Genomic DNA, 63,712 nt, shown 5'->3' with positions numbered 1-63,712 from the left:
TGCTGGGATAAGCCTCTACCGCCCCAACAGATCTCCTTGGACCTGTGCCAGCTCTTTCACTGGTGCAAGTCCAAGGAGAGTAAGGGATGGAGAATGAGCTTAGGATCCAGAGCATGCCAGTGACGCTAAGATCTATCCTCTCCCATTCCACCTCCCACCCCCTCCCCACCCACATGGGAAGAGCTCCCTTGTTCCTCCCCTCCTCAACCCATTCTGCCCATTTTAACTTCACTGCAGGCAGTAGCCAGTGTCAAGAGCAAGCCTCTGGCACCAATGCTGTCTGCAACAGTGACCCAAAATGGCCGTCAGTGGCGCACTGCGCATACCACCGTATGGCTGTTTACGACAGTGGAATTGTGTTCCACTGTTGTAAAGAGCAACCAAATCCTAATTAGGATTGGGCTGTCAGTCTTAAAAAAAGAAACGCAAGGGTGGTGCCAACAACAGCCATTGGGATGGGTACTGTGGTGGAGTGAATAGGGTAAAAATTACTCCGATGAAGAAATAATCATGGTCCTGGTAGCACTGTTCTAGGTGGCAAGACAAAAATAGTGGTGATATGGAGGCTATAAACACCCAATACTTTGAGTCACATCCACTAGGACTGCAGTAGGCACTGGGTATACTTTTGTAAAAGGGCTTGGCCACAACCTGAACTGTCATTTGGCAGGATAAGGATCAACAGCTAAAGAGAGTTTAGCACTCTGATAAAAGCCTAGTCATTCATCATGAGAAAACAAGGCCTTCTGCTGATTTCCAAACCTCCCTGACAGGTCCTATCTGCCTCCAAGCATCCTTCTGAAACTGTCAGGGCAAGAAGCATAGACTAGGAATTCAAAAGCAACATTTAGATAGTCCAAATGCCAAATGCTGCACAGATATCCACCTCCACCCTTGCATAGCAGAACATAAACAATATGTACAGTTGTGCCCATATGCAAAGTGAGAAATGTAGTGTCTGAGCCAAAGCTCAGCAACACCAGTGGGGGGCACGGAACATGCAGACTCTAAATTTAAATTCACTAACACACAAGACTTGTATTCTCTGGCTGAAGGGAAAAAATGGCAAAGGCGGATCATACGTTTTTAAAGTGAAGTTTAAGAAATGTATTCTGTCTGCTCTGATGTACATAATGTAGGCATTAAGTGTGGCTCAATTACCAGCAAACATGGTTTGCATGTATTTAGGAGGGAAAGCCCTGCATGACCCAATAACGATGATGAAGAGTGGCAAGCTAAAGAGAGGAATTATGGCAGCTGAATATTATTATTATTATTATTATTATTACAGCTTATTATTATTATGAGCAATTATGGTACAATTGCTCTGTGTGTATACTTGAGATGGCACAAAAGTGGCCAAAATCAACACCAGGCTATGGTGCTTAGGCTATCTTAAAGAGTGAAAAGGAACCCAGTTCGTAGCCTTTAGAACTGTATGCCTGCCACCATTTAATAATAATAATAAATAATAATACTGGTATTTATATACCGCCTTTCTGGTCATTGGATTACTTCTCTGACTTTATTCAAGACAGTTCACATAGGCAGGCAATCTCTAAACCTCCGAGGGGATTTTTACAATTACAGAAAGGTTCTATCTTTCAAGAACTGCACAACATTTCAGTCTGGTATCACTTCTGGCCCCCAGTTGCCTCCCACACTGGCTGGCAAGCAGCTCCTTCATTTCTCACTTGAAGGGCAGCCAAGACGCTTCTTCGCTCACACCAAAGAGCAGGTGGAATAAACTCTGCTTGGCTTGTCAGCTGCTTCAAGGTCTCGCCATTCACAGAGCTGCCGGTGGCCTTGAACTGGCAACCTTCAGATACTATCTTCGGGCTAGTGGAGGTTCTACCCTCTAGACCAGACCTGCCCTTTGCAGTCACTAAATCGGATGGAAAGAAAAAAAACAGAGCAAGCAGTGTGGAAACCCCTCTTCCTATCTTTCTGAAGACAACGCTGTGTTTTGCACAAACTGTATATTCTATGAAGGTAAGCAAACCTAGCTGATGGTAGCCTTTTTCCCATCAGAACATGGTATATGCTTCCAGCTCAGCTACGGGCTGCCCAGGACACAATCTTGATGGCCAGATTCTGATCAAGTCTGGTTCATTTCCAGTTATGGAGGTAGAACCATGTGTCTTTACTCCAGATGATCTTGATTGTTTATTAAGTTAAGGCACAGTGGTTCCAAGGAGCTGCAGACGTATAAAACTTGGCTCGCTAGAGAGAGGTTATATAATGAAGAGAAATATTAGCTTCTTTCATTGGGACACAGACTGATGGCGCTAGCATTCTAGATTCTTGTGGTGTCTGTAGACGCACAGAGGATGGCATCCTACAAAACAGATGAAAGTAGGAAGAACCTTTTGCTGAATCTGGTAAGAAATTATTGATGCTTTCGTTGGTCTCATCCCAACACCCCTGAAGGAGTCAAGAGTTATGCATATTTTATGTTTAATCACATCTTCAGTGACACCAAGCCACAAGCAAAGGTTTAAATTTCAATTAGAGGAAGATGCATTTAATGTTTTGTAGGAATCATTTCTTGCCGAGTAATTATGTCTTAGCAGTCGCTGGGGACATTTTTCTTAGATAATACCTTGTGGACTGCCCCAAGTACACAAAAGAATGTACATTAAACCATCCTCGCAGGGAAGGTGTTACATGCTTTTCACACACCCAAGTTTTTATATGGGAAAAAACAAATTTGGAGACCTAGACTATGACATGGCTAAGAAGAAGATGGCAAGTAACAATTCAGATGTCCCAACACAGCAGGCACAAGGCCTTGTTGCTAAATATCGACCACACCACTCCAACCATTGATATTGTTGGCCAGATATGAATGAATCCTTCTGGGGTCACGTGGAGCAAAACAGTCACAGCATGAATAGTAATCCTGCTGCAGCTCTGCATGGAGTTGGGAAAGGTAATGCCCCAAGCACTGAGTACAGTTGTTCAATAAAGTCTTACACACCACCGCCATCATTGTCTCTTTGTGTCAAGAGTTAGTTGATCTCTCTCTCTCTCTCTCTCTCTCTCTCTCTCTCTCTCTCTCTCTCTGAGACACACACACTCACACATGGGACAGGGCCTACTTTATTAATTAATTTATTTGTAATATTTTTATCCCACCTTTCCCCCCTACTGCCATGGGTGTTTGAGCCAGCTAACATCAAATATGCACAAAAAAAACAATGAAACAGAACCCTAAAACAACACATCGAGGAGTGTGTTGAATGAAACAGAACCCTAAAACAACCAGTCGAGGAGCAGCAGACAATATTAAAACAATATGTAAAAAACAGTGAAAGAACATGACATCAGTAAAAATTGTGGCAATAAAAGCAGCAATAAAAACAATCAACTAACAACCATAAAACAGTACACAGCATTAACAGCTGTGTTGACCCTGAATTGTGGCTCTACGCTGTGGCATTCAAGTACGTCTGTGCATGTGTATGTTTGTGTGAAAAGTATCCTTCTATCATTTTACAGCCACTTCATCTTTAATATTGTGCTGAACATGCACAGGGTTCTGTTCTGCCTCTTACCACAAGGTTAGCAGATTGTGAGAATTAAACAATAGGTAATGGGCAGCCCAATCCTGAGCTTCCCAGCACCTACTGGAGTAGCGGTGCCCAAGTGGCTACCACTGTATCCAGCCACTGGCAGGAAGCAGTTGGAGGTCTCCTTAGGGGAAGGGGACTTTTGAAGGTCTCCGGGGGGGGGGGATAGAGACTTTGGGGGGAAAGCCCCAAGCCCTGCAATGGGGCTTCTCAAGTCTGCATTGGCTGTTTTGCCAACGTAGACTTGGGAGACTCCATGTCGGGCCTTCCAGTCCCACATGAAGTTCAGGATCCAGTAGGGCAGAGTTCCACCAGTCCCACCCCCCTCCTGTCCCGGTTTAGGGGTATCAGGAGGAGGTCCTTTACTTTAAAATTTTCCACTATATCACTGGGAAAGGGAAAAAAATTCTTTTAAACTGCAGCGTACAAACATGCTACATTTGAAATCTTTTTCCACCTCCTGAGTTGGTGCTGAAGAACATCACGTTAATACCCATATGGCTGCATGGATGAATAGACACAGGAGCACCTTATCAGTTCCCGGAATAGCATTCTGCAGCCAAGTATAGTATTGCCCTGTCTGTGAGAATACAAAGCAAAATATTTCACATATGTGAAATTTGAATCCGATTTTGCTTGAAAGTATCCCTATTGTATTGGCAACCTTCAGTCTCGAAAGACTATGGTATCGCGCTCTGAAAGGTGGTTCTGGCACAGCGTCTAGTGTGGCTGAAAAGGCCAATCCGGGAGTGACAATCCCTTCTCTCCCACCGTCGGAAGCAGCCCCTGGCGTCATGCTCTACGCCAATCGAGCAAAGACTTATAACCGGTAAACTGCTGCTTCCCGTGTTGTGCCGACGCCGTATGGCGAAGTTGGAGTGTCCTCTCCAGTGCGCGAAGCCTGGGTAAAGAAGGTATGGAGGATAGGCTGTTACCCATGCAGCAAATCCCCCCTCTCCACGTCGCTGGAATGGTCCAATGGAAAGGCAGAAGCCAATACGGTTGGTTCCAGCGGCGTCGCAGGAGTTGCCAGAACGTGACTGTGTTCAGCCATGAACTGCCTAAGGGACTCCGGCTCCGGCTCTAAGAGAAGGAAACTCTGAAAGTATCCCTAGTTCATAATATATCTCATCAATTATATAGCCCCGTTGAAACATTGAGGCCAGTAATAACATTTTCCACATAGGAATGGAACTTGAGGACACACCATTCAATACATGTGAGCCACATAAACAAAAAAAAATGTACAAATCTAACATGTGTGAGCCATCTATCTTTTTGGGAGGGAGGGGAATCATACCTACTGGGCAAATGATATGTACAGTTTATACTCAGTGGCTCAGCAGAATGTCATTTGTGTGTGCTGGTTAAGTGTGTTTCTGACCTGCAGTCCTTTCTCTAATCTACACAAAAGGTGTTGTTGTAGCTCCAGGTGCCAGAACTCGGTTACCATGCCTCAGATCCAGGAACAGATGTGCATAAGCCACAGTTCTCCTAGTTAGGCTTTTCTCCAGCATTCCCCATATTGCAGAAGGATAAATGGAATCAGAGATAGTAGACCCATACTGTAAGGTTGGCTGACTGAGGCTGGTAATGGCTTTTGACAACCACTTAATGCAATGCAGTTCCTGAACTGCCCACTCCTATTCCCTGCCACACTATAGCATGCAACCATGCCCATGAAGGGTTGGTTATCAGAAGGCCAACTAGAAGTGTGTACTTTTTTTACTTAACTCTGGATAGGCCTTCTGGTCACCTCTGGGTCTCCTCAGACCCACACCAGCTATTTTGCTGGCATACTTCCAAAGGGAGAAAGGGCGCAGGATGGACTAGTTGCATCTGGTATGCAACTTTGCCACCAAGTTACACCCCCTGCAGTCTGCTGCCCACCCCTGACCTGCCCTTAACCATCCCGACCACCAACATATTAACACCAGCACAAATTCCAGGGCCCACTGGCATGCACACCTCTGGCCATTTGTACGAGCAACCTGGAAGTGCATGAAGGCATCCTAGCTTGCACCCTGCCCCAAAGGGCCTTGTGCTGCCAAACCATGAGTTCTGGCAGTGCAAGGACCAGACAGGATTGGACCGGTGCAGCATAATCCTATCTTGCACTGGAACAAGCAGGCCATCCCCCATATCTTGAAATATGATCAAGATTTGCGTATTTTCTCTTCTGTCATTTGCAGTTAATGAGTTTTTTTTTTGTGAGAGCAAAGTGCTGATTTCTGGCCATCAGCTGCTTTATGATGTCACTTTCTGCTTAATGACATCACTTCCGGCCCTCAGCAGGTGCCCTGAATGCTAGCTTTGGCCCTCTGTATAAAACAAGTTTGACACCCCTGTTCTAGAGTCCTTCCAGACTGGAAAAAAGTGTTCTCAGCTTCCTGCTAAGGTGTCTTTATAAATGCAGTCAAACCAGAAACTGGCAGTGGGACACCAACTCCTTCCCCACAGCCAGTCACAGGAGTGAACTGCAGACCATTTGAACCAGCAAGCAGAAACTCTGGAGCAGATGCTTCTGACAAGAGTTTGGTGATTATACCGCCTCTCTTGCTTCTCTTGAATAAAGCCTTGATGCTTAGTTGACCTGTGGAGAGGGTTGCCACTGTCATTTGTGTGCTTACTACACAGAAACGTGTTCTGTCAATCCTAATTAAATTCTGAAGGGAGATGTTTTCCTCGGTAGGGGCTTAATGTCAGGTCCTCAATACTGTGGTTTCGGCATAGGTGGTGCGGGAGTGCTGTCCATGGAGCTTGAAATGATAGGTATGCATTTTGTTTTACAGACACATGGCCAGACTTGATGCTTCCCCCCTAAAGAGAATCCTCCAGCAGAAAGAGATTTTCTCATGCTTGGGTTCCTTATAAAGCATTTGAGAGTTTCCACAAAGCCTGCCCTTTGCTCTTCCTTCTGATGCCATTCCCAATGCGGCTTCTGTCTGCTTTTGCTGTCAGTAGCCTCCCATGCCCTCCTCTGGCCTCCAGTTTGCTGTCACCCCTGTGCTCCCACTTAAGACATCTATGGTGCTGCTCAGGCAGGCTTGCGATGACATGTGCAGATTCTCCCTGCCAATGGATGCACCTGAAGCTCTGCTGGAAATTTTCTCTTTTCTTTCCTGAAACTGTCTGAACAATGACAGGTGTATCTGGAGATGCGATGCTGTCAGTTCTATTTGCCTTCCAAACAATTTTTTCATGTGCAAGATGTCAAGGTTGAACCAGAGAACCAATAAAAGACCATGGAGGGAGGGGGGAGATCATGGCCATGCAGCTCAATCCTATGCAAGTTTACTCAGGAGTGAATCTAATTTGCATCAATGGAACTTGCTCAGGGCCTTTTTCCTCTGTCTTCATTTACGTCTCCATCTCCATTGGGGCTAAAGGAGACAGAGCACCGCTGGCTTGCTGGGAAGGTGGACAGAGGCAAGCCAGCGACTAGAGCACTGGACCAGTGAGCAGAGTCAGATCTTTCCTACAGCCAGCACCTCTTAGCAGTCTGAGGGCCCAATCCTATCCAACTTTCCAGCTCCAGTGTAGCTGCAGTGCAGCCCCGTAGTACGGGTACAAATGTTCCCATACCTTAAGAAGGCCCCAGTGACTACCCCTCCACCACAGGATGCAGCACACAACCCACTGGCACAACTGCACCAGCACTGGAAAATTGGATAGGAAAGGGCCCTGAAGCAGGCTGGAGTTTGCTGTCTCACAATTTGCCTGGGTTTCAACAGAGGGCCTGATTCAGCCCATACTTCCTACCAGCCAGTGGATAAATTTTAATTATTACAAATTGTATCAATTTTTTTAAAAGAATTTTTGGGCCAGTTCAGAAACAGGGAAAAAGAATATCCGATCAGAGCATATTTACTGTTATTCCAGATAATATATTTGTAATTCACTGCCCCATTGGGAGTGATGGGGCAGTGAATTTCCCTGAAACTAGCTATTTTCAGTGTTTTTTCTTCTCAAGGCACACTGACCTCTACGGTCTTCTCAATGGTCTTCACCTCTTGTGATATCACTTCCAGCTTCTGGGTTCAATGACGCTGTTTCTAGGGCAATTGTCTGCAGAAACAAATTGTCTGCCCCATCTCTGCTGGTGTTTGTTACTACAAGACAGTTTCCCTAGAAACAGAGCCTCAGAATCCGAAAAAGTTTTTTGGTTACTTTCAATTTCTGTGCACCAAACACCATCAGTTGGGAATCACTGCAAAAGATGCACCTAGGCTGGTGGAAAGCCTAGGTGGAAAGCCAAGATGGAAAGAAAGGAGACAGAAAACTAGCAATAAAAAGCATGGGAATAGGGAGAGAGGGAAAGATGAGGAAAACAGCATGATGGGAAGAGAATGATAATAACAAAGTGTCCAGGCACCTGGTAACCAAATTCTCCTTTGTTTAAAGCTCTTTGTAGGCTGTGTCCTCATAAACTCAAAGTTTCTTTCAAAAGATGAAATATAATTTAAGATGAATGAAAAATAATAAAAAAAAACACAATAACCAAACAACTGCCAAAGAATAACTTGTAACTTGTAATTCAAGCTCTCAATTCTCAATTTCTCTTGATTACTGTAATTTGATTACTGTAATTTCTCTCAAGTTAAACTTGGAGAAAGGGTTGAGCAGTGAGGTGGCTACGTTTACAGTAAGTTTACCAAACTTTTCCGAGTGTTGAAGACCAGAAGCGATTGTGAGGAGCTCCTGAAGAATCTCTCCAAACTGGCAGAATGGGCAGCAAAATGGCAGTTATGTTTCAATGTAAGTGTAAAGTCATCCACATTGGGGCAAAAAAAATCAAAACTTCACATGTAGGCTAATGGGTTCTGAGCTGTCTGTGACAGATCTTGGGGTGGTGGTGGACAGCTTGATGAAAGTGTCGACCCAATGTGCGGAGGCAGTGAAGAAGGCCAATTCTATGTTTGGGATCATTAGAAAAGGTATTGAGAACAAAACAGCTAATATTATAATGCTGTTGTACAAATCTATGGTAAGGCCACATCTGCAGTATTGTGTCCAGTTCTGGTCACCGCATCTCAGAAAGGACATCATGGAAATGGAAAAGGTGCAAAAGAGAGCGACTAAAATGATTACTGTGCTGGGGCACCTTCCTTATGAGGTAAGGCTACGGCGTTTGGGCCTCTTCAGCCTAGAAAAGAGGCACCTGAGGGGGGACATGATTGATATATACAAAATTATGCACGGGAAGGATAGAGTGGATAGAGAGATGCTCTTTACACTCTCACACAACACCAGAACCAGGGGAAATCCACTAAAATTGAGTGTTGGGAGAGTTAGGACAGACAAAAGAAAATATTTCTTTACTCAGCATGTGGTTGATCTGTGGAACTCTTTGCCACAGGATGTGGTGATGGCATCTGGCCTAGATGCCTTTAAAAAGGGATTGGACAAATTTCTGGAGGAAAAAATCCATTACAGGTTACAAGCCATGATGTGTATGTGCAACCTCCTGATTTTAGAAATGGACTATGTCAGAATGCCAGATGCAAGGGAGGGCACCAGGATGCAGGTCTCTTGTTGTCTTGTGTGCTCCCTGGGGCATTTGGTGGGCCACTGTGAGATACAGGAAGCTGGACTGGATGGGCCTATGGTCTGATCCAGTGGGGCTGTTCTTATGTTCTTAAACCAAAAGCCAGTCAGAATAGGAACACCTACCAGCCATTCCTAGAAGCAAAGACTTTGCAGCTTCAACCCTCAGAGAGAAGGCCATGCTGCAGGCTCAGAGCGATCACCTTGAAGGGCTGCCTATCAGGAGCGAAGGACTTTGCTTCTCAGGCTGTTCAAATATGAAGCATTTGGTGAATGCAAATAACATGCAGTCTTTCAGGAAGCCGATTCCAGTAGCATCTCAACTCCCTTTATCTCATTTTCTGAGCACACTTTTGCAGCCAAATCAATTAATGGTGCCATCCAAGAGTGCAGGGTGGGAGTTCTCTTGGATATCACAGCCAGTGTTTCAGTCCCTCCCTGCACAGTCCAGTTTTCTTAGTTCGCTGCCAGGGTCTATAGTTGAAGAAAGGGAGGTGAACAGCTTGGTTTTTCCTACCTTCCAGAGGCTTCAACAACCATCCATCTGACTTTCTAACCTGCCAGCAGAACTTTACTGACAGGTACCCTTTAAATGGGCAATTCCAGGTGACGCTAAAAGGGGCCATTTGGGGAACGTTCAGGGCGGGGGTGAGAGGAGAGATGTGTTTGTTCATTAACTGCGTCTATATACACTTGAATTTATATATCAGTTGCCCTGAATCATTTTAGTAAAGATGTTTCTCAGGATATGATTCCTTCATAATCATAGAGGGGCTATTTAGACGTAATTGGGAAGCCTGAAGTTTGACTCTCTAGAGACAAATGATCAAATAATTTAATGACATAAGAAATGTCACAATGAGCATCACAAAATAAGAAATGAGCATCACAAAAAAAGTACTTATAACTGAAATTATGGCTGCCATCTTTTCCCCACCTGCTGTTCCTCTGCAGCTCAACATAACATTATGCTCAACATAACATTAATAGGTGATAATGCTTATCTCTTTGTACATAATAAGTCTCCACTTATCACTTAAATCAGCATCAATCCCCACTTGATTACTGAAATCAATTCTGAAGATCTTAACAGGGCCTCCAGGAATGTTTTATGTCAAATTGGGACCAAAGAAATATATCTGGGTATAGCTTCTGTCAGAGCTGGTAATCCCGTCTCTACATCATCACCTGTTTTTCTTTTTTCAGATCAAGCAGATGTTAAAATATATGCACAAGCCAGACCTTTTCCCAACCAGTTTGCAGCCCTAGCTGAAATGCCATTTTCCACATTCATGCGTTAATTCCTGCAAGCCATTTTGAGTTCTAATTTGTTTTCTAAAAAGATGTTAATTAACTTTTTGAGTTCTAATTTGTTTTCTAAAAAGAGTTCTAATTTGTTTTCTAATTAACTTCATGTTTGCAGAAATTTCTGTAAATTGTGGTCATCAATATTGGGGTGCAGTGGAGCAACTGGAGAAGGAAAGGAGGAAAAGGACCAAAGTATTATGTCTATACTCCACACCTTAGGGTTCAGTACTCTCATTTGGAATCCAAGGAATGAGGGGTTTCTGGAGAATTGGCACCCTTTTCTGTCAATGCGCCTAACACTATTTAGCAAGGCAGTTTAAAAAAACTCAGCAGCTGCAACTTTGATCTGTTGTTCCATGAAAAAGCTCCAGTAGTTGAATTTCTTTTGGTTGTGCAACTGTTTACGAGACATGAGCTCTCCTAAGGAGGAGGCAACTCCAGCTACGTCTTCCATAAACATTTTGCACAGTGGTGTAGCTAGAGGGGATGCAAAGCACTAGGTCTTGCAGGGGCGCCTCCATTTTGCTCTGGACACCTGGAATGGCTCCAAAGGGGAGGGGGAGGGGCCCCTTGCATGCAGTCGTGAGGCTCCCTGCAAGGTTTAGTGCTTTGCACCTGCTCCAGCTTGTTGGCAACCTTCAGTCTCAAAAGACTATGGTATCGCGCTCTGAAAGGTGGTTCTGGAACAGCATCTGTGTGTGGCTGAAAAGGCCAATTCGGGAGTGACAATCCCTTCCACGCTGGGAGCAAGTGCAGTCTGTCCCTGGTCTGTCTCCCTGACTACGGGCCTTCCTTCTTTGCCTCTTAGCCTCAGACTGTTGGCCAAGTGTCTCTTCAAACTGGGAAAGGCCATGCCGCACAGCCTGCCTCCAAGCGGGCCGCTCAGAGGCCAGGGTTTCCCTCTTGTTGAGGTCCACTCCTAAGGCCTTCAGATCCCTCTTGCAGATGTTCTTGTATCGCAGCTGTGGTCTACCTGTAGGGCGCTTCCCTTGCACGAGTTCTCCATAGAGGAGATCCTTTGGGATCCGGCCATCATCCATTCTCACGACATGACCGAGCCAACGCAGGCGTCTCTGTTTCAGTAGTGCATACATGCTAGGGATTCCAGCACGTTCCAGGACTGTGTTGTTTGGAGCTTTGTCCTGCCAGGTGATGATGAGAATGCGTCGGAGGCAGCGCATGTGGAAAGCTATGCCACTTGATTTTGCACCAATAGATTTTGAAGAGTAGGCTTTCGGCTCTTTTCCAGAAAAGCACCAGACCTTGAAGAATCTATTTTCTTTCCATTGTAAGCAGAAGGAATAACAGAGCGTGAACTTGTATGGGAAGGAGAGGAGAGCCTGCATCTGATTGACAGCATTAGGAACATAGAAGGTACATTCTGCTGAGTCTGGCCATAGGTCAGCTGGCTTAGTATCGTGGACACTGGCTGGTAGAAGCTTTCCAGTGTTTCAGAGAAGAATTCTTCTCTGCCCCACCTGGAAATGCCAGGGACTCAATTTGGGACACTTTGCATGCAAAGGATGTGCCTCCCCCGGGGCTACCCTGCAACCTCCTTACATCAGCCTGTCAAATTCTTCTATTACAGAACTCATTTATGTCCATTAGCACAGAAGCACATTGCTCATGGCAACAAGATTTTGAATGACAGCTATGCCCTTGCTTTATTCTTATGGGCAAAATATTGCTGCCTCCGGCATTGCACAAGAGCCCATTTCACCAGTTATGAACAGTTACTCAAAGGGCCAAACTAGATGTGAAATGAAGGGCACTGCTGTCAAGTTAGGAGCATAGGTTTACTCTCAAGGAGCAGCCATTGGGGGTGTGTTGGATCAGGACCACAAAGTAGATGTAGGGATGTTTATTCCTTTACTTCCATGCTATTCTTCCATTGAAAATCTTTCTCCTCAAAGCCACTACTTACATGCATAGGATTGTACTGTTAACTTCTCGCTCCGTTTGGTCCTAGTTGATAATATAGCAGTAGTAGGGTAGGTAAGACAATAATTGTGTTCTCACCAAGAAAGAGAACCTGCATCTGGTCTGTGCCACTTAGAATGGCATGATTGACTGCTACTCCACATTAAAAAAAATAAATCTCTCCATGTATACAATACAGGTGCAGCCTATTTATCCACGGATTTTTTATCTGTGGATTTGTCTCATGGGGTGGGGTACTGAAAGTCATACACTCCTTTGCCCTGTGCTGGCCTCTCAATCCCTTTCCAGGCAGCCCAAAACACTGCAAAAAGGCTCCGCCTCACCCAGGCAGGGAATAGCCCTGGAGCCCTGGAAGAGGTTCCCCTTGCAAAGGAACAGTAACATTCCTGGAGCCCCTGAGCCAGCTGAGGATGAAGAGGGGAAGGGGGGGGCAAGAACCTCTGTAGTCAGAACACATGCAACGAGGTGGATGTGGAGCTAGCTCTCACTCATTCACTCACTCACTCACACAGGGGCAGGTGCCGGAGCAACAGAGGGGATTGCTTTAAAAGAGAAGAGGAGATTGCTTTAAAGAACCCAGGGAGTGTTTGCCAAATTCCCCCTCCCCCCCAGATGGTGCAGGCTATCACAAAGCGTTCCCACCAAGCAAAGCATGCAATTTACAGCCCAATCCTCTCCACACTTTCCTGCGAGTAAGCCCCATTGACTACAATGGGGCTTACTTCTGAGTAGAAACACATAGGGCTGGACTCTTAAAAGATCAGCATCCCACCTGTGAAAGAAGCCAGGCAGCTGGCAATGGGGAGGGCTCAGGAGGGGGAGGAGAGGGGATTACTTTAAAAAACCCAGGGAGTGTTTGCTGAATTCCCCCCCCCCAATGATGCAGGCTCTTGGGAAGCTTTGGAGAGACAGGTGATGGTGAGCAGAGGGCCAGACTACAAGTCCCAGAATGCTCCGGGGCAGAGGAGTTTCCATGATGGTAGTTGGGAGGGTTGCAGTAGTGGCGGCAGCGAAGAGGAGGAGGAGGAGAACCTGCAGCGCTGTTGGGAGGCCTCCTGGGACACAGAGGCTTCCTGGGCAAGCTCACTATTCCAACTGTGAAAGAAGCAGGCCAGCTGGCAACAGGAGGGCTGAGTGCAGAGGGGAGGGAATTGAGAATAGCTGCCTTAGTTTCCTTCCAACCAGAAGTGTCAGGCTGCAGCCTATTTGCTTTTTGGACTCTAACTCTATCGACTCAGCACAATGCATTTTTTGTTAATTGCGCCAAGTCACGGAACAGAACTAACTAACTAGTCTCCACCTGTAGTCTGTCGGGGAGAAGGGCTTTAATTTAGCCTTCTACTTCACATCTAGTTTTCTATGTGGCCAGGGCCAGCCCAAGACCTCTTCATACATGAGGCAGCAGATCCAATGCTTCCCCCCCCCCTTTAATCTGGTGATATATCAAACTCCGCTCTTCCCAATAGCTGAACTGGAAAAGAAATGGGGGATGGAGTGGAAGTAGATGTGCAGAGGAAAGGAGAGCAGTGAGCTGCAGCCTGCCCCTCTGCTCCAAAGATCCTTTTTCACCCAGTCCTCCTCCTTCAATTCAGGGTGCAAAGGAGGCAAGAGGGCAAACAGAGATGGGTTCCCTACACCAATCTGGCCTCCTGAGGCAACTGCTCCTGTTAGCTTTGTGGATGGGATGAAACCTGTGGGTGGGAAATTTTATTATTCCGTCATGGGAACCCCCACCCATAGTCTGAAATGGCACACAACAGACCTGAGTTTACTATCTCACTGAGCACTCAGCCTCAGTGGTTGTGTAGAAATGATTATAAGATCACTGCCCACAGGCTGACCCCTCGGGAATATGTCCAATCTCCTCGGGCTAGATAGCTCAGAAGTTGCCGCTGGACTGATTATGTTCCCTTGGAAGGGGAAGGGGAAAGACCAGTGGTGCCATTTGCAGGGAGGAGATGGAATCAGGTGTGATGGGATTCACCCCTTTACCAGAGAGCCCTGGCCCCAGCACATACAAATGAACAGCAACATCTACAATGACTAGACAAGAGGAAGCATTGCATAGATATAAATATACTTCATCTGAAGTCATAAAATTTATCCTCTAACGGCATTTTCTATTCTACTGCATAACATTGCAGCAGGTTCTGCCATCCTCAAAATCTTAATCTTACTACATGTCTAAAGTTATAGCAGAACTCAGTTTCTACAGCCTTCAATGACTTTATTATACACATACACATATTAAAGACTAACAGCCCAATCCTGAGCCCCTATGGCACGTGGCTGCGGAGGCTTCGAAAACGGCTACCAATGCATCCAACACACCCACAACAGCCATGGGCAGCACCTACACTGGACCTGTCCCCCTCCCTCCCCACGGCACACCTCCTCCCCGCCCTCTCCCGCCTTCCCCCTCCCCGGAATGCCTCCTCCCTACCTCCCCCTGCCCCCGCTTACCTTACCGCGGCTCAGTGGTCCGTGCGGAGGCCGGACGCCCACCCAGCACTAGCCAGCTCTGGGCTAGCATGGGCGCTGGCCTGGCATTAGCTGATGCATCAAGCCCAGGATTGGGCTCTTAGGCTGAAATCCTAATGACGTTTTCCTGAGAGTAAGCCCCATTGAACAAAATAGGACTTACTTCTGAGTAGACCTGTTTAGGGTTGTGCTCTTATGCATACAAGCTATTGGCTCCCAATACAGAGCTCAAACATTGAAATTGATGCCAGCTTCATAGGGTGGTGGTGGTGTGACAGTGGCTGAATTGTAATCCCATAAGGGGAACCTCACCCATGCACTTGCTATACGATATTATGCAATTATCTTTCTGTGTGGGTATAACCATTGACCAACCAATGGGGTGGTTCTCCAGCCCAGCTTACCTCCATACGTATATGCCTCTAAACTGGATCAGAGTAATTGCCTAACACAGGGGTGCCCAAACCCCAGCCCCGGGGCCACTTGTGGCCCACAGGGCCTCTCAATGCGGCCTTCAGGAAGCCCCCAGTCTCCAATGAGCCTCTGGCCCTCTGGAGATTTGTTGGAGCCTACACTGGCCCGGCGCAACTGCTCTCAGCATGAGGGCAACTGTTTGACCTCTCAGTGAGCTGTGGGATGAGGGCTCCCTCCATTGCTCCCTCCATTTCATGTCTGTGATGCAGTAGCGGCAGCAAAGGAAAGGCCAGCCTTGCTTTGTGCAAGGCCTTTTACAGACCTTGAGCTATTGCAAGACCTTCATTCATTCATATAAGTTCAACTTTAATATATTCATTAATGTAAACGTATGTAAATTTATTCAAATTTTAAATGTAAATTAATTATTTTTTCTCCTGGCCCCTGACACAGTGTCAGAGAGACGATGTGGCCTTCCTGCCAAAAACTTTGGACACCCCTGGACTAAAAGATGGATATAGAATCTATTGGTTCAGTGTAATTTGATGCAATTTCGGAAGAGCAGAGAGTAACCAATTCCCATGATTCAATCACAACTGCTTACATCCTTTCCACCACAGAAATAAGTGTTCAGAGTGTTCAACCCCAGGGGAAGTGTGCATGGGAGCTCTGCATTAGCCCAATTTGCAGTTTGTCTAGAACAGGGGTGCCCAAACCCCGACCCAAGGGCCACTTGCTTTGTGCAAGGCCTTTTATAGACCTTGAGCTACTGCAAGACCTTCATTCATTCATATAAGTTCCATTTCTAATAAATTCATTTATGTAAATTTATTCAAATTTTAAACATAAATTAATTTTTTTCCCCACCCATCGACATAGTGTCAGAGAGATGATGTGGCCCTCCTGCCAAAATGTTTGGACATCCCTGGTCTAGAACTTTCTCAGTTGAGTCTACTCCAAGCTACTGCCTCTAGTAGCATCTACATCAGGGGTGCTCAATAGGTGGATCGCGATCTACCAGTAGATCGCAAGGCAAAATGAGTAGATCGCGGAGTGCCGACCCCCCCCCTTCAGGTGCCTCTGGGAGGAAACGCCAGGAGTAAGGCCCATTGTACTCAATGGGGTTTACTCCTAGGTAAATGTGGCTAGGATTGTAGCCTCACAGCCTAATCCTAGGCATGTCTACTCAGGAGTAAGTCCTGTTATACTCAGTGGGGCTCAAGGTACACCAACATACATTGTACACATAAATGTTATATGTTATGATGGCGCGAACATTGTAAAAAAAACTCTGGTAGATCTCCGGGCCTTGCTGGGTTTCAAAGTAGCTCTCAAGCCAAAAAAGTGTGAGCACCCCTGATCTACATGTATCCATCATTTTAGGATTTTTTTTAAAAAAATCCTTGCACGTATGTAAATGCATTCCAGGGACACAGTGATTATTTGCAAAACAATCTGGCTTTTATTGAAACAGCAAAGAATTGACCTGTCTACATTTTGGAAAAGCAGAACTAGTTCGGCATATCAAATGGCTATCGACTGCTGTTTAGCAATTCCAGAAGCAGAGTAGCTGTCACTGTCTACTGAAAGGAAGCTTTTACGAAGGGTACTCTAAATTCATAAGACATCCTCCTAGATTCATGTGGCACTGCATTCATTAATACCAATGGGGCGCATAGGAGTGTGAGCATGTTTACTCATGGTACTAATGGTTTACTAATGGTACTTTCTTCTGGGATGCTTCTGGGGTGCTGTGCGTCTTCCTAGAGCAGGCCTTTCTCTTATATCAGGGGGCCTTATCTCATAATGGATGCGGCCCATGGAAGCTTTTTATCTGGCCCTCAGACTCTCAGCTGCTGAGCAGTGCTGAGGTGTTACTGCTGTAAGGGCAGCCCATATGAAAATTGGGCTCTCTCATATCTTGAAATATGATCAAGATTTGTGTATTTTCTCTTCTGTCATTTGCAGTGATTGAGCTCCTAAATGACAAAAAGTGCTTATTTTTGGTTATGACCTGTTTAATGACATCATTTGCTGCCTAATGACATCACTTTTGGCCCCCAGCAGGCATCATGAATGGTATCCGGCCCTCGGTATGAAACTAGTTTGACACCCCTGTCTTATATGGTACTGCTGTTATGAAATAACCTCTCTCAGGAAGTCCACAAGCCTTCTCCATTGCTTAGCTTCAAAGGAGCCCCAAAGACTTTTTATTTCTGAATGACCCAGTCATCCCCACCTGGAGCTTTCTCCTTAGAATAGCATCTGATGTTGTGTTGATGTTTCTTTCGGTTTCCAGTGTTGTGTTTCTCCTGTTTTTAATGTTCCACATTTTATTTCAGATCCCCCTGAGCATCTTCAGGCACAGAGAGCACGAGACCTGAACTAAGTTTTAGACTGAATGAACTAACCAGATCAAAAGGGCAAGTTTGTTTGACAGCCTCCTATGGGAGCTGATTGTTGACAGAGTGACCTTGGAGGTCACAAATGATACTATAATTGGGAGCTCTTGTTGTCACTTAGCCTGCACATGATCTCTCACAGGGGGGAAGGAAACAGAAACAAGAAACTTGAGGACAGAATTATATTGTCTGAGGGTCCAATTCTGTCCAACTTTTCAGTGCCGGTGCAGCCGTAATGCAGCTGTGAGGTAAGGGATCAAATGTTCCCATACCTTGAGGCAGTCTCTGTGACTGCCTCCCCATAACAGGATGCAGTGCATGCACCATTAGCCAGGCTATGCCGGCACTGGAAAATTGGATAGGATTGGGCCCTGAATCTCCTACTTTTCATTCTGCAAATTCTAGTACCAGTAAGATGTTTGGGTTTGATTAAAGCCTTTTGATAAATTTGCTGACTTCTTCCTTGTCTTGAATTTATTTGCACTAGAAGAAGGTAACCCCAGCTTGCATCTGATTTGTTATGGCCTAGGTGGTAGACTTCTGGAGGAAAAGTTCATTATGGGTTACAAGTCATAGCAGATATGTACAAGCTCTTGGTTTTAGAGGCAGGTTGCCTCTGATTGCCAGATGCAGGGGAGGCACCGGGACACAGACTGTGTCTGTTGTCTTGTGTGCTCCCTGGGGCATTTGGTGGGCCACTGTGAGATACAGGAAGCTGGACTAGATGGGCCTTTGGCCTGATCTAGCAGGACTCTCCTTATGTTCTTATGAAGATCTCCAGTTTTGGAATTTGAATGACTAACTTAGGGCCATTGCACACATTATGAAGAGTGCTCTAAATTCATAAGACTAAGGGCCCAGTCCTATCCAATTTTCCAGTGCCGGTGCAACTGTGCTCATGGGGCATGCACTGCATCTTGTCATGGGGCAGCAGTCACAGAGGCCTCCTTAAGGTATGGAACATTTGTTCCCTTACCATGGGGCTTCATTGTAGTTGCACCGGGGCTGGAAAATTGGATAGGATTGGGCCTTAAGTTGAGAAACTTGTTTTGGTAATTGAGTGTGCACTGAATGGGTAAAACCACTTCAGACATTATATGAATGCATGGGTCAAAAGAGGGACCCCAGAAAAATCAGAGTTCCCCAGCCTGTAGAGGGAACCCTATGTATGCACAACCATATGCATGGAGAGACTTTCAGTTTGTATAATGGACATGCAATCCCACTTATTTGCCTGTGTGCATTCATATAAGATTTGAATATGGCTAGAGCTACAGCCGATAATCACTGACTAGGACAGGGGTGTCAAACTCGTTCGTACAGAGGGCCGAAGTTAGCATTCAGGACTCCAACTGAAGTGATGTCATTAAGCAGAAAGTGACATCATTAAGCAGCTAATGGCCAGAAATCAGACCCTGTTCTCATATAGAAACTCATTAACCTCAAATGACAGAAGGGAAAGTACACAAATCTTGATTATATTTCAAGATTTGGGAAAGCCCAATTTACATGTGGCTGCCATTTCAGCTGTAACACCTCAGCAGGTGAGAGCCTGCGGGCCGGATAAAAAGCTTCTGGGGGCCGCATCCGGCCCCCGGGCCTTATGTTTGACACCCCTGGTCTAGGGAATGGCCCATTTGTAATCTTTGTTATTTGCACATGTGTTTGCATGTACACTCACAGTTCTTACCGTCACTTGCTGCTTAATGAGCCTAAATCTACCAAAGCACTTTTGAAATAACAAAATAGTGAAAAATCACTTCAAAGGACACTAGTTTTTAAATAATTTCTATGCTGATCAGAGACTTCAGTTTCAAGTGTTAATATTAATGCCAAGACAGGGAAAGAAAATGGATGTTTCTATGTGCTCCAAGAGTGTATTGTACAGAAATACTCATAGGGACCAGGTAACAGGAGCAGCCCAAGAGATTGTCTTTCATTTCTAATGCAAGATTCATGCTGGGTCTGTCTCTCCTTACCTTCCCAGAATATTGCCGCACACACTTTGTTTAGGCAAATGTCACAAACAAAACTGAGAGAGAGAGAGAGCTGGGTGGAAATACTGCATAGCCTGAGCTACCACCCAGAAATAAGTCCAGGTGACCTGCTGTTTACTTGAAACCATTTGGTACTAGGACTAGACACATTTTCCCTTGATTAAGCTGTAGTTCCTGAAAGCTGGGGAGGGAAGTAAACAATGGTGGTAGAGAAATGTACACTGAAAAATGTGGTGTCATCTCAGAGTATTGTTGAGTCTGAAGCACCCAGCAGCTGTGAATCATGTGAGATAGACTGCCACTCTCCAGCATGAGAGACCTGAGCCGAAGGCTGGAGGCAAATGATGGCTACTCTTCCTTCCATCGTGATACAGCATATGCACTGTGGTCAAGGCCAGTGTCTTTGCACAGAAGAGATGCCAAAGGAAAGCTCGGTCCAGAAAAATGAAACCCAGAATGAATAAATCATGGACAGGCTCTTAAAGCCTTGACAGTGTATCCAAGCTCTTCTGGTGGTGAAAGACAGCACAATGCTGAGCACAGGGAGGGGCTGCCGTTGTTCAGAAGTGTTGATGTGCCACATGAGCCCCTCACCTTGGATCCATGGTTTCTCTTTAAAGGAAGTGGTGCCAGAGCTGGCGGTCTGGGAAGGAGGTGGGCAATGGAAGGGAACCAAAAGCTCATGCAGGTCATCCACGAGATGCGCTCGGAGATCATCAAGCTAGAGAGAGAAAACCGAGTCCTTCGTGGGGAACTGAAATTCAGTGGGCAGAAGGGAGCCAAGCAAGAAGAGGGTGCAGGAGAAGAAAGCAGGAAGGATGAAGCCTGGAGCCGCACTGACTCCGGGGAAGAGGCTGCTGGCACCCCGGTGGCTTTACGCAGGAATGCCTCTGCTGGCTCCGCTCTGACGCTACAAGAGCAAAAAGGTACCGAGTAGCCATGATACCTGGCAGAGGAAGTGGTGACTGTGGGGTTAACATGGTCCTTTTTGCAGAGAAGCTTATGTAAGATTGGGAATGGAGTGAGAGCATCCACTTGCTAGCTAGGCTCTGAGAACTGGGCATCTGGCGATATCCAAGTCCCTGATATATCAATCAAGAGCTACGGTGTCCTGATGCACATGGCTGTGGTCAGAATTCCTGAGCTAAGGATTTGATAGCACTTTGCAGCACACTGGAAGGTTCTTTAGAAATAATAAAGAATTAGGAGACAACACCTTGGCATAGGAGGCACATAATTGTGGGGGGGAGGTGGACCCTCCTGGCCTAAAGGGTGATTACTTTTGCTTTAACAACACTTGTGATAAATTTGGTTTCAGGGTTGAGAGATCTGAGGAGCAGGGACTTGTTTATTTTTTTTTTTTTGTCATTTCTAGTGCAGACCTCTCTAATGCACACCTATAGAAAAAGAAATGCAGAACAATACTCTGTAGGGACTTTAAAAATGGGTTTTGAGTTGCTTTTTATACAAAGTATTTCAGTAATAACATAACAACAAATCCTACCAAAGAAAGAGGGTTACATGGGCAAAGGTGGTATGCCTGGTATCTCTCAATGATGTCAAAAAAGATGGTGGTGTGTGACAATCTATATTTAAGGTTCTCCAGGGTAGGCCTTAACCCCAGTTCTGGGATCAGGTGAGGGGAGAACACATGCTTTCTGCTGTCATGCAGAAGGGCCCAGGTGCAGTCTCCAGAGAAAGAATAGTGGCATAGAGTAGTGGCATTTTTCTAAGTGAAAGACTTGATTATAAAGAAGTTCACTTCTAATCTAGGGCCTTAGCCCAAGTATGTCCCAATCATTCATCTGTTTATTATGCTGACAATAGCAATGAAGGTTCTCATCACTCCAAGGAATGCTGTTGTTCATAGGAAGGAAAGCATTTTGTTCTTGAAGGTTTCTCAGATTCCCAGCTCCAGGGCTGAAAATGGCTGGGAAGGACTTGCCATATGACTGAGCTTCCTTGGCATTAGCAAAGTCTGACTCCCTCTTACACTTTGGAGGTTGGCATAATTGTATTGGCTTCAGGAGGCTCACTCTGGCAAAACTGAAGAAGTTTTACCTATGTAATCACTACAACAAGAAAACATGGACTACATTGAAGGAGATTGACTCACCCATGTATCATAGGTATGGACCTGCTCTCTACAGTTTTCATATAACTCCTACTAGTGTTTGAAAAATGGATCTACCTCATGTTGATAGCCAAGGATCAGTACCACCTCTGAGGGACTTGGTCCTTTGAACCTGGGACAGACTAAGGTAAATGTTCTCAGTGGCTATTTCACAAATATGGAGGATAGTACAGTTTAGGGCCTATCATAATCTTTACTGTGCAATCTTTACTCAGATAACTAAGGGCCCAATCCAATGTGGCCCGTGCCAGCATAAGGCATGCTTGCAACAGATTGTGCTGGTCCTGTGCCGGAGCTGGCTCTGTGTGAGCCTGCGCTGAGCCAACACCAGGCGACTGTTGACAGACTGGGGACTGCCACCCGGAGCTCCAAGTGAGTGCCAGGTGACGGAGTCATAAATTGAGGTGGGGGGAGGCATTCCAGGATGGGGGAGGTTGGGGGGAAGGCATGGCAAGGGAGGGAGAAGGGCAGGAGGGGGCAGAGATGGTGGCAGGCTCTGCCACCATATCCTAACCACCCTCCTGGCCTGGGAGATCTGACATGGGTCTCCTTGAATCTGCACCTGCTTAATATTGGGCGCGCAGATCCAAGGAGACCCATGAGGGCCGTCTGGGGATTACAGAGGGTAAGGGAGCATAAGCTCCCGTAGCCCGAGTAGCCCTGGCACTGCTTCCCAGCCCCATGGGATACAGTGGGTAGCCATGTTGGTGCCACTGCAGCCTGGGTGCTGGGAAGCATTGAATTGGGCTGCTAATTTTGAATAAGTGCATTTGGGATTTCAGTCATAAAATATGGAGGTTAAGCCAGTCTTATGAGGAAACACCCATACAGTCACCTCAGCAATAACAATTTCCTCCAAGTGACTAGACTGCCAAATTTGGTTGTTTGCTTTCTTTTTAGGCCACGAACGAATGCCATAACTTCCTGTTGACAGGCAAGCTAGTAAACAGACTAGAAGCAGAAAGACCCAACCAAGTTCAAATCTCCCCTTGTCTATTAAGCTTGCCAGATGGCCTTGATCCAGTCACCATCTTGCAGTCTAACCTGCCTAAAAAGAAGTTATAAGAATAAAATGGGGGTAATGAAAGAATAGCATGAATACCACCTAGAGCTCTTTGAGAAACAGCAGGATAAAAATGTAATAAATACATGTTTAGTGGACTGGGCTAAATATTTAATACTTCCCACCACCCAGGAGATATTTCAAGAAGGCCCACATGTCAACAACAATCCAATTCTGGTTGTGGTTTGGCATCCACTGTCCTCTTTTCGAAAATCTAACTCAAAGGTAAACATCTTGACCTCAGACAGTTTGTAGGCCCAAAACAAAGAAAGATTGAGGAGTCCTGTATGGGGATTCCTGCGGTACCCCCTGCCTGACCCTGGATGGAACATTGGGTGCTGCACTGTGTCAGGTTCAGGGGTCAACGGATGGTTCAGGGGTCAACTGAGTCAGGGGAACTGTCTGATGAGCATGGATCCTCACCCATCTTGACCTGCCATACCAGCACCTGATTTTTAGTGACCACCACTCTCAAATGCTCCAGGAGAATGTCATGCAGGAATCATGGGAATCACTGCATCAGACAGCTTTCTAGCATTCTCTCTTCTATTCCCTCCTTGACTTTTGGTCTTACTGATGTTTAAAGTTACACCAACTTTCAAATTTTAGGACATCTAATGCTTCTTGATCTCACATGGCTGGGTACAGATTGTGCAACCATCCTTGCTTTCCATATCTGGTACTGTATTGCATTGATGTCAGCCCCCTGACATGGCTGTTAGAGAAGGCCTTGCTCATGATCTGACCGTCCTCAAAGGTACAGCAGGTGAGTACAGAGGACAGGACCAACTCCTGTGGACACACTTGCCTGCAGTGATGGATTCTTTCCACAGATGCTGCTGTGGGTGCAGCTAGGAGCACAGCAGGGGCAGGGCCTGCCAGGTGACTCTCCGGTTCTGTGAGCATGGAAACACTCCATGCTTACACATTGTGTGAAAAGGCCTAGAGAGATGTCTCCATTGCAGACTTACTGAGTTGATTCTGTAGCTTACTGTAACAGAGAGGTTAGTTTCTTTTGTTGAGTGTACACAGTTTTGTTTTTGTTTTGTACAGGTAACATTATGACTGTCAGACGTTATTCCATCTCTTCCTCTGTGCCTTCCCTTTCTGGCAAAAAACACCATAAGACTGAGAAGCGGAATCCATTCAAGGGAGTCCTTGAAGTTAAGGGGATCATCAAACAACCAACCTTTCCCACAGATACACAGCCAGCCAACAAAGAAGAAAAGGGGTTTACGAAAATCTCATCCGATTGCCTCTCCAGCAATACCTCAAATAAAAGGAGATCCTTCCAAGACCACGTTTACAAATGCAGGTAGGAACCAAGTGAATGCTGATAGAACGCTGAATACAGACCTGGCCCAAGCCCTGACACCTGAAGTGGCACGCCAAATGCTGCCCTCCTTACCTGATGACATGCCAGCCTCTGCTCCCTCCACTCTCCAATATTCTTGTTCAGCTCTCTCCTCCTCTCCACATTCCTGCTTCTGCTATGCCCCTCCCCTTCCTTTTCCAATCCAGAGAGCAGAAAGAGAGGGAGAAACATTGGAGACAATCGGCATCCCTCCACCAAACTGCTGCCTAAAGCGACTGCTTCAGTTGGCGTAATGGAAGGGCCGGCCTTGAATCACACTTCAAAAATCCTATTTCAGACTTTTGAAGTCCCTTAAACTGCAATCTTATACACACATACCTGGGAGTAAGTCCCATTAAACTCAATGCTTACTTCTGAGTGAACATGCATAGGATTGCACTATAAGTCTAGTCCCCTGATAGATTCAGGCTGCAATCCTATACATGCTTTCTTGGGAGTAGGATACATTCAAGAGTGGGGCTTACCTCTGAGTAGATATGCATAGGATTTCACCGCCAGTCGTTTTATCATGATAGTGGTTGGTTGTGTCACCTAATTGGAACTGGCTGCTCCAGTCCAGCAAATGGATTGGCAGTTTTGTTTGAAACATGTTAGTTCTCATGATCACACCCATCTTTTGAGGGACACTAAAGCAAATACATCCGCTGCAGTATTGAAGGGTGTGTGGGATGTATGGTTTTCAATGCAGAGTTTTGCAATCATGGCAATCAAGTGGGTAAGGTCACATGAAGTGCTTTGTGTGTTTCAGTTGTGATATCCTTTCCCTAGGTTCAATATGGTGGCCAACCAGGGATAACCAACTGTCATGGTGTGTACTGGCCTTGGTTTGCCCATGGTCCTCACACATCTGTTCAGAAGAGCTTGGAATATCTTAGCTGTAGTTAGTTTCCAGATGCTTAATAGAAAGACCAAGAGAAATTTTGGCCAATTCTTGCCAGCCTGGCAAACAGGACGGCTTCATCAGGATCCCAAACTACCCTGCATGTGATGGGATCCCCACTGTCAACTGTGAAACAGCACACACCAGTATGTGCATAGAAAACATTTGGTGTCTGTTGCTAACAATGGAAAAGCTGTGGCTTCTATGGCAATTTTTCCTTAGAGCAGGGTGCCCAAACCCCGGCCCTCCGGCCAAATGTGGCCCTTGAGGCCTTTCAATGCAGCCCTCAGGAAGCCCCCAGTCTCCAATGAGCCTCTGGCCCTCCAGAGATTTGTTGGAGCCCGCACTGGCCCGACCCAACTTCTCTCAGTGTGAGGGCGATTGTTTGACCTCTTGTGTGAGCTGTGGGATGAGGGCTCCCTCCACCTCTTGCTGTTTCACGTCTGTGATGCAGCAGCAGCAGTAGCAGCAAAGGAAAGGCCAGCCTTGCTTTGTGCAAGGCCTTTTATAGGCCATAAGCTATTGCAAGATCTTCATTCATTCATATAAGTTCATCTTTAATATATTCATTTATGTATACTTACGTAAATGTATTCAAATTTTAAATGTAAACTAATTCTTTTTTTCCCTGGCCCCGGATACAATGTCAGAGCGATAATGTGGCCCCCCTGCCAAAAACTTTGGTCACCCCTGCCGTAGAGCATAGTCTTGAATTCAGTGTGGAATGTAATAATTTTTCTGTGGCTTTCCCTTGGAGTACTCATTTTTAGAAAGCAGATGTTGACGGACAGCCCTGGGACACTAGGCAGTGCAGTTTTTTCCATGCAGAAGTAGAGAATGGTTTACATACAATGGAGCTGCATCACAGGTGCATTCAACTTAATGTGAATACAACTATATGTGCTCAGCGAACAGTTTAAATAGTGCAGGTGATTCCATCTGCCATTCCACTTATTATTATTATTATTATTATTATTATTATTATTATTATTATTATTATTAACAGTATTTATATACCGCTTTTCAACTAAAAGTTCACAAAGCGGTTTACAGAGAAAATCAAATAACTAAATGGCTTCCTGTCCCAAAAGGGCTCACAATCTAAAAAGATGCCAAGGAATACCAGCAGACAGCCACTAGAACATACAGTGCTAGGGTGAGGTGGGCCAGTTACTCTCCCCCTGCTAAATAAAGGAGCACCCACTTGAAAAAGTGCCTCTTACCCAATTAGCAGGGGTATACTTAATGAATGTATACCCCGGAGTGTGTGTGAGATAGAAGACATGAACCTCTTGTTCCCACTGGTAGTATCGGTTCCCTGGTTCCTTTCACAGTGTGAGTCTAGTTTTTAAAGATACAGTATTAATACAACATGCTCCCTAAACACAAGCTATTTAAAAGGGATTTTCAAGTGTTATATTTCACTATACATGACTTTTGCCTTATGTGCTAAGTTTAGAACCTAACCCCCATGTAAGATGTAACTCCACTGTACTTTCATTGACAAATATAGTCTGTGTTAATAAATCCATTTTCCAAACTATTTTGCCCCCCCCCCCCCAAATTAAACTAGCCAGGAGCTTTCACTGAATTATATACAGAATGTTTAGTCTAGGATATGTTTGCCATGATCAGTCACATTGTCCAGGTACATGTGTGATTGAGAAAATAAAAATTTGCTCCTTTCATCAAAAAAGTAACTATCAACTCAAACATTTTGTACATATTTCTTTTCTAGGGGTAAAGTAAAGGCTGTCAGTTTCCTGTTGCCAGTGGATATGTCACCTTATTCGGAAAATCAAGGCTCTTTCACACACCCACAAAATCAGAACACAAAACAGTTGAGCACAATTATTGAAAAGGACATGTGAGCTGGTGAATTTTTAAAGGGTCATCTTTGACTCCTGAGATAAGCGAGCCTTAAGCGATAGCCCCTGAGTCAGATTACGTTTCTGCAAAGTGCTTTGGCAGAATGCCCTCGGAGAATCACCGGAGAGAGCATTTCAGGTCTCTGGCCAATTGTTTAGCAGAGAAATAAAACCTGTGACAGAGACTGTCAAAGGCCTGTGCAGTGAGTGTTGAAACTCATTGATAACAAATACATGCCCATTGTGTATATTGTATACTCTTTCGTTTATCTCAAGGAGGTCTGCATTAAAAAGCTTTTAATAGAGCAGTTTTCACTGTGGTCTTTATAAGCAGGTTTGGGCTAGTGGATAGTTTCTTCTCATTATTGTGCAAGTTGCCAGAAATATAGGCTCTTATAAAGAACGTGAGAAGGTGTCTGTTTATGGAGCTTTAAAGTATGTAAAAGAAATACAGAGAAGATGATCTCAGCAGTGCAGAGAGCCAAAGCATTGGGAGATGGACAGACAGGAGCATGTGCCTCTCTCCTGTCCTTGAGGTACCCCTGCCCTTGCCCCTTAGGTGTTCCTGCATTCAGCCTTGACTGAAAAGGCAAGAGATGGATGCAGGGAGACTTCCTCCCTGTGATTTGGAATGTTGGCTTTGTAGACAAGCACTTAAACATTGGGTGGCCTGGAGCATGGCCAGTAGGTGGTTGGACTGGAGGATACAACATGCCTACCAGGTTGCTGGGGACCTTGAGCAGAACCATTCACTGAGCCCCCCTCCCCACCATGCACCCAACCCATTCCCTGATGGTGCACCAGATGCTACCACTGCCACAGGTACTGAGCGTAGGCCACTGGCCAGGTAGGTCATTTGATCAGTGTGGGCCCTTAGCTAGTGCCTGCCTTGGTTGAGCTCTAATGCCACTCCTAGGAAACTAGCTAGCATGCTCCAATTCCCCTTCCACATATTGGGTCTCCTCCCTGGCATTAGAAGAGCAAGTAGGCAATGGGTAAGGCTGTTGATGTCACATACTAAAGTTGAAAATATTTGAAATATTTCACTAGACCTGAGCATGGTACAGCACCCTAGCGGAAACTTACTATTATTTATATAGAATCATAAACAACAAGACATTACTTTGGTAGTTTCTGGTTCTTTTCTTCTTTTCATACCATAAAAATGACTGCTAATTTGATATCTCAAGTAAAACATTTATTATTCAAGTAGAAACTATACCAAACACCATTAGGGTGAATTCACTCATACAGATAAGAAGACCATACCTGCGTATACTGCATCTGGTTTAACACCCCCATCCCTTCTCCCCGATCTGCCACAGAGTGTGACACCCCTGTCAACATCCCTGTTGCCCTTCACTGATCATTTCTGACATTGGGGGAAACAGCAATGTCCAATGGACATGGATACAATCCATTCATTCAATTTGCTTTCAAAGCAGAAGAACGGTATTTTGTGTGTGTGTGTGTGTGTGTGTGTGTGTGTGTGTGTGTGCTCATTTGATTTACACACATTCTTGCGCGCGCGCACACATGGACACACTGCTTTATTTTATCCCATAAAGCAGCTGCAAATGGCTTCAGGCTAAGTAAAGGACCAGTGGGGGAGAGGCTGTTTATCTTTTCCCCTTCTGCCCAAAACTACCTCTCTTGAGCTGCCTTACTCCCCAAGAGGTAAACAATATAAGAGGCTGCATCCAAAGAACAGTGTGGCTAGTTCTATGTGTCCAAGGGGGATGTGAGTTTGCATTTCTTGAACATCCCCACATGCCAGATGGCAAATCTCTTTTGAAGCTGAGGAAAGTTAGAAAAGCAGTTTGTGATATGGCATGGGGACCTGCCACTCAAAAGCCAGAAGTCCAAGATTTTACTGGGCAAGCTGGGTGGACACAGGACACTTGGGTGTACCTAAGAAGTTCTTTGGATCCAAGCCAGACACATGTATCTTTCATCTCTCAGGAAGGAGGCTGGGTGGTGGTAGTGGATTTTGAGCCATCAGATCAATTCATGGGGGATAGGGCTATCTGGTAGCTAAACAGAACCTCCCAGTTCATAGACAGTGATACAAAACTGACTCTTTTATTGGACAGAAAGATCCAGGCATGTGATTAAAGGGATTCTTCTCCTCCCTGACCCCAACAATGCAAGAATTATTTGGTGGTGTGGTTTGTGTCACATCACAATCTGGAGGTGACTGATGCTGCATTGTCATGATATCACACTGGTAGAAGCATCCTTAGTAGATCACATACATCGCTACTGTACTTGTCTCCACTCATGAATTTTTGTTTGTTTGAAATGTATACTCACCTCAGGATAAGATAACGAAGAGTGATACAATACCTTCTGCCTCACACAACTATATGTGTCACATTCCCACACACACAGGACAATTCAATATGGTGGTCAGAGAACGTTAAGAGTTTGTTTCATTATTGCAACCAACAATGTGACAAAATGTCAGTTTGTGACCACGTACATAAACAGACATTGTTGTAGTACAGTATGCAAAATCAGAACTTCAAAATGAGCAAAAATGCAACAGCACATCACATACGCATATTCTTCAACGTTAACATTCAGGAGCTTAAAGTAGATGGCAGAAATTGGATCGAACATTCCTGATGTGTGGTTCCGCGGCTTCTGGCTTGTTTCTTCCATGCATAAGACGATGAGGTGCTTTGCTTGGTTGCTGGTCGCCATGGAGACCTCCATAGGTCGCTGAATCGTGCAGTTTTCCTGAAAAGACATGTGCTTTCTGTGAGAGCTCTTGAAGATCATGGACCTTGTGTTAACAGCCATTCACATAAGCGAGCCAGAATTAAAACAAAGGTTTATATTATAACTCCAGAAAATGAGCACATTTGAAAGTCTGCGCTCAGCTTCGAGCTTCTGTTCCCAAAAGACAGTTCCCCTTCATCTTCCACACCCATATACAATGGAGAATACACTTTTATCACAAGTAGGTGATCTGCCCATATCAGCCTATCTCAGTGGCACAGCCAAGGCAGGGCCGGGGATACACGACCCCATGAGCACTCAGAGAGGTTGCATGCCACTCTGAGTGGCCATCTGTTTTTTTTAAAACTTTATTTCCCTCGACAAGTGGGGTAAAAGTGAAAAAAGCAGTTGGCCACTCAGAGCGGTTCACAACTACTCTGAGTGCCCACAAGGGGGAAGGGGTACAGGAGAAGGTAAGCTCTCAGATTGGCATTATGCACCCTGATCTCTGGCCAGCCTCTAACTCTGATTCCAGTTCCAGAGGCAGGTCTTTGTGAAAGGATCACAAATACGGAACTCCTTCCCCCACTGAGAGTTCACCAAATCCCCAAGCTCTCTGCTTTTAAAAGTGCTTGAAAAATGTTCTTATTCTGCAAGAGCTTTTAATAATTTATTTTTAGTTTTGCACTAGCGAGTTGAATAGCCTTGCTGCTTTTATATACCATTTGTTTTACTATAATCAATTCCACTGTTTTAATATTTCATTGGGGGGAGCGGCTTACTCACTTTAAAATGCATTTGGCTTTGTGAATTTATATGTTACATAATGATATAACACACAAACAAATTTTTTTTAAATGTTAAATAACTGCAATAGCAATATACGACTTCTACTAAAAACACAGGTCATTCTTTGAAAACTACTGAAGTCTATCTCCTGTTTCCGGCACATGGAGACTTCCAGAGCCTTATATAATACTTGAATGAGGAGTTTTCCTCCTTTCCAGTAAACATCTATCTATCTATATCTATCAATGTGTCCATGGCAAAAAAAAAGGTAAAAACTGCTTAGGCTTCCATTCAGCTTTTATGAAGTATATGCTTTTTCAAACACAGAGATCATGCAATTTGTGAAGGCACCCCTGACAAGCATGAATGCACAACTCATAGCCCAATCCTACGGGCTCTGGCCAGCAGCAGAACAGACATTCCACTGCCAGAGACTGCTGAAAAGCACTTGTAAACTGAATGGTGTGCCTGCCTCATCAGCTCTCCAGTTGCCCACCAGAGCAGATAAGCTAGAGAGAGGTGGAAAGGCAGTGGGGACAGAACGAGGTAGGGAGGGTTAAACCTGGCAGGAATGGGGTCATGATGGGTGGGGAGGCTGTGGGAGGGGATGGATCCAGCAGCAATGGCACACACCAGAACCTAACCTTCCATTTCTGCTGCCTCCCCACCTCCTTTCCTCAGATTAGCACTACCAAAATTGCTAGCACAGCTCTGAGGAGACCCATTGCAGGTCGGGAGATTTATGCAGGGGGTATTTAAATCCCCTTTCCCTTCTGAAGTTTCCTGATTCCCCCCCCCCTCCCAGATTCAGTGCACTCATTTTTGGTGCAACTGCACTAGTGGGGGGAAGGATAGGATTGGGCTCTGAAGCAAGCAATGGTTGGTAGATGGGCTTGAACCATCTCAGAAGATGAGGTATTTGGGAGGGAGGAGGTTAGTTCTTATTCACAACTCACTATGTCTTCCTTCTGCAGTGATTTAAGAGCCAACAGCACAAATATAAGCACAGAGTTGCACATATAAATGCAATAAAATTAAACTTTCCATCATATTATTTATCTTCCAATGCCAAGTCCTTCATTTAGTGCCATCCATAACACTATGCCAAGCATGACCACGGTGTTCCTCTTCCAAGGGGAGACTGAAGACAATAGTATCCTCAGACAATGGTAGCCCCAATTCCAGAGAGCATCCATTATCTTAATACCTGCTAAATCCTTTGTTCTTGTTTGATTTGTTTCCTCGATGCTGGTGCAAGCTTCTATAGGACTATCTGCATACTTCATTGCTACAATTGGAAGTGTTTCCTCATCTGAATTTGGCCGAGCTTCTTGAAAAAGAAGAGGACAATATGTAACTTATTATGTAATTTATTTTTTTATATCAAGAAGAATATTTGATTCCTCTCCTTCTTCTACCTTGTGAACATGAGTTTTGGAATGTGTCAGCCTTGCACTCCTGAGACAATTGAACAACATCATGGCTGGGAACAGGTTCCTTAGCTTGCCTTCCCATGATCTCGTTCTCAGTTGCAATCGTATTTCGGATCAGGAAATAAGTGTGCATTTTCCCTTTTCCCTTCACATCAATTTCTCCTCTTTCCATCATCTCAAAACTCTTGTTCTTTAGGCATCTGAAACATGAACAGCAGATCTTAATCGTGGAGAATAAAATGTTTGATCAAAAAAATCCCAAACCAAGAAATAACCAAGTCAACATGCTTTATCACAAGTTTGCTTCATATACTGTACAAAACTAGATTATTTTGTAATAATGCTAGATACATTTATGACATTGCTTAGATTTAACATGATCACAGTTTCACTGAAGGATGTGCAGTACTGATAATTTACCTAGCAGTGGCTCATAATAATGTCATCTGCAACTCATGGCTGCAAACAATGAAAACAGAGAGGTGTAGGAAGGCCTCTGTACTTACAGCCTGTGACCTCAAAGTGCAGTTACTCCATACTGGCACCTACATTTAACTGATTGACAGAAGGATTTCTAGCCTGCCTTTGCATTTGAAACAAGCACTTTTAACTACTGGTTTAAAAACTATCATAGCAGTTTCTGAAAAAAGCCACTATCAAAGCACATGGAGAGCAGATAAAATAATATCCAACCATAGCCAGTAGCGTAGCTAAGGCATCTGGTACTCGGGGGCACTCGGGGGCTCTTCTGGTTGCATCTGGGAGGTATAGTGAAACCCTCCCCACCAGAGAAGTGGCACCCCTCACATGCCAAGGAGGCCTGGAACCCGGGAGACTGTACCCCCCCAGCCTTCCTTAGCTATGCTAGCGACCACAACATCTGAAAAGCAAGTTAAATTCCTGCCTAAACAAAGAATTAAGAAGGTGGTGAAAAGACAATAAGGAGAGAGCTAGATGGTAGGGAGTTCAACAACCACATTTGTTGCCAGCACCAGCGGAGTATGATCATAGTTGTATTAACTGCACACATATGCCATTGCTTCCTATCCCTGGTAGTCTTTCTAGAGATAAGAGGCCTAACTTTGGCCTAATTCAGATGTCTAGTACAGCCTAAGTTGAATCCTAGTTTTGCACATCTCCTAGCCTTGACCATCCTTGCTCCCTACTCCTTTGGTACACAAGGAAACATGTTATTTTGCTTCTTAGAACATAAGAACATAAGAACAGTCCCACTGGATCAGGCCATAGGCCCATCTAGTCCAGCTTCCTGTATCTCACAGCGGCCCACCAAATGCCCCAGGGAGCACACCAGATAACAAGAGACCTCATCCTGGTGCCTATCAGAAGAAATCAGGTCCTATCAAGGAGTCCGAACTAAGTATTCTGGATTATTCTAGCCAAAGTTTCCAAATAAACCAGGATGTGAAGCTGCGATACAATGCCAATTAGAATCCCTAGGAATCCCTACAACCTGTGTTGTAGTTTTACAGGCCATCCTAGGCCTTCTGGATTCCAACGCCTCAGTGAAATGTACCCAACACTGCCCTATGCTTGGGAACTGTACTCACTGATGAACACTGGCACTCAGGTGGATTTTGCTTGGTACCCCGTGGCTCTCCATCCGTGATGCTATATTCACTGTGTCTCCAAATAAGCAGTAACGCGGCATTTTTTCTCCAACTACACCAGCAAGGACTGGCCCTGTGTGGATCCCAACTCTAATCTGGACAAGGACCAAAGATGAAAAGAAAACTTCTCAGGTACATGTTTCATTTCAACAGCAATTTTTCCATAATTTCTAAACACAAATGTTAACAAACCATAATCCAGAGTTCCTAATGGAGTTCTTCAGAGAATATGGTCCACTGTAAATTCCCCAGTGAAAGTTTTCAGCTTAACCCATGGGGAGGTAAGATTGCACTGGGCAGCTTGGAGGCATGGAGAGGGTGGTGGTGGAGGCAGGGAGGGGGTGTTTTGGGACGTGGAGGGCGGAACGGGGAAGATTGGGCCCAAGAGGGGGTGGGATCGGCTACAGCAGTGCATGCCATATCCTAACTCCCCCACAGCAGTCCAGTGTTACACTGGGCTTCAGTGGCATCACTAGGGTTTGCGTCACCTGGTGCGGGATGCCAGGACATCACCCCCCCATGCAGTGGGTGGGGCAACACCCCATGAAACTTTAGCTTAATCCAGAATGCTAAGTGACATAGGCAGACTCTTCTCCCAGTTAATAAGAATGTAAGAAGAGCCCCACTGGATCAGGCCAAAAGCCCATCTAGTCCAGCTTCCTGTATCTCACAGTGGCCCACCAAATGCCCCAGGGAGCACACAAGACAACAGACACAACCTGCATCCCAGTGCCCTCCCCTGCATCTGGCAATCAGAGGCAGTTTGCCTCTAAAACCAAGAGCTTGCACATACCTACTTACGACTTGTAACCCGTAATGAACTTTTCCCCCAGAAATTTGTCCAATCCCCTCTTAAAGGCATCCAGGCAAGATGCCATCACTACTTCCTGTGGCAAAGAGTTCCACAAACTAATTACAGGGTGGGTAAAGAAATATTTTCTTCTGTCTCTCCTAACTCTCCCAACACTCAACTTTCATGGATGTCCCCTGGTTCTGGAGTTATGTGAGAGGGAAAAGAGCATCTCTCTATCCACTCTGTTCAGCCCCTGCATGATTTTGTATGTCTCAATCATGTCCCGCCTCAGGTGCCTCTTTTCTAGACAGAAGAGGCCCAAACGCTATATCCTCATAGGGAAGGTGCCACAGCCCAGTAATCATTTTGGTTGTTGTCGATTACTTGTTTTGTTTATTCAAAAGGTTTATATCCTGCTTTTCCCCCCTCCCATTAAGAAAATGTCAAGGCAACTAGCAACATAGGTTAAAAACTAATACCGTACTAAAATAAAATTTAAAACAAAAATGATATCAGAATAGTGGCAAGCAGAAACATCAAACAGGACCAGAAATTAAGGATGGCTAATTGAAACAAAAAGGTTTTCAGCTGGCACTGAAATTGCAGTGATGCCAACTTCCTGATGGCGAGAAGTCCATAGTCTGGATTCCATCACCAGGAAAACCTCTTTGTGTGTTGCCGCCAGATGTACTTCCATTGTTGGTGGGAGGGAAATGCAAAAGATCCCTCTCTGATTATTTCAAAGGATGGACAGTTTCATGTTTGGTGAGGTAGCCCATCAGATATTCTGACCCCATTTAGAGCTTTACAGATCATAACGTATCTATTGTCAATGTAGACAGGATGGCATAAGTGTGATGTGTTCTCCACACCTCATGCCAGTCAGCAATCATGCAGGATCATACTGCATGAGCAGATGATTCCAAACAGTCTTCAAGGGCAGTTCCATAAAGAAACGTAGCAGTAGTCCATCCAAGATATGATCAATTCATGGACACAGCTATGATTAGATCCACTTGACCCAGGAAAGGACACCACTGGCATGCAAACATAAACTGGGCAAAAGCATCCCAGGTCACAGCTGACACCTGAACATCCAGGTGCAAAGCTATAACTCTACTTGTTTTGTAAAGAGCAGAGGAAAGGTGGGGTAGAAATCTTTTAAATAAATAAATAATAAATTCCGAGATCTGAAAATGGCTTGAAACAAGCTGAGAGATCCAGACCAAACATCAAAATTACTACAGCTGACGCAGGACAAAATCCATCACAAAGTTATCCTTTGTAAGGTTTCTTGAAATGAAATGGAGCTGTCAAGTACACAGCATATAAAATTTCATAGGCTTCAGGACTCCTCCTTTTGCATTACTGAAGGCTGAAGAAATTGACTTGTCTGACTCCTCTGCACTCTCCAGTCTGTGAAAAATTCTCTTTTGTGATCAGACAATTGACTTTTAACATTCCTGGGTGACTCACACAGAAAATCACATCATTTCCAATGTCAGCTTTCTTAGACAGTTGGAGGCACTTTGAAGGAGTGCGCTTTGCTGATGTTCAGTTAGACTCATTCCATTACACCTCTGCTAAACAAGGTCTTGCAGCACGTCATTGCTTAAAAACCTGTTAGACCAGAGTTTAAGAAAAGAAATGTGTGTGCACCTAATAGGAAATACTGCCTTTCTCAAATCATTTGAGCTCTTAAATAAGATTGTCTCCAGACTCAAATGCATAATCTGAATTAGAAGATTGCTGTAAATAACCTCATGAGCACTAGACTTCCTTTAAAGTGGACAGCCTTGATAAAATCCAATTAAAACTCACTGCTACAATCAACAAGCAATTAATGGGCTGAAGCTACTCAGAATAAATCCTGCAGTGATATTTACTTCTGCAGATGCTGCCTTAACACAAGTTCTCAAGTATCAAAACAGAGAGTTCAGTCCTGCAGAATTTGCCCCCAGATCCAAATGTTTGTGTTCAGTGTATACATGTTGACACACACATGGAGCTCCTGCATGTTCAGAGTTGCTCTGTTTTCCAAAATGGAAGAGGCAGATCCACGTGTGTCTCAGTTTTGGATGTGCAACACTTCTGCATCCACTGAAATGAACAGGGCATCCTTGCAGCTATGGAAACTCTGGGCATCCATTAGAGCCGCTGTGCATGAAAGGAGTGAATGGCCTGGACCACTGGCCTTTAACCATTTCAACAAGATGGACCAACCCAACTATTCTTATATCTACGAGGTGTCAACTTCTGAAGACGCTAGAGGAAGCCTACACAGAACTGCTTATAAATCACACATCAAATCTGAAACTGTTCATGACTCTGCACCTTGGGTCAAACTTTCTTCTTTCCCAAATAGAAAATGCATGTGTATGCCCATTACCCACTCACCTGAATAGGATTTTCAGAAACTGGATTCTTTATGTCTTTTGCAGCTATGATCATTCCCAGGGCAAAGTTGGCAACCCGTTCAGCATGAGTTGACACAGGCACAGGAACACCTCCTACTACCATGTAGGCATCTCCTATGGTCTCCACCTTCAAGAAGAAGCAGATGACGTAGCTCATCATTTCAATGTCTCTATCTGAGTTTAAACTTTCAGATATGATATCATTAAGGGCTCCCCTAGTCACTTTAAGAAGGCCAACTCCAAATAATATTTAAAGCATTGTTAAACCTTGTGGGCTTTGTTGCATCATTGTCAAAATTGGAGGACATCTGGTTTTATTGATAGGGAAAGTGTGAGTGTTCGCACGCTCCCTATAAATAAAACCAAAAGTCCAGCTCTATGGTTTGATGACAGAATATGAGGAAAATGGTGAGGAGAGAAATGATCTGCTTCTCGCTCAAGCAACCAGGAAGGAGATTATTGTGGCTTGTATCGGTGGTGGATGGGACCAAAAGCAGAGTTACAGGGTGGCAGCGCGGTAAGTATTGCAGGAGCCACAACACACCATGTAAACAGCCCCTCCCACTCGCCATCAGAGCCATCTTGGCTCCGCAGCAATCTGTGTTTTGCACTGCCCCTCGTAGCTATGCTACTGGGTTGCATAGAGATGGCAACTGGTGGTGTCTTGAAAGACACCACCACTTTCACCACTGTGAAAGACACAAAAGACCCAGCACAAACTTTCAAACAAAGTTATGGAGTTCTATACAGGATCTGTTTTCCAGCCTATCGGCAGCCTTTTACAAAAGAACTGCTGAGGATCAGAGCCAAAAACAGAGCAGAGAAGCACAGATGGTCTTTCATTCCAAGGAAAGTTAGGGCTGAGAAGAACCAATTCTTAACACCAATCCACCTCATGACTCATGTCACCTTCAAGAAATTAACAGCTGCATTTCTCAGTGAGCAAGCATTTACCTTGTAGACATCATGCACTGTGGTTAGCCTGTCAAAGCGCAGGTACATTGCATTTAACAGGAGGACGATCTGAATAGGTTCACACTGGGCACAGATATTTGTGAAAGTCACCACGTCACTGAATAAGATAGTGCACTCTTTAAACTCTCCTGCAAGCAAAAAGGACAATATTAGAAACTTGACACAGCTCTGAAGGATAAATCCGATCAAGAATTCTATTGGCTTTATCGTTTTAGCATCTATTTTTTACAAATTTAGATTTGCAAGAGCTACTTTGCATTATTTATATGCCTTACACAGCCCAATCCTATGGGTGTGTTATGCCAGTGGAATGTATATTATTATATCATTGCAATATATCATTGCAATGATATCAATTGATATCAACAATATATCAATATCATTGCAGTAATGTCATTGGCACAGGTCTGACTTACCCTGGGCTTACTTAAGCTGAAGCTTACCCCAGAGCAATGGAACAAATGTCCCCTTACACCAATGAGACCGCAATTTGCCAAACTTCCCCTGCAGGATACAGCAGATGCCACGTTAGTGCTGCTGCATCACTGCTGTAAATTGTCTTGCCAATAAGAACATGGCTCAAGGACATGCATAATAGATAAATGATACAACTGCATGCTATCAAAGCAACCAACCAGATAAGAGAAGGCATAATTAATGGTTTAAAAGAGTGGGTGTCTTAACCAAACTGATAGGCATTTCAGTACTCCATGTCTCAAAAATGATGTTATACCTCAGAAAAAAATACAAAGGGGGGCAACCAAACTGATCAGGCACCTTCCATATGTGGAAAGGCTTCAAAGACTTCTTAGTGTAGAAAAAAAAAGAAAGGGGCTAAAGGGAGACGTGATTGAGGCTGCAATCCTAACCACACTTTCCTGAGAGTAAGCCCCACTGAACATCTGGACTTACATCTGAGTCGACCTGGTTAGGATTGTGCCCTAAGGTTTATAAAATTATGCCTGGGTTGGAGAGAGTGGAAAGAACATCCTCTCTCACAACATGTAAATCAGAAACCACCCAACAGAACTGTTTAGATTACAGCCATTTTCAACCGCTGTGCCATGGCACACTGGAGTGCCACAAATGTTCCCCAGGTGTGCTGCAGGAATTTGGGAGTCATTTATCAATAGGACCATTGGGAGATGTGAACCTCCATTGACAGCACAATGTGCTTTGTCAATTGTCAAAAAGCCGATGGTGTGCCTTGACCATTTTAATGCCTTGCCAGTGTGCCGCAAGATGAAAAGGTTGAAAATCACTGGATTAGAAGGAGATTTAGAATGGCACATAACTAGCCCATAGAATTCATTCCCACAAGAAGTGGTGATGACCACTCACTAACAGCCCAAGCCTATTCATGTCTACTCAGAAGTAAGTCCCATTATAGTCAAAGGGCTTACTCCCAGGTAAGTGTGGATAGGATTGTAGCCTAAGGACCCAATCCCATCCAATTTTCCATTGCCAGTGCAACTGTGCCAATGGGGCATGCTCTGCATCCTGTGGTGGGGACACAGTCTCAGAGGTATAGGAACATTTGTTCCCTTACCATGGGGTTGCATTGCGGTGCTGGAACGCTGGATAGGATTGGGCCCTTAGATGGCTGCAAAAGGCGATGGGGGAAATTAGTGATGGTGGCTGAACGCTACCTCATGGTTCAGTAGCCCTATGAACACCAGTTGCAGGGGAGCAACGGTAAGAGAGAAGAAGGCCTTTCTTTCCTGCTTTCAGGCTTCCCACAAGGAATTTACTGAACTACAGAAAGCAGGACGCTGGACTAGCTGGGCCTTTGGCCTGCTACAGCAAAGCTGTGTTGGTACATGGTCATCAGTACACTGCCTCTGAACAACGGAGGTGCTTTCCCATTGAAAGCAATGGGAAGTACAAGAGCTGAACTTTGACTGATTGGGGACTGAACACAATAGCTGAAATGTGTGTCACTGGTAGCATTAGATGAGGCAAAGGGAGGAAGATACCCTGACTCTTCTTGTGCTAACTGCAACCTCATCTTTCATAGGAAGCCTGAAGCTGCTTCTAAATAGACTGAGCGACTGCATATCAGCCCTAGAGGTTTTCAAACGTTTTGCCCATATTGTACGCATTCACCAGCCTCCACTCGTTTCCCCTCTTTGAGCTGGTTGGCCACATGCTTGGGAAGCATGGCGTAGAGGAGGGCTTCGGTCTTTTTCTTCTCTTCTTCCAGATGCTTTGACAGTATCCGCAGTTCCTCTTTCTTCCTCTCCAGCTGATTGGACAGCTCCATCTCTGCCAGCCGTTGTTGGTTGAGAAGGATCAAGTCCCTGGTGACATCATGAGGTGCTATGTCTGCAATGTGCATTTGCCTCTCTTCCAGCTCATGCAGCGTGCGCAGAAGAGGGGAGCACAGGTAGAGCATGCACTGAACCGACTCCATCCAGATCATCTGCCCTGGTTCAAACAAATGCACAATCATGGGTAGGCCTCCTGCGCTCCATTCATGCAGAATGCATTCCGTACGTAACCTTGTGGGGGGAGGCACCCTGTCTAGAACAGAAGACCTCAGCTAATAGGAGAAGGAGCAGATTTCCAACAAATGCTACTTTCAATGATAGGAAAGCAATTATTGTGGGAACTTGTAACCCACAGTACTACAGTTATGCTATATCAACACACTTCAAACAATCACTTTTTTTTTTGTCTAAGCCATTTCTGCCCAACATTGCATATATGCAACAGGAACCAAACGCATATACCTGTGGGCCAGGCAAAAGTGGGTTAAGAGGGATTTGCATCTTTGGCATTCACACCTTGCAGATAAGCCCATTTTGTGATTTGTGCCAACATGCATCTGGTATGTAGAACCAGAGAGTTGGCCAGAGGATATGGTTCGAAACCCAGCAGAGTAAAAAGCCATCTCACTGCACGCAAGGCCAACCCAAGATGAGGCAAATAGGTGGACAGAGATCCAATCTGCTGCCTGAGGTTTCAGTTAGTCTCATGGTTGAGCCAGCCCTGACGACATCCTCCCTAAATGGTTATGCTAATAATCACAAGCTATGAACTATATTGAACAAAGTGAGTCCATTCAGAAAGGAAAAGAGAAAGAGTAATCAGGAGAGGAAAGAAAGGAAAAAAATAAAGGAAGAAAAGCTCAAAGGGGACGGAAAGGAAAGGATTGCAAGAAAGAAGGGACTGGAGAATAAGGTATGCAAAGGGTGTGTTTGTGGGCTGTGGATATACTCGATGGTTGTATTAGTTAGATATTTTCATTTTTCACATAGGTTATTATTGTTGTTAGTCTCAGGCTGCAATCCTAACCATACTTTCCTGAGAGTAAGCCCCATTGAACAAAATAAGACTTACTTCTGAGTAGACCTGGTTAAGATTGTGCCCTCAGTAGTAGTAGTGGTACTGTATCTATGTAGTGCCTTCACTATGCCTGGTGCTTTACAAAGAGGGAAGGGATACAGTCCCACCCCTAGGGTCTTAGAATACGGAAAGATACAAGGAAGACAAAAGAGGAAAAGGGAGAAGGGATGCAGGGATGAGCAGGATAAAACATCCTTGGCTTACCCAGACTTAAATTCTAGAGTTGTCCATTATCTGACACTGAAGGGAAACCACTAAATAATGCTGCAGTGTGAAGGAAGGAGGGATTCCATTGCCCTGGGGATGAATAATTCAGTGCACACAGTGTCTGAAGCTGAAACACTCGCTTACTTCGGCCTAGTTTTTGCTGGGGTGATAGTCTCCAGGCTGCCCCACTTAGACTGCATAAGTGATGTTCCTCCAAAGAACACCCTGCACATAGAAAGCTAGATGTCAGAGAGAAGACAGAGCAAGAATACTTCTCCTTGATATCTAGCTTTCAATTTGCAAGGATTTGGTGGTTGTTGCTTGAAATAACATTCAACTTTTGTTCCACTTCAGACATACCATCTGAATTGGGCAACTCAGGTATCTGGGAGCCTTGAGGCAAAGCCTGTTTTGGGCCCCCATAGTGTCCCCACATCCTTATGGTGCTTCAGAGCCTTCTTCTGCTGCCACTACTGAACCTGCTGTTCACTGTAAAAAAACTGGTCGCTTGTGTTTAATAAAGTGGCCCAAGTTAACCCGAGTGCAGTCTGATGTCTTCATTGGGGGAGAGGGTGTGGGTAAATAGAATGACAGATGCAGGGGAGTGGCAGTGAGAGGCAAGTATCTTATGGTCTGGTGTGCTCCCCTGAAACTGGAGTAAATGGACCCTGGGCCTGATCCAGCAGGGTTTTTCTTATGTTCTAACATACTGTGGGTTCAGAGCTCAGCCTGACTGCAATGGCTGTGGGCCTTCGGTCAGTGACTCACCTAACCAACCTTCAACGACACCCAGGACAGCCCAGGCCAGGTTGATCACCGCAGCGTGAAGTAGGCCTTTCTCGTCCATTGTCAATGCTCATACATTTCAGTCATCTCCAGATTAATAATTCCCAAAAACTCTTTCTTTCTTTAAAAAGCAAATTACCTCTTAGCTCCAGCATAGGACGCTGCTTCCAGGACTGTGGCATCATCTCTCTCTTGGTCTGGAAAACAAACTGACTGTTGATAAACTTCTGAACACTGGAGATGGTAAATTTCACTTCAGGGCGTACGATACAGAAGTATTGATCGAGGCGGATGCCCAAAGTTTGAAGGCCAGGCACAATCTTTTGAATGCTCACTCCAGCTTGCTTCACTCTGAGCTTAAAAATAAAGCATGGTAACAGTCAGCATTCTTATTCTGCTTCTGTTCAGCCACCAGTAAGCATCAATGTATAGACATCACTAGAGTCATGTTTGCTTGCAACCCTCCTTCAGGCTCTTAATTCTGGGTGTACCTATTGTGTTCTTTGTGTGTTACGTTTGCACGCACATATACTATGCGAACCATTTCTTTATCAACACTTGTACATATGATGGGGAACTGTGGCCAAGCAGACCTCTGGAATACATGTACCCAGATGATGAACCTGATGGAAAGGGCCCACTCCCCACCCTCCATCCACCCCATTACACCTCTCCCACCCCTCTTCTGTCCTCCCCATGGTGGTGGGTAAGGTTAGGATTGTGCCATTAACACTGAATATATAAAAAATTCAGAGATTGCAATGAATTGAGGCTGTTTTCATCTCAGTCAAGCTTCTTGCATTAAGATCTACAGGATCGGTAAAAAGGGACTACATATTTGGCTCACTTATAGAGCAACTACTCATCATTAGCTTGTCTTACCTCTTCATCAAAAACAATATGGAAAGGGAGACCATTACAGATTGTCTTCGGGTCTATCCAAAGAGTCTTAGGATAGACAGCATCGAATCCTCTCAGCAGTCGTCCTATAATATAAATAATGTGATGCTTTCAATCTTGTCATAATTTATTGATGGAATCATTAGCAGCTTGTTAATACCATGATTTTTCAAAGTGGTAGAACTCATTCATAATATCCCTTGACTGATTCATTCATTTCCTCATTCATGACTTTTGTATTATGTCATTCCTCCAAACTGCTCAGCATAGTGGATTTTTTCATTTCTTTGAATAAGATGAAATTGCAAGGACCAAATGTTCTTAGTCGAGGTTCAACAGGTCACCCATTTAAGTTTGGTTTATTTGAAAAGGATTAACATCCAAATCAGGACCATGATGTTAAGTAGGCGGTGCTTAATCAATTTTTCTGATTGTTTTTTCCACTGAAAATCACTCCTAAACTGTTCCCAAAGGAACTGTAGTGGTAAACTAGGAACAGGCATTTCAGGTTTTCAGAAAATTGTCATTGGCCACTTTATACAAATGTGGCAAAGTAGGATTTTCCAAAACCACAGTTAGCCCTCCAACCAAGATCTCAAACAACAATCCCAAACCATCATTTCCTACATTTGGATGAAACCACAGATTATGTTTTGGCACAAACTAGTGGTGGGAATTTCTAATCTCTTCTCATTGTGTACAAAGTAAGGGATAGGGGAAGAGAGAGCATGAGAATCAAAGACTCATCACTGCTCATTCAAATCATGATTTATTATTGTATCGGAACGGAGTCTTTTCCTTTGGACCTTGGCCATAACCTGAAAGATTTTGGAGTACACCATCATAACCATAAATATCCCCAGAAACCACTGTCACCAGAAACTTGAGAGCTCAGAAGGGACAGTTTTGCAGCCAAAAACATGGGAGTACTGCTGACAATGCCACCTAGGCTTGTGGTTTGCCTTTCCTGCAAAATGAGGACCAGGCTGGGGTTTTCAATACATACCAAAAACATTCATGAATGGTGCCAATTCTTTTTTTAATGATATCACTTTTACCTTTTCCAATTGTCACAATTCCTCTAATTTTTTCCCAGTGGCTTTTCTTGACAGGGCAAGTAGATACAAGACTTGTTTTATCTCTGATCTTATTCATTGCTCTTTCGAGACCCTGTGAAATGAACCCAAAGTAAAGGTTTTTGCAAGGAAATGAGTGTAGCAATAAAAGGCAAATGCTCATTAGATCATTTAAGCACTTGCAAGTGGGCATCCTAATCTGTTTTAAACCCTTTGCAGACCCCTGTTCATTCATTCGTTCATTCATATTTATATCTGTAGTAACATGCTACACATGTTACTACACATATAAATCCTGGAGCCTTTTAACCCTGGAACCTTTTATTCTGGGATGGAGCTAGACATATAAATTCTGGAACCTTTTATTCTGGGATGGAGATACACTTCACCCTTAGACTTTTCTTTCTTGTTAGGTTGTAGTTTAGTTGTGTTCTGCCTGACAGTAAAGAAGCATAAACTGTAAGAGTTATTTCTTCTGGAACATGGGGCTCTATACAAAAATATGTCTAACACACTTCAGGTGTTTTGAACATAAACTCTTTAATATTCTCATGCAATTTTTTTTGTTATCCAGCTCTGAAATAGAATAGCAATAATAATAAATAGCAATAATAATAATAAATAGCAATAATAATAAACAGCAAACATGAGTTTGTGCAATAATAATAAACAGCAAACATGAGTTTGTGCAAGTTTCAAGAGAGAGCTTTGGAAATAACTTGCTTTTGCAGCTGCAACTGGCTTTGAAGGCAAGGGGGGGTGCTTTACACTGAAGAAACTTAGGCTGCAATCCTAACCACACTTTCCTGAGAATAAGCCCCATTGAACAAAATAGGACTTATTTCTGAGTAGTCCTGGTTAGGATTGTACCCTTAGAGTTTTGCCCCCCTCCTAGTATGCCACTTCCTTTTATAACAACCTAACAGTGACATCATCATCATAAACTCCAATCAAATCAAGAATTCTAAGGCGACAATCTTTGGCACAGACACCAAGGAGTAAGTCCTCTTGAAATCTTACTTCCAAGGAATGGTGTGTATAGAGCCTTTACATTAGGGTGAGAAGCATGTCTCCAACTGATCACTTTTAAAACCCATGTAAGTTTGGAATTAGATATTCCATAAGCCATTAAACACTTTTGGACATATACCTTGCAAGGGCTACTCGAATCACTTTAATGGAGAGGTCATTCCCATGCATAACACAGAGATCCACTTGCCACTGAAGTGATCCCTGACTATAACTACTAGTTAGCAAGTTTCACTGTAGTAAATTGCACTGAAGTAATCATTGCTGGATACAACCCAGTGTGTTTGGGTTTACAGAGAGAGAGAGAGAGAGAGAGAGAGAGAGAGAGAGAGAGAGAGAGAGCATGTTTCAGTACAGAGTAAACATCATGGTACCTCTTTATTCAGCTGCTTTCCCATCTGTGTTCCAGAATTTGAAAGATATGGCGCAGAGGAAGCAAACCTGTTTCTTCTTTTGTATGCAAATACAGGTTTTTGTGTTACAAGGAATACAATGTGTTCCTTTTTCCCTGTTCTTTCTTCTTCTTCCGTTTGATTTACTATCTCCATGGAAATTTCAATGTTGAAAAAATCCAAGGCTGCTGCACCTATAATTCCTGAAGCAAAAGAAGAACATAAGAAGAGCCCTGCTGGATCAGGCCAAAGGCCCATCTAGACCAGCTTCCTGTACCTCACAGTGGCCCAGCAGGTCCCTCAGAGAGCAAACAAAGCAATAAGATATCTGCATCCTGTTCAAAGCCAGCCCCAGGACTGGCAGGGCCCCAAGACAGGGCTTTCACACAGCCCCCCTTCTCACCAAGCAGCCACAACAACTACAGCCACAGTGAGCCAGACAGTTGTAGTGCTGTATGCAAAGTTGGGCACCCAGAAGTAGTAGCAGTGACATAACATCACCGCCAACTACTTCTAGGAGGCCCAATTCAGCCCACATTTTGCTTGCCGTGCTGCCCTCCCAGGCTCCCAGATGCTGGTTGCAGCAGTGGAAGAACTGCTTGCCACCCCAGTGCTGGGCCCCCCAGAGACCGAGGTCCCTAACACCAGCCCTGATTGTGTTGCTACTCCCTTCCACCTGGCATCCTGAGTTTCTAGAAATTAGTACTAATACAAAATCTTGTACAAACCCTAAATTGTCAACTCTGTCCCATACACATTTGCAGATGTCTGGGCATTAGATGGAAAAATAGATACCTAATGGCTTGGTCTGAGACACAGAGACATGCTTATGAAGGGGCCCATGTTCTGAATAAACCACCTGGTGGGAAGTCATTTTCTTCACTGTTGAGTGTACAAGTGTATCCTATCTAGTGTTTCCCAAATTGAGTGTCAGGACCTGCTAGGTCGGTCGCAAACTACTTTCAGGTGGGTTCGCATTCATTCCAATATTTTATTTTTAATATATTAGACTTGATGTTACAGATCTGTACTTTTAACAGGCTACTATGGATATACTTTTAACAATGATAGTAAATGGGACTTACTCCTGGGTAAGTATGGGTAGGATTGCAGCCTCGGATTGTTAAAAAGTTTCCTGCTTGATGATGTCACTTCATGTCATGACATCACTTCTGATGGGTCCTGACAGATTTTCATTCTAAAAGTTGGGTCTTGGTGCTAAAAGTTTGAGAACCACTGGCCTATGCAGTACAGTTCAGTGGGTCCCTCTTTCAAATGGTGTTTTCACAGTGTGATTTTGTCAAGTGTCAATAGGCACTTTCCTGAAGCAATTGATGTGTGCTTTTACTTTTCGCTTTTGCATTCTGCTGAGCACATTATCCAAGAAGCAATTAATTAATCCAGTAATTGAAAATAGTGCCTTTCAAAACCCATTCCATGAAAGGGAACATACCTGGGACAATATGGCACAAGCCCCGCCTGTCTGAATAATAATGCAAATGCATTGATCCATCTTCATTCTTTTCTACCCTAAATGAAGGAGCATTCATTTCCTTGAAGAAGAAAAAGAGGAAAACATTCAAAGCACTAATGCTGAGCATCCCAGATGGTAGAGTTTACTGCTCTGTCGTGCCCTAAAGTAGAGGTGGCTGGCTGGCTGGCAACCAGCGGGCCAGACTGAGACCAACAATTAATTATAATTGGGTACTAGTGGCTCTGCCAAATTTGAATCAAGGTAAAAAAAAAATGTGCACATAGTTTAACTAATAAGGAAAAGAAAATTGTTTTATAGAAATTGAAACTTTAAATCCCAAAGCAAGGAAATCAAACATTAGTAGCCAATAAATTCAAGTCCACACATAATACACCAAAAATAATGAGATTGAGGCAGTTGCTTCAGGTGGTGGATTGGCAGTGGTGGATTGGCAGGGGAGCACCTGTTTCAGTCTGACCACTTCCATTATTCCTCCTCTACCTGCTCCCTGGATTTAGAAAGGAAGAAGGGGGAATAGAGCAGAAGAGGAAGTGTGGAGAAGAAGAGAGTGATGGGCTAGAGTGGTGCTTTAGAGCCCAATCCAACTATCCAGCACTGATGCAGTCAATGGCAATGGGTTGTGTGCTGCATCCTGTGATGGGGGGACAGTTATGGAAGCCTTCTCAAGCTAAGGCAATGCTTGTTTCCTTACCTCAGGACTGCATTGTGGCTACATTGGCGCTGGAAAGTAGGATAGGATTGGGCCCTTAGTCCACTGCTCCCCTCTTTTCCACACTTCCTCTTCTCTCCAAACCCATCTTCCTTTTGAATCTCAGGAGTGGCAAGAGGAGAAGCAGTGGGTGGCACTCCATCAGGTAAGGGGGATGTAATCTGGCATGCTGTTTCAGGCACCAGGAGGCTTTGGGACAACCTTAACAATAACTAACTGATGAATACGGAGGCTTATATACAGGTGTGCTTTACATTGAGACATGTGCTAAGTGTTTGGATCCAGGAATCATACATTGCTGCTAGTCTCATGCAGTGGTGTATGAAGAGGGTGACTGGGGGCAGTGACCCTGGGTGCCAGGCTGCATGGGGGTGTCTGAGAGGCCATCTCAAGATTGTGGTGGCTAGAGCTGGCTGCCGCTACTATTTGGCTAGCACAGGCTGCAGCCGCGATTTGGTTAGCAGTGGCTGCAGCCACCCATAATTATTATTCATTTCATGTAATGACTATTACTGAAAACTAATTTTGTCATGAGGGGCGTGCCAAAAAATTATGGGCACTGGGTGCCAAATGACCTTGGTACAGCATTGGTCTCATGGAATGTACATATTCCCACTTGCCTGGTAAGAAAGACTCAGGTAGCTGTGTAGGGCATCCAGGTTCTCTATAAATTCATACAGATTTCCTCCCAGAGTTCTCAGCATATGGTCATAACCTGACCGCTTACAGAATTCAAAGAAATATTCTCCAAATTGTTTCAGGACCATATCTGGGGGAACATCTAGAAAAACAAAGAGGTATTAACACAACCAACGTAGCTGAAAAAATCCATTTAATAAGAAGACCTCGACTCAAGTGGATTCCGATTGCAGCCTTTGTTCTGCCCACCCTCTTGGCACTGACTGTAATAAGCTCAGGATTGTGGGCTGGATCCAAGCAGTGCTGTTCTGCCTTCAGAAGGTGGCTTCTTCTCCCAAATGGATTGCTTTACACCTCATGCCAAAATTTGTGCTAGAAAATTGAAAACAAATTCAAAAATGCTCTTCCATTTACGCAACATTTTGTGTAAGAAAAATGAAGGTGGCTACTTATTTACTTACTTTTTACCCTACTTTTCTCCCCATAAGGGGCTCATCAGGTTGTAGAATCATCTGTGATATAGGACTGTTGAACTCTTCTGCAGGCATCTGCGCAAGCTTCTGCAAAACTGCACGATGTTCCTTCTGCTCAGGGAATCCAACCCAGCAACCCAATCCAGCTGTTTAAGAGCCTGATCCTGAGGTCTGCGCCGTGGACCTTAGTTGCAAACGTGCCATAAGGCACATTTGCGGGGCTTCCTGCCCGGCTCTGGCCAGAGCTAGCCCAGCTCCAGCCGGTGCTGAGCCAGCGCATGGCGGGTGCCCGGGTTTCACAGCTTGGCAGTCTCCCGGACCGCCAGGCTGCGAAACGGGAGATGGGGGCATGTTCGGGGGCATGGGGGAGGCATTCCAGGGAGGGGGAGGCATGGCCGGGGGCGTGGGGGAGGCGTGTCAGGGAGAGGGGGAAAGGCGGATCCACGGAGTCAAGCTCCGCAGGATCCAAGACACTCAGGCAGGGCTGCTCGCCCTACACGAGCACCTTTACTTTAGCGGCGACCAAAAGGTTGCCACTAAAGTGAGTAGCCCCATTGTGGGGCTACTTCCCTTACTCGGGGGAAGGGGATGAACGTCCCCTACTCCTGAGGAGCCTCTCACGGCAGCACGGGAGGCGCAGGATCCGGCAGGAGCCCTCTGTGGAGCCGCTGGGACCCAGAGCTCCGGGCAGTTCAGGATTGGGCTGCCAGCCTGCAGTCCTATATACAATTCCTTGGGAGTAAGTCCCACTGAATTTAATGGAGCTTACTTCTGATTAGACATGCATTAAATTGTACTGTAAATCTGAAGGCCCTGGAAAAAAGTAAAAAAATTTTTAACTGGTTGCCAATGGTTCTCCTTGGACCTTCTCCAGCTAATCCTTGAACCTAAATGCCAGCTGAAATAGGTCCAAGGATCTCAGGAAGTGGGTCTGGACCTGGAAAGGGGGATAAGATTGTGGTATGGACTATGCAGCTCTTTTGCTGCCGTAAGTGAACCTGACCCAGTGAACCCAATGAAGCTTACTTCTGAGCCAACACGCATAGGATCACATTGCATGCCTGTGGTCATTACTACACGCGTAAGAACAGCACAAGGAGCTGTACCCCAGGCCCATAACTCTTGAGGATAGGCTGCTTGCTTTACCTCCACCAGCCCCTCCCTTGTTCTACCACTGAAGACCAAGAAGATACTGTCTCCCAAGAAAAAAACAAAAACAACAATTATATTGATCCCCCGTACTGTACTGTAGCCATGTGAACTTCTCTGCATTCACTGATCATCACAGGGGTCCTGACTGCCTCAATTCTCTTGAAGCCCAGAGGGAAGCTGGAAGCTTTTCCATTGTGGAATGACAAAATGAGGTCAACATTTGTCAACAATGAATGACAAAATGAGGTCAACAGGAATGAGGTCAACAAAGCACCTTATCTCCTGTTGTTGTTTTTTTTAATTATTAGAATTATAAATTTATATCTTGCCTTTTTTCCACGGCAGAACTCACAAAGGATAACGTATGTTTGCTTTACATGTTTCTCATCCAGTTACTGGCCAGCCTAACTGCTCCTTAGCAACTTGGTTATATCATGTACCTTCAGACCATGCCTTTGCTCTGAAAACCACTGCAAACTGCATGTTTACATTTTGCAAAGGCTTTCTGTGGTGCAACATATCTATGGCCTGATCCTAACTAGTATTGGGCTGGCACGTAGAACCATTTACGGCAGCAGAAAGGCTTTCCGCTGCTGTAAAATGGCTGATGGCGTCACGCCCAGTGCGCTGCCAGTGGCCATTTTCCACAACGCTCCTGCAAAAGGCGGCAGACCTGAAAGAAGAAAGCTGTACCCCACTACACCCACAGGTACAGGGAAGCCGGTGCGGGTAAATGGCGCAAGTTGGGGGATGTATGGAATGGGGCAAGGAGGAGGCAGAATATTTCAGAAGGGGCAAAGGGTCTCGGCGGGGATTGCTCTCATTGAATTCAGTTGCAAAATTTCAATTGTTAAAGCATTCTAGCTAGCATAACCCCATTGCTAGCTAGCATAACCCCATATTCAATTCTAGCTAGCATAACCCCATTGTGGTCTTTTATTCTTTTTGAAAAATACTTACCCAGCATTTTGCATGCCTTGTCAATTAGCTGCATTGTGATTTCATCTCTGTACACTTCAAAAGTCAAAAATGTGTCCTGTACTCCGGTTTGGATTCTGTAATAGAAATACGTGTTTCATGCCATTGCAGTAGGTTCCATCTCCTGTCCTTCAGTCAAGTGGGCAATTAATTCTCCGCCCCCCATCCCAGCTTAGATAGCCATCACCCAGCAAAGCCATTTCTATGCATTGCTGTGATTAAATTCAACATTTAGGAAGTGATGTTTTAAAAATGAATTGTTTCCCATTCATAAAAACGATGGGCTTTTGAAGACATTGTTTCAAAACAATGTTCCTCCAACATTAAACCATTTCGCATAGAATAATTCAGAGTTGCGTTATATGACAAGGAAGCATTTTAGATGACGGGGCAATCTTCTCTGTTTGTCTTACTGGTTGTTTAGAATTATCCAGTCAGAAATCATTCTCCAGTAATATTCATTTCCTTCTTTCTCTTTAATAGTGCAATCCAGAAGGTATCACAAACGCAAAGCACTATGTGAGTAGGCAACACCAGTGGAACAGCCTGCGCAAGCCCACTAGCACTGAATCCGAACCCCTGGCCACTAGTGGTGGTAATGCACCGACCAGCACAGGGGGCCGAGAGAGGGTGGCAGGAGGATCTTTCAGAAGTGGGCAGGGGGTGTTTCTGAGAGGGGGAGCATGGAATGGGGCACATCAGGCCCAGGAGGCCTCCTCAGGTGTAAGTGGGCAGGATACCACAGGATGCCTGTGGTACTTTTCCATGGACAACAACAGTTCTGCCTTACCTGCTGCTCCCACACCACACGTCCCTGCCCTGCACACTGTGTTAAGTTCTCTCCCCTTATAGCGGAAAATTTATTTAATAGCATTTGAGACTATTCCTTGCTCTAGTAGTACCAATGTCTTTATAGATAAATTACCTTAATTTTTCCCATATTTCTTCACCATATTTTTCAACCACCAAAGACTTCAGGCAAGTATTTATGAAGCCATACTGCAAAAGCAAATGCGTGAAAATGAGAAAATAGGTTATTAAACAACATTTACCCGACACTGGATTTTTATTTGTTTGTTTGTTTCTTTATTGCATTATTGCGTTATTGCATTTCTGTTTATTATGGTGATAATTATGGTGATTTGTTATTTTTATTTGGCTTGTTCTGCTGCAATTCAGATTTTGAAATACTAAATATGAGCAGGAGGTCTGGCCTTGAGGATAACTAGATCACATAATAATAATAAAAACTTTATTTTTATCCCGCCCTTCTCCCAAAAAGGGACCAAAAAGGGACATCCAAAGATAACATCCATTGGTTGCCAGATTGAGATCACCTGAAGCTTCCATGAGTGGCAAGGCCTTGAGAAATGACTGACAAGCTGAGCTGAGCTATTCCACCTGCTCTTTGGTGAGACCAAAGAAACCCTGTCAGCTGCATTCAGTGCGAGAAGAAGGAGCTGTTTGTCAGTCAGTGTGGGAGGCAACCACGGTCAGAAGTGATACCAGACTGTGAAAGAATTGGAATGTTGTTGTTCTTGAAGGATTAGAACTTCTTTGTTATTGTAAAAACTCCTGGGGGGAGGGTGAGTTTAGAGAAAGCCTGCCTAAGAGCCCAATCCTACCCAATTTTCCAGGGCTGGTGCAGCTATATCAATGGGGTGTGCACTGCATCCTGTGGTGGGGGGACAGTCACATAGGCCTCCTCAAGGTATGGGAGCATTTGTTTCCTTACCTCAGGGCTGCAGTGCAGCTGCACCGGAACTGGAAAGTTAGATAGGATTGGGCCCTAAATGAACTACCACCAAGAAAGGCGGTATACAAATACTAGTTGTTGATGTCGTCATTATTATCATTAATATCATTATTATCATTTTTCTTAAATATACACAACATAACGTTTCTCGCTACCACCTCTGAAATGACTAATGCTGCACCCTGTGGGGTGCAGGACAGTTGCAAAGGTCTTCTCTGGGTAAGGGGACATTTGTTCCTTTACTGGAGAGGGGGTAGTCCTCCACAGCACAGAGAGTGACAGGACCAATGCGTCCTGGACAAGTGTGCTCTATGTACTGTCGGAGTGTCTTTGACATCTGCTATAAGGCAGTTAGAGCTGGCAGAACGCTCGTTCTGTCAACAAATGGGGTAGCACTGCCCATTTGTATTAAATAATAACTAAACCAAATGCTAAGATGTAATAAAAAATATAGGCGCAATGAGTGCCAGGCCCACAATGCTTGATTCAACAACCACTGAAGCAAAGTGGCTTGGAATTAGAGAGTCTAATTGCATCCATGCTTTCTCGCTTCAAAAAAAATCCTGAAAATAATAATAATAATAATAATAATAATAATAATAATAATAATAATAATAGAACATAAGAACATAAGAACAGCCCCACTGGATCAGGCCATAGGCCCATCTAGTCCAGCTTCCTGTATCTCACAGCGGCCCACCAAATGCCCCAGGGAGCACACCAGATAACAAGAGACCTCATCCTGGTGCCCTCCCCTACATCTGGCATTCTGACTTAACCCATTCCTAAAATCAGGAGGTTGCGCATACACATCATGGCTTGTATCCCATAATGGATTTTTCCTCCAGAAACTCGTCCAATCCCCTTTTAAAGGCGTCTAGGCTAGACGCCAGCACCACATCCTGTGGCAAGGAGTTCCACAGACCGACCACGCGCTGAGTAAAGAAATATTTTCTTTTGTCTGTCCTAACCCGCCCAACACTCAATTTTAGTGGATGTCCCCTGGTTCTGGTATTATGTGAGAGTGTAAAGAGCATCTCCCTATCCACTCTGTCCATCCCCTGCATAATTTTGTATGTCTCAATCATGTCCCCCCTCAAGCGTCTCTTTTCTAGGCTGAAGAGGCCCAAACGCTGTAGCCTTTCCTCATAAGGAAGGTGCCCCAGCCCCGTAATCATCTTAGTCGCTCTCTTTTGCACCTTTTCCATTTCCACTATGTCTTTTTTGAGATGCAGTGACCAGAACTGGACACAATACTCCAGGTGTGGCCTTACCATCGATTTGTACAACGGCATTATAATACTAACCGTTTTGTTCTCAATACCCTTCCTAATGATCCCAAGCATAGAATTGGCCTTCTTCACTGCCACCGCACATTGGGTCGACACTTTCATCGACCTGTCCACCACCACCCCAAGATCTCTCTCCTGATCTGTCACAGACAGCTCAGAACCCATCAGCCTGTATCTAAAGTTTTGATTTTTTGCCCCAATGTGCATGACTTTACACTTACTGACATTGAAGCGCATCTGCCATTTTGCTGCCCATTCTGCCAGTCTGGAGAGATCCTTCTGGAGCTCCTCACAATCACTTCTGGTCTTTACCACTCGGAAAAGTTTGGTGTCGTCTGCAAACTTAGCCACTTCACTGCTCAACCCTGTCTCCAGGTCATTTATGAAGAGGTTGAAAAGCACCGGTCCCAGGACAGATCCTTGGGGCACACCGCTTTTCACCTCTCTCCACTGTGAAAATTGCCCATTGACACCCACTCTCTGCTTCCTGGCCTCCAACCAGTTCTCAATCCACGAGAGGACCTGTCCTCTAATTCCCTGACTGTGGAGTTTTTTCAGTAGCCTTTGGTGAGGGACCGTGTCAAACGCCTTCTGAAAGTCCAGATATATAATGTCCACGGGTTCTCCCGCATCCACATGCCTGTTGACCTTTTCAAAGAATTCTATAAGGTTTGTGAGGCAAGACTTACCCTTACAGAAGCCATGCTGACTCTCCCTCAGCAAGGCCTGTTCGTCTATGTGTTTTGAGATATAATAATAATAATAATAACAACAACAACAACAACAACTTTATTTTTACCCCGCCTTTCTCCCCGAAGGGACTACCCATTTAAGCATCTGCAAACTCCCTTGGGCTCAGTAAAGCACCCCTAATTTCATCACCTCTAATCAGAACAGATTTGTTTGGCATTATCCGTAAGTCCCGCATGATGTGCCCATATATATAATGGCTCACTTTGTTTTAGACTCTGTACACTGTTTACAAAATTCTGCTATATATAACCCAGCAATTTTCAACTGGTGTGCCATGGCACATTGGTGTGCTGCGAAAGGTCTGCAGATATGCCATGGCAGTTTAGAGCAGGGGTGTCAAACATAAGGCCCGGGGGCCGGATGTGGCCCGCAGAAGCTTTTTATCCGGCCCTCAGGCTCTCAGCTGCTGAATAGTGCTGAGGAGTTACTGCTGAAAGGGCAGCCAACTTGAAAATTGGGCTGTCTAATATCTTGTAATATAGTCAAGATTCGTGTGTTTTCTCTTCTGTCATTTGCAGCTAATGAGTTCCTAAGTGAGAAAAAGAGCTTATTTTTGGTTTTGACCTGTTTAATGACATCACTTCCGGTCTAATGACATCACTTCTGGCCCTCAGCAGGCATCATGAATGCTAATCAGCATTCAAACTAGTTTGACACCCCAGGTTTACAGCATAGCAGTTGAAAAATTGCTGAAAAACTTCTCCAGCTTCTTTGGCTCTGTTTTTAGTTCCCAAAGTTCTTCTTGGACTTTTGGACCGCACTAAGTGTTTGCATGGGTGGGGACTGTGGCAGAGGGGTACCCCAAGGTGTTATAGCAATAGCAGCGCCACAGGGACCCAGGAGCTTGTATCCTTACCAGGTGGGTTGCACTGGCTTTGGGGAGGGTCTGGGAGGCTCGCAGCCCCTTCTGCACTGCTCCCTGCTGCTCGTAATCACTCCAGTGTGAAAATTGGAAGTGCACTCCGATTGCTGGAGTGATTACAAGCAGCAGGGAAGGAGGCTACGAGGCTCATGGACCCTCCCCCAAACCAGAGTGACTTCCCAGGTCAGAATTCAAGCCCCTGGGTCCCAGTGGTGCCACAACTGCTGTGGCATCACAGGGCACCCATTTCTGGCCCTCTTCTGGTTTCTGTAGTGTAGTGCAACCCACCACTTTGGAAACTACTATTCTACAGCAACTGTCTGTAGTAATGAATTGTTTGTCTCTCCTCCTCTGCCAGTGTGCTGCAGAGTCTCCCAGAAGCTGGAAGTGACATCACAAGAGGTGAAGGCCATAAAGAAGCCAACAGAAGTCAACATGCCGTGAGAAGAGAAACGTTGAAAATCACTGCTCTAACCAGAAGTGGCCCATCCCCAAGGCAGATCAAGGCATTCACCTTATGCAGCAGATTGGTGGCTGGCACCCTCCTATTTCTGCTCAATTGTTGCTCCTCTTCCCCCCCCCCCCACTCCACAAAAAAGTAAAAGACGGACAGAAGGGAAGAGAAAGTGTGGAGGAGAATTGTGGGCCAGAACTTCAGTTGGACAAATACATACTGCATGTGTTTCCAGTTTTAGGTCTACAGAACACAGGAAGATTGCAACCCTAAGCATACTTACTATGGGGTAAGCACCACTGAGCTCAATCGGACTTACTTCTTAGTAAACATGCGGAGAGAGTGGTTGCGCACACTACTTTACATACGTCCTTCAGCACACGCATTCATAGATTCTCTGCAAACCTAAGCACACCCTTGAACTTGGTGGGCCTCACTTCAGAAGAAGCTTCCATAGGTTTGGTCTGTACAATTTGCTTTGCCAACAAAAAATCCGTTTCTTTCTTTACCATTTGTTAATTTTCTTTATATTTTCTGATTTCATTGGTTGACAGCAAATTTCCACCATGTTGTTTGATCTTGAATTACAATGTATCCAATAAAGATGCATTCTGCAGATTTGTGCAACCCAAATTCTATGCAGGTCTACTTAGAAGTAAGCCCCATTATAATCAATGGGGCTTATTCCCAGGTAGGTGTGGATAGGATTGCAGCTTTATTCAATCACTTGCAGTTCTTAGGAAAAGAAACTGCAAGTAATATTTGAACAAATATTGGTAGAAAATGGACTGATTCTCCCATTCAGCATCAATACTGAGCAAGAAAACAAACAAAAATCTCATTAAAATCACAGGGGAATTTTCCATTGTAATGAATTGCACTGGAATTCCATGCATGCTTATTTGTTAATAAGAGCTCAATCCTATACCCTTCTACCCAGGAGTAAGTTCCATTATAGTCAATGGAGCTTACTCCAAAGGAAGAAAGGACAGAATGGCAGCCTAAGGGAACAGTCCTAACCAGGTCTATTCAGAAATAAGTCCTATTTTGTTCAATGGGGCTTACTGTCAGGAAAGTGTTTTTAGGATAGCAGCCTAAGTCTCTGCAGTGTGCTGTGTAACTTACTCCCAGGTAAGTGTGTATGATAGCTACCTAGGAACACATTCTCTCTCTGTGTGTGTGTGTGTGTGTGTGTGTGTGTGTGTGTGTGTTTTTAATGGAGAAAAATGGCTTCCTGAGAGCACATATACAATACATGTGTTATAAAGTATTTTCAGAAAATGTATGTAGATGTCACCTGTATTTCATTATTCCAATTTTTGCCTTTGAAATTAATCAAGTCTGCTGTGTGTTCCTCACATGCAGCACCAGAATAGGACTTAAGGTCAGTAAATGTACTGTAGCACAATTTTTTAAATCAGATTTTGTTTCCCAGTTGATCACTAATCACTTGCCCAAACATTTGGGATATCCTCTGAGAGATCATGGAAGATTTACTATACCCAATAATTCCCAACCACTTCACCAGCTTGCCAAATAACAACAGGTGGAGTTTTGATTTCATACCTCCCAGATGCATTCCCAAAGAGAAAAGTCATCACTACATACTGTGAGTTGAAGTGACCATTGCTCCTTAGCACAGCTGTACTGACTGCATGGAAGATTGTAATCCTAAGGACACAATAGGATGTAAGTCCCATTGATCTCCGTGGAATATACTTCTGAGTCGATATGGTTACAGTACGCTGCACAACATCAGTGGTTAGGTGCAGCCAAAACACCAAGCAGGTGCATGCAAGGAAAGAAGCATTGTAGTTTAATTAAATCCAATGTGTTGGTATTACTACTACTATTTATATAGCACTTTTTAAGAAAACACTCTAAATGCAGTTTGCATAAACAAAAAGAATGCAAAGTTAGTTCCTTGCCTCAAAGGGGACCCGCAATTAATTTCTTCCCAGCCCACAGGTGCACACATTTGATCCCTGTTGCGTATATGCAACGCTGGGAAGAAATGGCTCTTTAAAAAGTCACACATAGGAGACACACCACCCAGTAGCACCAGTGGGAGGGATGTTGTGTCAAAATGAATAAAGACAATTGCTTTCCCCCCCCCCCCCAACTCCAGAGAGAGGCCAGACCAGGAAGGAATCCAGCTGGAACAAGGAGTTCTATGAAAGACTAGAACTATTCAATTGTAAAAATCCCTACGGGGGTTTAGAACAGCCTGCCTATGTAAACCGCCTTGGATTAAAGTCTGAGGAAAAATCTGAGGACCAAAGAAAGGTGGTATATAAATACCTGTATAAATAAATAAATAAAACTAAATGTAGGAACTATCACTTAAAAGGTCCCTCCATGCCCAGTTAGCAGGAAACAGGGCATTGCTAGGGATCATGGCAACACTGGGAGACGTTTGGCTCAGGCTGCACTGTCCAACTAAGCAGAAGAATATTTGCTTCACTTTTACTGGTGAGCAGATGCTCCTGCTACTACTGGTAGTATTTCCTCGCTCCTTAATGGACAGGGATGGCTGCAACGCCCCCTGTTGACATCAGAAGCCTTAATTGGAAGCTGACTCACAGGATTACAGGTTGCAGCCTCTATTAAACGAATTCCAAGAGCCACCCTGGGTTCCCTGGAGTGGTCTGGCCCCATTTCAGCCTCTCACTGAGCTCCTACACTGCGACCCTCCCAGCCAGCTACTTTCAGTCTTTTTCATCTCATGGCACACTGACAATGCACTAAAATGGTCAAGGCACACTGTTAGGTTTTTAGCAAGGCACATCATGCTGCCAGTGGAGGGCTCACGTCCCTTATTAGCCCCACTTAATAAGTGACCTTGCCCCCCAATTCCTGTGGCACACCTGTGGACCACTCGCGGCACACCAGTGTGCCATGGCACAGGGGTTGAAAATGGCTGCTCCAAGCATTCCCACGAAAGTTATACCAACTACTCCAGAGAGGAGCATCGAGAGTCCTGTCTGAATGATTCCCTCTCACTGGACAGAAGCCACCCCTAACCCCGGCTCTGTGACACCTGGTCATGAGTTGTGCCCCCCCCCCCCATCTCTCTGATTCCCATTTCATCACCCGGTCCCTGGAACCCCTTCTGTTGGCTGAAAGCGGCGCGGGGGGGGGGGGGTTGTCTAGAGCATCGCTACTCACCATCCTGGCGCATGACTCAAGCCAGCAAATGGTGCGGCATGGCTTTCTGGGACCGGATCAGTGGCAAGGATCGCGATCTCTCCCCTTCTGGCTGCGCTGTCCCTCCAGGAGACCTAGGGGCGCCCGGTGACCGGCTCCTTCCCGCAGGGGGAGGGCTTGGAAGCCGTGGCACCGTGGGAGGAACGGGCTGCCCCTCCGGGCGCCGGAAATTCGCGCGGCGTGGCCACGGTCCCCATCCTTCCCCCTCGCCGGCCGAGGTTACATGGCTCTGCCCTCCCGACCGCAGCAAGGTCACCCTGGCCGGGCGCGGAGTCGCCTTTCACCGCCGATGCAACCCGATCGCAGGAGCCTGGTTACGCCGGCGCGGAAACAGCGCCTCTCTCTGCGCCCTGCCCGCAGCGCAGCGCCACCCCTGTCCATGGCTGCGGCTGGGAAGCCGAGGTCGCTGTCCAAGGAGCGGAGGTGCTGAACTTCACGGCTCTTCCGAAGACATCAGAGGCCGCGATCCTATGCACACTTTCCTGAGAGTAAACCCACTGAAGACCAGAGGACTTACTTCTGAGTAGGCAAGCACAGGCTTGCGCCCTGGGAAAGCTTTCCATGGGAATGGGAAGAGGGGCGCTTTCAGTGGCGTAGATAGAGGCAGTGCAAAGCACGAGGTTTCACAGGTGTCTGAATGAGCCCTAAAACCCTCGCCAGCCCCATTCAGGCATACACCTCTGTTTTGCTCCCACCGCTCAGAATAGCTCCAAAGAGGAGCAACCACTTGCAGGGCAAATTCAGGTGCCTGAATGTTTTGCACCCCCTCTAGCTACACCACTGAGCACTTTACCTCCTCCTTGAACTAAAGGCATTTGCACTGATGCCTTTAGGGTTTGAAAGCAGGCAAACCTTCTAAGCAGAGTTGCAACACTGACCTCATTAGAGGTCATCAGCATTGACCTCATTGACCACTGACTCCATTAGGTTAATTCACTTTAAAACTTCTAATCAACTAAGGGTGCAATCCTAACCCCTTATGTCATTGCTTTCCAATGGGACCTGTCTGCATCCTGCAGTTTAGTGACACTCACAGAGGCCTCCTCAAAGTAAGGAAATGTTTGTTCCCTTACCTCAGAGCTGCATTGTCCTTATGTCAGTGCTGGAAAGCACTGACCTAAGGGGTTAGGATTGTGCCCTAAAAAGGTATCTTCAATTCAGGGAGATTTTTTTTTTTAAAGTTACTACATTTTATAGGGGTGCATAAGTAGAGGTGCAAAGGGCAAACCGCATTATAAAAACAGGCACCTCCTTTTATCTCAAATTGCAAAGGCAAAATGCTTCTTGGAGTCTAGACTGATTGAGCTTCATGAATCTGCAGAGATTTGAATTTCTTGAACCCAAGTTCTGGTACAGCATTCTAATCCAACACTCGCACCACACTTACAGCCCAATCCTATCCACGCTTTCCTGAGAGTAAGCCCCATTGACTCTAATGGGACTTACTTCTGAGTAGACATGCATAGGATTGGGCTCTGACTCTCTTAAGGTAAGTGGAATCAATAGATACAATGATGAATCAATAATAGCTCATATGATCGCTTCGATTAAAATTTCTTTGAATGGGTAACAACCCTACTTCTAAGCAATTGGTATGAATTCTCAATTCAAAGCATTGACCCACATGCTAGGGCATCATTAGGAAAGGAATAATAATAATAATAATAATAATAATAATAATAATAATAATAATAATAATAATAATAATAATAATAATAATAATAATAGTACAGGCATTTATATACCACCTTTCTTGGTCATCAGATTTCTCCTCAGACTTTAATTCAAGGCGGTTTACATAGGCAGGCTGTTCTAAATCCCCGTAGGGATTTTTGCCATTGAAGAAGGGTTCTATCTTTCAAGAACTGCACAACAATTTCAGATGGATCTTTTATGGTCTGTTATCACTTTCTGGCCTCCAGATTCCTCCCACACAGGCTGACAAGCAGCTCCTTCATCTCTCCAAGAGCAGGTGGAATAACTTGGCTGGGCTTGTCAGCTGCTTCAAGGTCTAGCCATTCATGGTGCCGGTGGCCTTGAACTTGCAACAAAAAAGCTATGCAGTCAGACAGCCAGCAGCAGGGTGGGGGCTATCCAGTGTTCTGCATCGAGTGCCACATGTATGATTATATGCCTCTGGGGCATAAGTCATGGGTGTGTCCTCGGTGCAAGGAGCTCCAGGGTCTCAGGGAACGCGTCCGCTCCCTTGAAGCCTTGGTGGCCGACCTGGAGAAGCACAGGCAGCCAGAGGAGGACCGTGGGGAGACTTCCGGGGACGATCAGGCTTCGTCCCAACCTCAGGCGTGCAGCTCCTCGGCTGCCCGGGTGGGAAGTCTCGGGACTGGAGGACGTCATCCTGGAGAGGAGGGAAACAATCCCCTAGGGGGGACCCCTTCTCCAGGGGATGGGCCCGTATCCGAACGCACTCAGGATACTCCTCGGCGGGAGGGGGGTCGGGGGCTTCTTGTAGTGGGGGATTCAATTATTAGAAACATAGAGAGGGGGGTTTGCGACGGATGTGAGGACCGCATGGTGACTTGCCTGCCTGGTGCGAAGGTTGCGGACATCACTTCTCGTCTAGACAGGCTAGTAGACAGTGCTGGGGGAGAGGTAGCGGCTGTGGTGCATGTCGGCACCAACGACGTGGGCAAGTGTAGCTGGGAGGTCCTGGAGGCCAAATTTAGGCTTTTAGGCAGGAAGCTGAAAGCCAGGACCTCAAAGGTAGCGTTCTCTGAAGTGCTACCTGTTCCATGCGCAGGGCCAGCTAGGCAGGCGGAGATCAGGGGTCTCAATGCGTGGATGAGACGGTGGTGTAGGGAGGAGGGGTTTAGATTCGTTAGGCACTGGGGAACGTTTTGGGACAAGCGGGGCCTGTACAAGAGGGACGGGCTCCATTTGAACCAGAATGGAACCAGACTGCTGGCGCATAACATTAAAAAGGTGGCAGAGCAGCTTTTAAACTGATCCCTGGGGGAAGGCCGACAGGAGCCGAGGGGCATCCGGTTCGGGACTCCTCATCCCTATGGGATGAGGATGGGGAGGTTAGAGAACAACAAGACAAAGGCAGGGTAGGAGAAGAAATTGGGAATGGTAGGGTGATGGGATGTGATAGACGGTTTGGCACAATGAGAGGATGCGGGGACAAAGGAGCGAATAAGCAGCCCATCCTGGGGCATTCCGTGTATAAATGCTTTTATGCGAATGCCCGAAGTCTATGAGCAAAGGTGGGAGAACTGGAATGTCTGGTGACAAGGGAAAATATTGACATAGTGGGCATAACGGAAACCTGGTGGAATGCGGAGAATCAGTGGGATACCGCAATCCCGGGCTATAAACTCTACAAGAGGGACAGGCAGGGGCGTGTTGGAGGTGGGGTGGCACTTTATGTTAAGGAAGGGATAGAATCCAGCAAAGTAGAGATTGAAGGTGGGTCCGACTCCACCGTAGAATCTCTGTGGGTTAAATTACCAGGCTTGTGCAGCGATGTAATACTGGGGGTGTGCTATCGTCCTCCAGACCAGAAATCTGATGGGGACCTTGAAATGAGGAAACAGATCAGGGAGGTGACAAGGAGGGACAGGGTTGTAATCATGGGGGACTTCAATTATCCTCATATTGACTGGGTCAATTTGTGTTCTGGTCACGATAAGGAAACCGGATTTCTTGACGTGCTAAATGACTGTGGCTTAGATCAGCTAGTCATGGAGTCCACCAGAGGACAGGTGACTCTGGATTTAATTTTGTGCGGTACGCAGGACCTGGTTAGAGATGAAAACGTTACTGAGCCATTGGGGAACAGTGATCATGCTGCGATCCGTTTTGACGTGCACGTTGGGGGAAGAATACCAGGCAAATCTCTAACAAAAACCCTTGACTTCCGACGGGCGGACTTCCCTCAAATGAGGAGGCTGGTTAGAAGGAGGTTGAAAGGGAGGGTAAAAAGAGTCCAATCTCTCCAGAGTGCATGGAGGCTGCTTAAAACAACAGTAATAGAGGCCCAGCAGAGGTGTATACCGCAAAGAAAGAAGGGTTCCACTAAATCCAGGAGGGTGCCCGCATGGCTAACCAGCCAAGTTAGAGAGGCTGTGAAGGGCAAGGAAGCTTCCTTCCGTAAATGGAAGTCTTGCCCTAATGAGGAGAATAAAAAGGAACATAAACTGTGGCAAAAGAAATGTAAGAAGGTGATATGGGAGGCCAAGAGAGACTATGAGGAACGCATGGCCGGCAACATTAAGGGGAATAATAAAAGCTTCTTCAAATATGTTAGAAGCAGGAAACCCGCCAGAGAAGCGGTTGGCCCTCTGGATGGTGAGGGAGGGGAAGGGGAGATAAAAGGAGACTTAGAGATGGCAGAGAAATTAAACGAGTTCTTTGCATCTGTCTTCACGGCAGAAGACCTCGGGCAGATACCGCTGCCCGAACGGCCCCTCCTGACCGAGGAGTTAAGTCAGATAGAGGTTAAA

At 45.2% G+C, this 63,712-nt stretch overlaps 2 protein-coding genes across 2 annotated transcripts; one reads left to right on the top strand and one right to left on the bottom strand.

The window, feature by feature from the left end:
* The first annotated feature begins 20,323 nt into the window (after positions 1-20,323).
* On the top strand, positions 20,324-26,985 carry CCDC195 (coiled-coil domain containing 195). The gene is made up of 3 exons (XM_066619172.1): positions 20,324-20,588; positions 23,913-24,174; positions 26,853-26,985. The coding sequence occupies exons 1-3, from the start codon at positions 20,324-20,326 to the stop codon at positions 26,983-26,985; spliced, it is 660 nt and encodes a 219-aa protein (XP_066475269.1).
* Positions 26,986-29,572: 2,587 nt separating this feature from the next.
* Positions 29,573-57,640, bottom strand: LOC136645278 (guanylate cyclase soluble subunit beta-2-like). Its single transcript, XM_066621515.1, has 16 exons — positions 57,545-57,640; positions 51,851-51,924; positions 50,908-51,002; positions 48,304-48,464; positions 46,933-47,032; positions 45,462-45,682; positions 44,041-44,152; positions 42,965-43,068; positions 42,222-42,438; positions 39,848-40,168; positions 37,721-37,869; positions 36,747-36,893; positions 33,497-33,651; positions 31,914-32,128; positions 31,703-31,825; positions 29,573-29,724 (listed from the first exon to the last, which is right to left on the bottom strand). Exons 1-16 carry the CDS (start codon positions 57,638-57,640, stop codon positions 29,573-29,575), a joined length of 2,442 nt encoding a protein of 813 aa, XP_066477612.1.
* Positions 57,641-63,712: the final 6,072 nt, after the last annotated feature.

This window comes from Tiliqua scincoides, chromosome 3 (genome assembly GCF_035046505.1).
Source record: "Tiliqua scincoides isolate rTilSci1 chromosome 3, rTilSci1.hap2, whole genome shotgun sequence".
NCBI classification, from domain to species: domain Eukaryota; kingdom Metazoa; phylum Chordata; class Lepidosauria; order Squamata; family Scincidae; genus Tiliqua; species Tiliqua scincoides.
This window is presented reverse-complemented; position numbering and strand designations above follow the sequence as displayed.

Bases quoted from the DNA above. Each gene is read 5' to 3' on its own strand.
- CCDC195 (XM_066619172.1), top strand. From the start codon at position 20,324: ATGGAAGGGAACCAAAAGCTCATGCAGGTCATCCACGAGATGCGCTCG. The intron at 20,589-23,912 runs GTACCGAGTAGC...TGTTTTGTACAG, and splicing joins GACGCTACAAGAGCAAAAAG to GTAACATTATGACTGTCAGA. The intron at 24,175-26,852 runs GTAGGAACCAAG...TTTCTTTTCTAG, and splicing joins GACCACGTTTACAAATGCAG to GGGTAAAGTAAAGGCTGTCA.
- LOC136645278 (XM_066621515.1), bottom strand. From the start codon at position 57,640: ATGACTTTTCTCTTTGGGAATGCATCTGGGAGGTATGAAATCAAAACT. The intron at 45,683-46,932 runs GTATGTTCCCTT...CTTTTGCTTCAG, and splicing joins CTTGTGCCATATTGTCCCAG to GAATTATAGGTGCAGCAGCC. The intron at 44,153-45,461 runs GTACCATGATGT...TTCATTTCACAG, and splicing joins GAAAGCAGCTGAATAAAGAG to GGTCTCGAAAGAGCAATGAA.